Source organism: Schistosoma mansoni (genome assembly GCF_000237925.1).
Source record: "Schistosoma mansoni, WGS project CABG00000000 data, chromosome 3 unplaced supercontig 0083, strain Puerto Rico, whole genome shotgun sequence".
Classification (NCBI taxonomy): Eukaryota; Metazoa; Platyhelminthes; class Trematoda; order Strigeidida; family Schistosomatidae; genus Schistosoma; species Schistosoma mansoni.
In genome coordinates, this window is record NW_017386008.1 from 750,749 (window position 1) to 811,611 (window position 60,863).

Consider the following 60,863-nt stretch of genomic DNA (forward strand, 5'->3'; position numbering starts at 1 on the left):
ACGATGAAGATGTAAAGGTGAGGATTGACAAAGAAAGGACACCATTTCCACAATCGAACAACATATGGAACTCAAAACAAACCTCAATCAACATCAAACTCACAATATTCAATACGAACATCAATTATTATTATTATTATTATTAATTATACTATATGGAGATGAATCTTGGAGAACTAACACAATCATCATCAAAATGGTACAATTATTTATAAACAATTATCTACTCAAGATATCCAATGTTCGTTGACTGAATACCATCAGAATGAGACTATTGTAGAAGAGAAGAGATCAGCTTGCAGTTGAAGAATAAATTAGGAAGAGAAATAGGAAGTGGATAGGACATACTTCGAGGAAATCACAAGAAAATTGCATTACGAAGCAAGCGCTTAACTGGAATCGTGGAAAGAAACGGAAAATCGGAAGACTGAAGAACACACTGAGTGGAGAATTGGAATTAGACATGAAAGTGATGCATAGAAAGTGGAAATAATTGGAAAGGATTTCTTAGGACAAAGTTGGATGGAGAGTGTTGGTGAACTGTGTATGCTCCTTGAGGATGAGTAACAGGTGTTAGTAAGTAAGTACCAGAATTATCATTATGAATATGTAGTCATATAATAATAAAAATTAATTAAGAAAATCCAGTGGATATCTTGTAGTTCAAGGAAGTTTGAATAAAACGCTCTAGTTGAAAGGATTGTCCAGGACAGGGTTGAATAAAGAATACTACTGTGCGGCTCATGCTCCTCCACGAGGGGTAACAGGCCGAAGTAAGTAAGTAAGTAAGTAAGTACGTAAGTAAGTAAGTAAGTAAGTAAGTAAGTAGGTAAGTAAGTAAGTAAGTAAGTAAGGAAGGAAGGAAGGAAGATTACATCATTAATCTTTATTCATTCAAATTATATATTCAATTATGTAATTGTTTATAAAGGAAAAACAAAACATGATTATTCAATCTAATTTAATGTTTACATAAATTGTTTACAATTTTTAGATGAATCAATGTTAACAACTTAATTAGATTAATTATTATTATGATGATGATTGTTACCATGGTGATTAGAGAGTGCGCTTTAATTAGATTTGAATATATTTAAACAAAACATTCATTTTATTCAATTAAAATATACAAAATTTTTTAATAACTTAAAATGTTAATTTCCCGCCCCCTCCCCCCCACCCCCAAAAAAATTTGAATATTGAACAAAAACGAAATAGAATTTTGATTTTTTTTTTAAAAGAAGAAAGTTAATTCATTATGAAAAACTTGTAAGTACTGGATGATTATTTCGTCTTAGTATGGAACTACTGAACAGTGTGCAGACACGATCCCGCTCACGGGATTCGAACCCAAGTACTTTAGTCTGATGTGCGAACTGTTAACCTCTAGACTACTCAGCTGACCGGCATCCAACGGTGTTAATGTCTAACTTCAACCAATCCATGAAATTGAGCAACCATCCATCATTGTCCTCAGTGAGTTACTATCTCACAATAGACCAAATTGAACTCCACTAGTCATGGCTTCTCACTAGAACTTCATGAAATACTTCTTGAAGTCAGTCACTAGTGAGCATAAGACGATTATCATCAGAGAGGGGTTTTGTATATATTGTGGTAACTTAATGGTTGAAGTCATGTGCCAATTAAAGCAAGAACACCATGAAAAACCTGGAAGTACTGGATGATTATTTCATCCTAGAATGGGGCTACTCAGTAGTGCGAATCCATGATCCCGCTCACGGAATTCGAACCCAGGATACTCTTCATCCAACTATGTCCTACGAAATCCTTTCCAATTATTTCCACTTTCTATGCATCACTTTCATGTCTAATTCCAATTCTCCACTCAGTGTGTTCTTCAGTCTTCCGATTTTCCGTTTCTTTCCACGATTCCAGTTAAGCGCTTGCTTCGTAATGCAATTTTCTTGTGATTTCCTCGAAGTATGTCCTATCCACTTCCTATTTCTCTTCCTAATTTATTCTTCAACTGCAAGCTGATCTCTTCTCTTCTACAATAGTCTCATTCTGATGGTATTCAGTCAACGAACATTGGATATCTTGAGTAGATAATTGTTTATAAATAATTGTACCATTTTGATGATGATTGTGTTAGTTCTCCAAGATTCATCTCCATATAGTATAATTAATAATAATAATAATAATTGATGTTCGTATTGAATATTGTGAGTTTGATGTTGATTGAGGTTTGTTTTGAGTTCCATATGTTGTTCGATTGTGGAAATGGTGTCCTTTCTTTGTCAATCCTCACCTTTACATCTTCATCGTATCCTCCTTATTTATTGATGATGCTACTGTTCAGGTGAATGAAAGATTCCACATCCTCTAGAGTTTGTCCATCAAGTGTGATTGGTTTGGTGTTCACTGTGTTGTATTCGAGGATGTTGGTTTTCCCTCTGTGTATGTTGATATTTTCATTGATACATAGACTGTTGCTATACTAGTTATCTTCATTTGAATTTGTTGATGTGTATGATCTGGAGTGTGTTATATCATCTGTTGAATCCAAATCTTCTAATTGATTGCAAGCTGTTCATTGTATCCCATAATTTCCTCTTAAATATCGAGGTATTCATAATCCAGTTGACTATCAAATAATCTTAAGATGACCTTATATAACCATCTTGCTTTTAATGTTACTAAAACGATTAAATAGCTTTCAAACACAGTGATTTATGGATCATACTTGAAATTGTATATTACTGAAATAATGTAAACAAAGATGGATAGTGGCTAGCAGTAGAATTCAGTACGCGTTACGTCCTATTTGGGACTGAAATAATGTTCATCAGTTTTTCTATCAATATTGTTTCAATTAAATAATCTGTCATCTAGAATATTCTCAGTAAATATTATGATCAGAAGGGGAATTGTGGAGATTTCAGTATTTTTCATAGTTGCTCAACTTCATGGATTGGTTGAAGTTAGACATTAATACCGTTGGATGCCGGCAAGTTCAGTGGTCTAGATGTTAAGTGCTCTGACGCGAGACTTGTAGGTCATGGGTTTGAATCTCGTGAGGCGGGATCGTGGATATGCACTACCGAGGAGTCCCACAATAGGACGAAATGGTCGTCCAGTGCTTCCATGGTGATGTAGCTTCAATTGACTCATGATCTCAACTATGAAAAAAACACTATGATTTTAAAGTATGACATGAATATTGACATTAGTCCATTATGATTGCTTTCCATTTTTAAATACAACATGGTAATGATAGAGGTACATTAAGTGTAGAATTAAGGTGTAGTATAATATCTGACAAGTTAATCATCCTCTTTTTTCTGAACTAAAACCCCCTAAGGAATTAACTTTTATTCTATTTGGTTTTGTTTAGTTATTATACAAAGTATAGAAGGAGGAATAAATCAAACTTGATAATTTAGGCATATCAAAGTAATATCAGAAGAGGGGGGGGTTGTAGATATTATAGTAATTTTAATAGTTAAGGTCATGAATCAATTGAAGCTGGATCACCATGGAAAACCTGGAAGCATTGAACGGTCGTTTCGTCTTCTTGTGGTACTCCTCAGCAGTGCTCATCCATGATCCCGCCTCACGAGATTCGAACTCAGGACCTGTCAGTATCACGTGCGAGAGCTCAACCACTAGACCACTGAGGTAACCGGCATCCAACCGTGTAAACACAATAATTCTATGGTCATCTAATAAATAAGTGTATGTATTAACTAATCATGATGATTTCTTTTATTATTTAGTATCCCTCTATTTAGTCATCATCTCATGGATTAATCAACCTTGCCCATAATTCCCATGTGACAAAAATTTATGTTTATCATTGATGCAAATCATTTAGGGAGTGAGCTTCAAACTACTATCATTTCATAATTTGGACAACCGTTTATTTTTTTCTTTTCAGAAACGCCTTATGTAAACAATAATCTTCTTTATAAGCAAAGATGGATAGTGGCTAGCAGTGGAATCCAGTTTGACGCGCATTTCGTCCTATTTGAGACTCGTCAGCTGGATGAACCTGCATCTCACAGTTAATATTCACTCTGGGACTCGGACCCAGTACCTTTCGCTTCAAACGCCATCACGTTATCCACTCAGCTACTGAGTCCTGATAGGCATTTGCTTGTGCAGTGGGATGAAGTTTGAATTCACTTAGTATTATTTGTTTGTATCTTTCCATTGATGTTTAGGACTGCAACTGGTGAACATGATCTCTGAAATGCAGGTACATCCGGGTGACGAGTCCCAAATAGGACGAAATGCGCGTCAAACTGGATTCCACTGCTAGCCACTATCCATCTCTGCTTACTATACAATATTCATTATTCAATAATATGAGGATTAGTATTTTTGTTGTCGTTGTTTCTAGTATTCAGAGCTGAATATAATCGCTAACTGTTGGGAAATAGGTCCACGAACAGATCTCTCGATACGGTCTATATATTTACACTTGACACGGATTTTTCCATAGAGACTACAAATTGAATCTATGATACAAATTTCATCTAATTATAAACTCATTCTTAAGATCTAAATTTCAGTACTAAGCTGATGAGATGAAAGTATTTAAATCATTTTCAGTTGAGATCATGAATTGATTGATGTTAGACCACCATTGAAAACCTGGAAGCACTGAATAGCCGTTTCATCATAGTATGAGACTCCTCAACAGTGAGCATCCATGTTTCTTCTCTTGGGATTCGGACCCAGAACCTTTTGTTTTGCATACGAATGCTTAACCTCTAGATCACTAAGTTGGCTGGAATCTAACGATGTTAATGTTTAGTCAGTCATTCAGTCAGTCAATCAGTTACAACGTAGGACCAGGCACACATATACATCTATCCTAATTGCCATACAAATGATCTCCGTCAAATCGGTATAGATACATAAATGTATCTATTAGTTAGGCTTTCTACATATTCATTTGTTACCAATTTACCGGTTTTACATATCGTCATCTATAACATACTGAACTGATGAAGTCAAAAGAAACAAACAATTGTTGGTATATATATACACATATGTATAGTGGATATAGTATAAATAGATAGGTAAACATGTACACATACAAACACATACACACATACATACATAATGTAATTTGAAAATCCTTCAGTATTACAATGGTAAATTATAGATTCAATCTACCAGTTTAGTTAAACAAATAATAATGTGATTATATATAGTTGAAATCATGAGTCATTTGAAGCTAGACCATTATGGAAAACCTGGAAGCATTGGACGGCCGTTTCGTCCTATTATGGAACTCCCCAGTGGCAGCGCACATCCACGATCCTGCAGTCGCGAGCGAGATTCGAACCCAGGATTTTCTGATCTATATACTAGAGATATTGAGAATGTTTCAAGATTATTCTCATTGAAAAATGGTTCCAACTCAAGAACCATAGAAAACTTGAAGGTAGACATTAGAAACCTGTTTACCCATAAGTATATATTTGATAGATATAAAGCCGATATCTAACATTGTATATTCCTAACTTCATCGATCAACAGATTGTTCAACTATACTGTTATACAAATCAGCTTATAGTAATTTTCATCAAAATAAGCCTACTTAAAGTTTATCAATTTAATCTGCTAAATGATCAAAGGCATTATGCTTAGAATGAACACTTTAATGTTATTTAGTTCGAACCCAGGGCCTATCGGTCTCGCGCGTCAGCGGGATCGTGGGTGAGCACTGTTGAAGAGTTCAGTACTAGAACGAAACGACCGTTCAGTACTTTCACATTTTCCATAATGGTCTAGCTTCAGTTGAATTAAGGCAATATCGAGGCAATACGCACAGTATATACATATGCCAATAAGAGATTGATCAATTACAGTCCTAAACATCAATGGAAAGATTCAACCAAACAATATCAAGTGAATTCAAAAATACTGAATATTAAATTACGCAAAAGAATAAACCAAAATACATAGCATTCTAAGAAAAGATGGATAGTGGATAGCAGTGGAATCCAGGACACACGTTTCGTCCTATTTGGTAATCATCAGCTCAACTTATCTGCACCTCAGAGTTTGGTATTCACTCTAGGACTCAGACCCAACGCCGTTTGCTCGAAACACCATCGCGTTATCGCCGTAGGTACTGAGTCCTGATAGCCATTTGCTTGTGTTATACTTAGCTATTAAAACGCGAACAAATCTCTCCGAAAAAAAGACTAATGTAGTTGTAACTTGACAACTCATGTTTAAATTAATGAAATACGTTAATCTTTAATGTTTTAATCTATGTCGTAAATCAAGAATACTGTTTTCTTTTCAAGTTATAACAACAATACGACTATCTAATATAAATAAAACTTAGTGACTCTGTGGCAAAGGCCAAAGAACACATTACGCCGGGAGATTGAAGCGGATATGAAAAGGATGAATAACAAGTGGAAAGAACTGGAAAGGAAGGCTAAGGACAGAGTTGGATGAAGAATGTTGGTTAGCGGCCTGTGCTCCTCGACCAGGGGTAACAGGTGTAAGTTAGTGACTCTGTAATATTTACGATATATTTTTTAAACTACTTATAAGTAGGATGATGATATAATCAAATATTACTTGGGCCCAGTCGTGTTTATTAACAGGAGGGAGATCAATAGACAGAATTAATGTAGAAAACAAATTACTTGAATTATTTAACTTTCTGCTGTCTAACATCCCGAAATTCTCTATCAATTAGGTTCTTGCTTACAAAACAATTCAGTCAATTCTAATTTGAAGATAACTATCGTCACAGATTAACAATAATTGATCATATGCTCACTAGTGAATGACTTCATAGGATATTTCCTGGAGTTCTAGTGATAAGCAGTGACCAGTGAGATGGTAACTCACTGAAGATAATTGTTGAACGGTTGCTCAACTTCGTGGATTGATTGAAGTTAGACATTAATCAGAAGGTTTTTTTGGAGATTTCAGTATTTTCATAGTTGAAATCATTAGTCAATTAAATCTGGACCATCAAGGAAAATCTGGAAGCACTGGACGACCGTTTCGCCATATCGTGGGACTCCTCAGCAATGCATATCCACGATCCCTGGGTTCGAATCTCGCGAAGCGAGGTTGTGGATGTGCACTGCTGAGAAATTATTTGTCTAATAGAAAACTGGTGATGATTATTTGATTTCGAGTTCTATTTATGATATATTGAGCAAGAATTAAGCCTATCAACTAAGCTTTAATTGATCGGTGAATGAATGACCTGTAAAACTGACTTCTTTCAATCGTTTGTTAGATCTAAACATGTTTATAATTCTATCAATGATTCTATGTATAAGAATAAAGTTCTATTGAATAAAATATCTATTTTAATATAGTGGAGAAGATTTATAGCTCAGATGGATGATTTTGATTGAGTTTTGTTCCCTGAGCTGGATAGTTTGATTGTGAAGTTTTAATTATCCATCTTAACAACATCATCAGCACAAACTCCACGATCAAACTATCCAGCTCAGAGAGTAAAACTTCATCAAAATATCTATTCTTCTAGTTAATGGTTTTGTTTTTTTTTTTTTTTTGATCATAAATTACTTAAAAGATCCCAGTTATCCAGTTACATAAGTAACCATTACTTAGATACATCGCATTACTTTGTTTATCATTATTCTAGTTATTTGTTTTAGTAAACTTGTAGTATCAGTTTATTTGTTAAGCCCATATACTTTATCCTAGCTACTGTCCAAGCCAATTCACCTATCCATTATGAGTCATATTTTGATCTTGTTCATTATTCGCTTATTAAACTTGGCTATACTTTTATATGAGCATATATGTGTACACTTCGTATCTTATTCATCATATGTCTGTTACTCATTTTTGTCCGACTATAAATGTTGATTAACGCTTGGTTAAATCGAGTTGGTTTCCCAGCCATCTCCACTGCATGTCATTTCCGCCTCGTTCACTTCCTTCGCTTATTCGCCTGTTCACTCGCTCGTTATTATTCGCTCAGGTGTTGTTAACTTTCTGACCTGAGTTATTCAACAATAAACTGTAGTTGCTGATATCCTTTGTCTTTTGATTTTACGCGCCGTTAAGATTAGAATTATATCGGTTATCGAAACGAACGATTAACGAATTGCGGCACTACAAACTAAAAACACGTTAACTACTTATTATTAATCTTAATTTACAACAATGTAAAACATTAAAACCAAACATATAAACACTTTTAACTAATTTTGAAGAACGAAACGGCTGTCGAATACTTCCAGGTTTTCCATGGTTATCTAGCTTCAATTGATTCATGATTTCAACTATGAAAATACTGAAATTTCCACAAAAACCCCTTCTGATCTATAATCATATGCTCACTAGTGACTGACTTCACGATACATGTCCTGGAGTTCTAGTGAGAAGCAGTGACCAGTGGAGTTCAAACCACGTCTGTTGTGAGATATCAACTCACTGAAGACAATTGGTGAATGGTTGCTCAAACTTCGTGATTTGGTTGAAGTTAGACATTAATACCGCTGAATGCTGGTTCAGTGGTCTATCAGTAAAGTGCTCTAGCGCGAGACTGGTAGGCTCTGTGTTCGAATCTCGTGAGGCGGGATCGTGGTTGCGCACTGCTGGGGAGTCCCATAATATGACGAAATGGCCGTCCAGTACTTTCAGGTTTTCCATGGTGATCTAGCTTCAATTGACTCATGATTTCAACTATGAAAAATACTGAAATCTCCACAAAACCCCTTCTGAATTCTGAACTTATTCACTATACCATCCCTTGAAGAGAATCCATAGGTCGACAGACTATATCAAGTAAAAAACGACGTATAAATCCATCATAAATCATAATATAAACAATAATCTATTAAGATAAAGTTTGTTATTGTGTTAACAGAAAGACACCAGTTATTGAATAAATAATGATGAACAATAAGTCGACAAGTAAAACTTGAAAGAAACAAACTGAAATAAAAGCTGGAACTATTACAAATGCTTTTCTTTGTCAAATAGATGAAATATGACTATCACTTATATCTTGAAAATGCGTTTTATCTTATATGGGAGTTGTCAGTTGGATGTACCTGCTTAAATTGATATGTACTATGGGATAGCCATTTGCTTGTGTAATGGGATGAAGTTTGAATTCACTTAGTATTATTTGTTTGAATCTTCCTATTGATGTTTTTAGGACTGCAACTGGTCAGTCTCTTATTGGCATATGTGCATATTGTGCGTATTACCTCGATATAGCCTTAATTCACAAGGATTACAAAACAAAGATTGATTGTCTCAAGAAGTGGAATCCAGGAGGCGTGTTTCGTCCTATTTGGGACACGTCAGCCGGACGTACTTGCATCTCACAGTTGATGTTCACTCTGGGACTAATCAATTACAATCCTAAACATCAATAGGATGATTGTGACAAACAATAATATGTGAATTTAAACTTCACCCCAATGCACAAACAAGTGGTTATCAGGACTCATTAGCTAAAGTGGATAACGCGATGGTATGTTGTAATATTCAACGACTACCTAAATTATATATCACACTAAACTAATGAACAAAATAAATAGGCTATATCATTTGTTATTATAATTTTATGAAGTAATACTAAATCAAATTTATCATTATCAAATAGAAAACTAGATAAAGTTGAACTATACAATCAAGTAAAGAATCTTCTAAAAGATTATAGGGAAGAAAGGGAAAATAGTTCATTGTATTATTCTACTAATTTGGGCGGCCTGCTTAAACATCTGGGCTACCTGTTTCCCGTCATCTATATATATTTCAACAAGTTATCTAATATTGTTTGTTTTAATACATCATTATGGCTATCAAGCACACAACCTATTCCGGTGCGTTTCTGAAAACTGTACAACCTTTCGCTGTAAAAGTTCCAAAAGGTCTAATCAAAGATGTCGTATTTGCTGGGAACATACAGCAAAAAAGAATATACATTATTCATATATCGATTGACTGAACTGCTGACATCCAACTGGCGATCACTGAATGTTTATCATCAGAAGCAACGAAGAAATAAGAAACGTAAACATGTTGAAATACTTTATGCTGAGAATTCGATTTTGTACCAAATAATATAATATTGAATAAAGCTAATAATAATAATAATAATAATAATAGTAATAATAATATAGTTTCATGATAATTAATCCACTATATAACTGATAAGTCGATCCTATTTAAACATCATATAAATGATATTCATTCGAATAATAACGTCAACTGTGTAGAACAATCTATAGAGTTGAAATCATGAGACAATTGAAGCTAGACCACCATCGAAAACCTGGAAGCACTGGACGGCCGTTTCGTCCTATTATGGGACTCCTCAGTAGTGAGAATCCACGAACCCAATCTCGCGGGATTCACACCCAGGACCTATCAGTCTCGAGCCAAAGCCCTTAACCGATAGACCACTGAGCCGGCATCCAACGGTGTTAATGTCTAACTTCAATTGATCCACCAAGAGTGGTGAAAAGAAAATTGAATTGAGAATATGATAAAGAAAAACCATTAAATATCCAAAGGGATACAAAACAAAAAAAGAAAGGAAATAAGAAAAAGAAAAAAATCAAAACAAAAAAGAGAAGAAAAGAAATTCGGCAAAAAAGCTTTAAGAAACGTTAATAAAATAAAATAAATCAAAAAAAATTAAAAGAAAAACGAAAAAGACGAAAGACACCAGACGGAAAAAAACTATAGAAGGTAAATCGAAGAAGAAGTGGACTAGAAATGATGGAATTATTAAAATTATATTAAAAAGAAAATGATGAAAATAAATGAAAAAATTACCAATTAAAAGAGAACAAATATGTCGAATCAAACCAAAAACCAACACCCACAACACAACACACATACTCACAATTATCCCACACATTCAACCATCTCATCCTACATTCAACACTCGTACACACGTAACATGGAATATACATAACACACCAACAACTACATATCACCAACACACCCACATCCAGACAACTAAACACTAACACCACCTATCACATTACCACCGACACACTCATCGTCACATCACATCACAGCACATCACAGAACATTCAAACTGAATCATTCACTCATTCACTAGCAACTCCTCTATCAACACTCACAATCCTCAGCACAACACATATGCACATTGTGCGCAACAGCACCAGTCGCAACCACCTGACCTATCATACACTCTACACTCCTGTTCCCCCACCTCTCCACTCTCTCCAACTCAACCAACCAGATCCTTCGTCACTCCACACTCACCCACACAAACACACGCCTCACGTCAGTCCACCTACGACACAATCAACCTCGTGTGTGTTGCATCACACACAGAAATCTAACACAACACTTCATCATCCTCACCTCCCTAATCACCCAAACATACACATTCACTCAATACATCCACATGTACACCATTCATTCACACCATCTCACAAATCATCATATCGCTATACACATTAGTCAAATTGAACAACCAACACAACTGTGTCCACCATCAACCCAATCGAAATTCAATTCCATCATTTACTAATTCACGAACACACACACTCACAACCATCAGACACAACTATCCCACACACCGAGTCGCATCAACTCCATACAGAAATAACTCCACTGATACTACACAACAACCATCTGTCCCACACCAATCTCTCTTCAACGACTACACTCATGCGAATGATTGTCGTCAGAACATATCCACACTCACCATCAGAGACACACACGCACACGCACACGCACACGCACACACTCACATACAAGCACTCATTGTCAGAATCACTTCACCATCAATTCTGTATACAGTCTCAGTGTTTTACAATGGAACACCGAGTCAATCAGTGATGTGCCGTACTCTTAATCAATCATCCAATCCTTCACGCATGCATGCATGCATGCATGCATTCATTCATTCATTCATTCATTCATTCATGGATTCATTGATTCACCCTCTCACTAACTCATCGAGATATTCAATCGATCAGTTGGTGTGTGTTCGTCTGACCACCTGAAGGATATTGAATGTGACCACCTGAAGGATATTGAATGCATCGGATGAGTAGTTGACGATCGGATGAGTAGTTGACGATCGGTGTGATGCGACATAACGGATGGGCAATAGTGGAGTGTGATGCGATGACTAGACGGGGGACTGTACCGTTACACACCATGAGTGGGTGGTGGGTTGCACGCACAGACACGTTTGCGATGTGCTGGTCGCTGGCGATCCGACTCACTGTGGTGAGGCGACCAACGACACAGTGTAGCTTGTGACTGACTGGTCGGTGTGATGCATCGAGTGATGTCGGATCAAAAGCCCACCAGCTCCGGCGAGGCGGATTCGAACCACCGACCTAAGGATCACTGCACCAATCTACAGTCCTCCGCTCTACCAACTGAACTATCGCCGGACGTCCGCTCGCACACAAACACATCGCTTCACACTACAATCCAACACCCACAACACAACACACATACTCACAATTATCCCACACATTCAACCATCTCATCCTACATTCAACACTCGTACACACGTAACATGGAATATACATAACACACCAACAACTACATATCACCAACACACCCACATCCAGACAACTAAACACTAACACCACCTATCACATTACCACCGACACACTCATCGTCACATCACATCACAGCACATCACAGAACATTCAAACTGAATCATTCACTCATTCACTAGCAACTCCTCTATCAACACTCACAATCCTCAGCACAACACATATGCACATTGTGCGCAACAGCACCAGTCGCAACCACCTGACCTATCATACACTCTACACTCCTGTTCCCCCACCTCTCCACTCTCTCCAACTCAACCAACCAGATCCTTCGTCACTCCACACTCACCCACACAAACACACGCCTCACGTCAGTCCACCTACGACACAATCAACCTCGTGTGTGTTGCATCACACACAGAAATCTAACACAACACTTCATCATCCTCACCTCCCTAATCACCCAAACATACACATTCACTCAATACATCCACATGTACACCATTCATTCACACCATCTCACAAATCATCATATCGCTATACACATTAGTCAAATTGAACAACCAACACAACTGTGTCCACCATCAACCCAATCGAAATTCAATTCCATCATTTACTAATTCACGAACACACACACTCACAACCATCAGACACAACTATCCCACACACCGAGTCGCATCAACTCCATACAGAAATAACTCCACTGATACTACACAACAACCATCTGTCCCACACCAATCTCTCTTCAACGACTACACTCATGCGAATGATTGTCGTCAGAACATATCCACACTCACCATCAGAGACACACACGCACACGCACACGCACACACTCACATACAAGCACTCATTGTCAGAATCACTTCACCATCAATTCTGTATACAGTCTCAGTGTTTTACAATGGAACACCGAGTCAATCAGTGATGTGCCGTACTCTTAATCAATCATCCAATCCTTCACGCATGCATGCATGCATGCATGCATTCATTCATTCATTCATTCATTCATTCATGGATTCATTGATTCACCCTCTCACTAACTCATCGAGATATTCAATCGATCAGTTGGTGTGTGTTCGTCTGACCACCTGAAGGATATTGAATGGGACTGGATTTGGTAAATGAATGCATCGGATGAGTAGTTGACGATCGGTGTGATGCGACATAACGGATGGGCAATAGTGGAGTGTGATGCGATGACTAGACGGGGGACTGTACCGTTACACACCATGAGTGGGTGGTGGGTTGCACGCACAGACACGTTTGCGATGTGCTGGTCGCTGGCGATCCGACTCACTGTGGTGAGGCGACCAACGACACAGTGTAGCTTGTGACTGACTGGTCGGTGTGATGCATCGAGTGATGTCGGATCAAAAGCCCACCAGCTCCGGCGAGGCGGACTCGAACCACCGACCTGAGGATCACTGCACCAATCTACAGTCCTCCGCTCTACCAACTGAGCTATCGCCGGACGTCCGCTCGCACACAAACACATCGCTTCACACTACAATCCAACACCCACAACACAACACACATACTCACAATTATCCCACACATTCAACCATCTCATCCTACATTCAACACTCGTACACACGTAACATGGAATATACATAACACACCAACAACTACATATCACCAACACACCCACATCCAGACAACTAAACACTAACACCACCTATCACATTACCACCGACACACTCATCGTCACATCACATCACAGCACATCACAGAACATTCAAACTGAATCATTCACTCATTCACTAGCAACTCCTCTATCAACACTCACAATCCTCAGCACAACACATATGCACATTGTGCGCAACAGCACCAGTCGCAACCACCTGACCTATCATACACTCTACACTCCTGTTCCCCCACCTCTCCACTCTCTCCAACTCAACCAACCAGATCCTTCGTCACTCCACACTCACCCACACAAACACACGCCTCACGTCAGTCCACCTACGACACAATCAACCTCGTGTGTGTTGCATCACACACAGAAATCTAACACAACACTTCATCATCCTCACCTCCCTAATCACCCAAACATACACATTCACTCAATACATCCACATGTACACCATTCATTCACACCATCTCACAAATCATCATATCGCTATACACATTAGTCAAATTGAACAACCAACACAACTGTGTCCACCATCAACCCAATCGAAATTCAATTCCATCATTTACTAATTCACGAACACACACACTCACAACCATCAGACACAACTATCCCACACACCGAGTCGCATCAACTCCATACAGAAATAACTCCACTGATACTACACAACAACCATCTGTCCCACACCAATCTCTCTTCAACGACTACACTCATGCGAATGATTGTCGTCAGAACATATCCACACTCACCATCAGAGACACACACGCACACGCACACGCACACACTCACATACAAGCACTCATTGTCAGAATCACTTCACCATCAATTCTGTATACAGTCTCAGTGTTTTACAATGGAACACCGAGTCAATCAGTGATGTGCCGTACTCTTAATCAATCATCCAATCCTTCACGCATGCATGCATGCATGCATGCATTCATTCATTCATTCATTCATTCATTCATGGATTGATTCACCCTCTCACTAACTCATCGAGATATTCAATCGATCAGTTGGTGTGTGTTCGTCTGACCACCTGAAGGATATTGAATGGGACTGGATTTGGTAAATGAATGCATCGGATGAGTAGTTGACGATCGGTGTGATGCGACATAACGGATGGGCAATAGTGGAGTGTGATGCGATGACTAGACGGGGGACTGTACCGTTACACACCATGAGTGGGTGGTGGGTTGCACGCACAGACACGTTTGCGATGTGCTGGTCGCTGGCGATCCGACTCACTGTGGTGAGGCGACCAACGACACAGTGTAGCTTGTGACTGACTGGTCGGTGTGATGCATCGAGTGATGTCGGATCAAAAGCCCACCAGCTCCGGCGAGGCGGATTCGAACCACCGACCTAAGGATCACTGCACCAATCTACAGTCCTCCGCTCTACCAACTGAGCTATCGCCGGACGTCCGCTCGCACACAAACACATCGCTTCACACTACAATCCAACACCCACAACACAACACACATACTCACAATTATCCCACACATTCAACCATCTCATCCTACATTCAACACTCGTACACACGTAACATGGAATATACATAACACACCAACAACTACATATCACCAACACACCCACATCCAGACAACTAAACACTAACACCACCTATCACATTACCACCGACACACTCATCGTCACATCACATCACAGCACATCACAGAACATTCAAACTGAATCATTCACTCATTCACTAGCAACTCCTCTATCAACACTCACAATCCTCAGCACAACACATATGCACATTGTGCGCAACAGCACCAGTCGCAACCACCTGACCTATCATACACTCTACACTCCTGTTCCCCCACCTCTCCACTCTCTCCAACTCAACCAACCAGATCCTTCGTCACTCCACACTCACCCACACAAACACACGCCTCACGTCAGTCCACCTACGACACAATCAACCTCGTGTGTGTTGCATCACACACAGAAATCTAACACAACACTTCATCATCCTCACCTCCCTAATCACCCAAACATACACATTCACTCAATACATCCACATGTACACCATTCATTCACACCATCTCACAAATCATCATATCGCTATACACATTAGTCAAATTGAACAACCAACACAACTGTGTCCACCATCAACCCAATCGAAATTCAATTCCATCATTTACTAATTCACGAACACACACACTCACAACCATCAGACACAACTATCCCACACACCGAGTCGCATCAACTCCATACAGAAATAACTCCACTGATACTACACAACAACCATCTGTCCCACACCAATCTCTCTTCAACGACTACACTCATGCGAATGATTGTCGTCAGAACATATCCACACTCACCATCAGAGACACACACGCACACGCACACGCACACACTCACATACAAGCACTCATTGTCAGAATCACTTCACCATCAATTCTGTATACAGTCTCAGTGTTTTACAATGGAACACCGAGTCAATCAGTGATGTGCCGTACTCTTAATCAATCATCCAATCCTTCACGCATGCATGCATGCATGCATGCATTCATTCATTCATTCATTCATTCATTCATGGATTCATTGATTCACCCTCTCACTAACTCATCGAGATATTCAATCGATCAGTTGGTGTGTGTTCGTCTGACCACCTGAAGGATATTGAATGGGACTGGATTTGGTAAATGAATGCATCGGATGAGTAGTTGACGATCGGTGTGATGCGACATAACGGATGGGCAATAGTGGAGTGTGATGCGATGACTAGACGGGGGACTGTACCGTTACACACCATGAGTGGGTGGTGGGTTGCACGCACAGACACGTTTGCGATGTGCTGGTCGCTGGCGATCCGACTCACTGTGGTGAGGCGACCAACGACACAGTGTAGCTTGTGACTGACTGGTCGGTGTGATGCATCGAGTGATGTCGGATCAAAAGCCCACCAGCTCCGGCGAGGCGGATTCGAACCACCGACCTAAGGATCACTGCACCAATCTACAGTCCTCCGCTCTACCAACTGAGCTATCGCCGGACGTCCGCTCGCACACAAACACATCGCTTCACACTACAATCCAACACCCACAACACAACACACATACTCACAATTATCCCACACATTCAACCATCTCATCCTACATTCAACACTCGTACACACGTAACATGGAATATACATAACACACCAACAACTACATATCACCAACACACCCACATCCAGACAACTAAACACTAACACCACCTATCACATTACCACCGACACACTCATCGTCACATCACATCACAGCACATCACAGAACATTCAAACTGAATCATTCACTCATTCACTAGCAACTCCTCTATCAACACTCACAATCCTCAGCACAACACATATGCACATTGTGCGCAACAGCACCAGTCGCAACCACCTGACCTATCATACACTCTACACTCCTGTTCCCCCACCTCTCCACTCTCTCCAACTCAACCAACCAGATCCTTCGTCACTCCACACTCACCCACACAAACACACGCCTCACGTCAGTCCACCTACGACACAATCAACCTCGTGTGTGTTGCATCACACACAGAAATCTAACACAACACTTCATCATCCTCACCTCCCTAATCACCCAAACATACACATTCACTCAATACATCCACATGTACACCATTCATTCACACCATCTCACAAATCATCATATCGCTATACACATTAGTCAAATTGAACAACCAACACAACTGTGTCCACCATCAACCCAATCGAAATTCAATTCCATCATTTACTAATTCACGAACACACACACTCACAACCATCAGACACAACTATCCCACACACCGAGTCGCATCAACTCCATACAGAAATAACTCCACTGATACTACACAACAACCATCTGTCCCACACCAATCTCTCTTCAACGACTACACTCATGCGAATGATTGTCGTCAGAACATATCCACACTCACCATCAGAGACACACACGCACACGCACACGCACACGCACACACTCACATACAAGCACTCATTGTCAGAATCACTTCACCATCAATTCTGTATACAGTCTCAGTGTTTTACAATGGAACACCGAGTCAATCAGTGATGTGCCGTACTCTTAATCAATCATCCAATCCTTCACGCATGCATGCATGCATGCATGCATTCATTCATTCATTCATTCATTCATTCATGGATTCATTGATTCACCCTCTCACTAACTCATCGAGATATTCAATCGATCAGTTGGTGTGTGTTCGTCTGACCACCTGAAGGATATTGAATGGGACTGGATTTGGTAAATGAATGCATCGGATGAGTAGTTGACGATCGGTGTGATGCGACATAACGGATGGGCAATAGTGGGGTGTGATGCGATGACTAGACGGGGGACTGTACCGTTACACACCATGAGTGGGTGGTGGGTTGCACGCACAGACACGTTTGCGATGTGCTGGTCGCTGGCGATCCGACTCACTGTGGTGAGGCGACCAACGACACAGTGTAGCTTGTGACTGACTGGTCGGTGTGATGCATCGAGTGATGTCGGATCAAAAGCCCACCAGCTCCGGCGAGGCGGATTCGAACCACCGACCTAAGGATCACTGCACCAATCTACAGTCCTCCGCTCTACCAACTGAACTATCGCCGGACGTCCGCTCGCACACAAACACATCGCTTCACACTACAATCCAACACCCACAACACAACACACATACTCACAATTATCCCACACATTCAACCATCTCATCCTACATTCAACACTCGTACACACGTAACATGGAATATACATAACACACCAACAACTACATATCACCAACACACCCACATCCAGACAACTAAACACTAACACCACCTATCACATTACCACCGACACACTCATCGTCACATCACATCACAGCACATCACAGAACATTCAAACTGAATCATTCACTCATTCACTAGCAACTCCTCTATCAACACTCACAATCCTCAGCACAACACATATGCACATTGTGCGCAACAGCACCAGTCGCAACCACCTGACCTATCATACACTCTACACTCCTGTTTCCCCACCTCTCCACTCTCTCCAACTCAACCAACCAGATCCTTCGTCACTCCACACTCACCCACACAAACACACGCCTCACGTCAGTCCACCTACGACACAATTAACCCTTTGTCTTTTTTTTATCGTTTTGTTCTCTTTTCATACTTATTGTTGATTTATATTTTTTTATATTTTTTCTTTCCCCTACTTGTGTTTTTCTTTTTTCTTGTTTTCTTTTTTGTGCTTCTTTTACTTTTCTTTCTTTTATTTTTGTTCTTGTTTTATTTTTTTTCATTTTTGGTCAAACTTTTGACTTACTCGCATTTCATTTTCTTATTAATTTCATAATTGAAACCATGAAATTGATTGAATTTTTTCTCATCTATTTTTTGTATTCCATTTAAATCAAGTACAATAATACGACATGGTCTATTGAAAGAATCCTGATTTATTTTCAATGGTAGTTGATTACTTCTCTGTTTATAAGAAGAAAATTGTAAGATGTAAGATGATTTTGTTTGATACTATTAATATAAATATATTTAAGTAATCTTATATAGTTGAGATAATGAGTCAATTGAAGTTAGACCATCATGGAAAACTTCGAAGGATTGAACGTCGTTTCGTCCTATTATGGGACTCCTCAATGGCAGTGCGCATTCACGATCATAACTCGCGAGATTCGAAACCAGGACCTATTTGTCTAGCTAGCGAGCGCTTAACCTCTAGACCACTGAACTTGCCGGCATCCAATGGTGTTAATATGTAACTTCAAGTAATCTACAAAATTGAGCAACCGTTCACCGATTGTCTTCAGTGAGTTCATATCTGACAACAGACCTGGTTGAACTCCACTGGTCACTGCTTCTCACTAGAATTCCAGGAAATATCTTATGAAGCCAATCACTAGTAAGCATATGATATTCAACAGAAAGGTGTTTTTTGTGGAGATTTTTAGTAATTTTATAGTCCCGCACTGGGATGTAAACGGCGATCCAGTACTTCCAGTTTTTTCCATGGTGGTCTAGCTTCAATTGACTCATGATTTCAATTATAAAATTACTGAAAATCTTCCCTCCCCCAAATAAAACTCCCTACTGATAATAATCTAATTAAACAACCAACCAATGATTATCGTTTTCTTGCTGACTTACAAGTTGGCAAATATGATCTGCTTTTTTTCAATCACAATTCAATGAAATATAAATTATAGATTCATTGATATTTTCAGATGTCTAAATGAATATTATCAAAATCTTATTGTTAAAAGATTGTAGATCTTAGTAAGCAAAGATGAATAGTAGCTAGCAGTGGAATCCAGGACGTGCATTTCGTCCAATTAGAAACTGATCAGTTGCAGTCCTAACACATCGATGAGAAGATTCAAACAAACAATACTAAATGAGTTATAGGTCTTAGTTTAGTTACATCCAGTAAGGATCCATTTTTTGTATGAGAAATATCGGTGACATTATAATTTATTGGATGACCTACTTAGTAGAGTTAAATGAGGGTATTATGAGCTTTATTTTGACCCATAGACTACTACTGCACGATTTACCATTCTTGAGTTATACCCAATCTATTAATTACTGTTTTCCCTATGTTTGAGAATAATGATTCATATATTGCAGAGGCTGCTATTGATGTTCTGAACTTAACTGACTGAGCTAGGCAGATAGCAGGACTGATAAGTACTCAAGATTGCTCATACGGCTTTTGTGTGTCATTGCTCTGATCGATAGTTCACTGCTCTCCAATTGGCGGGAATCATCACGTCATATATTATTAAACATGGCACACACATCTAGACATACACTCAAGCTAATCGATATAACATTATCTTTTGCACTTATTTCGATTTCAGTCAATAGTATTAAAATATCCGTAAGGTAAATGGATTGAAGATGACAGACTATTCAATAATCGATATTCTCTGAATCTAGAAATTTGATAACTTCACATCCTTTTAACTTTATTTAAATTCATAAAATGGGGACAAACTATGTGAATGAAATACACGAATAACTTCCTTAATGTTAGAAATATACCATCAGCTCTTCACCAGTATAACTCGGATCGGATCGGAGATGTAAAGGCAAGGATTGGCAAAGCAAGGGCAGCATTTCTACAATTGAAGAACATATGGAACTCAAAACAACTCTCAACTAACTTCAAATTGACAATCTTCAATACGAACGTCAAGACAGTTCTACTGTATGGAGCTGAAACGTGGAGAACTACTACGACCATCATCAGGAAGGTACAAGTATTTATAAACAGTTGTCTACACAAAATACTCAACATACATTGGCCGGATACTATCAGCAACAGCCTTCTGTGGGAGAGGAGGACAAATCAGCTTCCAGCTGACGAGGAAATTAGGAAAAGATGTTGGAAATGGATAGGACATACATTAAGCAAATTACCAAACTGCATTACAAGACAATCCCTAACTTGGAATCCAGAAGGGAAGCGGAAAAGAGGAAAGCCAAAGAACACATTATTTCGGAAAATAGAAGCAGATATGAAAAGGATGAATAACAAATGGAAATAACTGGAAAGGAAGGCTCAGGAGAGAGTTGGGTGGAGAATGATGGTGAGCGGCCTATACTCCTCGACGAGGTGTAACAGGCGTAAGTAAGTAAGTCTTCATCAATATCTTCCAGATATCATCAAACAATATAACTGACACATCATATGACGTGGTATAGGAACTCCATTTAAAGTAACCGTACCACAAATTTTATACCAATCAATATATCAATACTTTGGAAAAAATCCCCTTAAAAATCACAATATTCAATAATACTAAGAATCAACTTACAATTTGAGATGTACTACTCAATAAAGATGGTGAAGATAATGAGGAAGAAGATATTGATGTTAGGGGCATAGTGAATGAACTTGATTGATTTGAATAAAAGTAGATATGTGTCAACTTTTCTAAAATTTTATCTCCATTAAGAGTGTTGTTGTTATTGTTGTTGTTTAAGAATGAGATGTTCCTCATGAGTTGAATTGTACGATCATTACTTGTATTCATTTGAAAACCTCTTGGCCTAAATATTCTTTTGCGGTATTCAATTAAAAATTCCATAGGTATATTTGTTATAGTCTCAATGAATTCTACTAAGCTGAATGAATTATTGATAAAATAAAGTGTCTGAAACTAAAAATTAAAAAAAATTTCAGCAAATTATTTTAGTGGTGTAAGATATACTACTGATTATAAATAAGTAGCTCGATTTTTCTAAAATGTTTCTTATATACTCATAAAAATAACTGTACCAAAAAATTTAAGGAGTTTCTTGATGTGATTAACTAGTTGCTACGTAGAAAAATTATGAATTGGATACTAATGAGTTGTTTAAGAAAACTTTTGAAATTTTTACTGAAAAGAACTGAGTTACTAAACATATTTTGAGTATGCAAAGATGAATAGCGACTAGCAGTGGAATCCAGTTTGAAGAGCGTTTCATCCTATTTGGGACTCGTCAGCTGGATGTACCTGCATCTCAGAGTTGATGTTCACTCTGAAACTCGAACCCAGTAACTTTCGCTTCAAACGCTATCGTGTTATCCACTCGGACATCTTTGCTCACCATGCTTGTAAATTAAGGCTATATCGAGACAATACACACAGTATGCACATATGCCAATTTGAGATTGACCCGTTGCAGTTCTAACACATCGATGGAAAGATTCAAAACAAACAACACTAAGTTCAACTTATATTTTGAGTATATTTCTAATTCTATGGAATTTTCAAAGATAATTACTGACACTTTTTAACAAATATATTTCTATCAGAAGGGGTTGTTGTGGATATTATAGTAATTTCAGTAGGTGAGATCATGAGTCAATTGAAGTTAGAGTTTAAGCGCTAGCGTACGAGACTGATAGGTCCTGGGTTCGAAGCTCGCGAGACGAGATTGTGAATGTGCACTTCTAAGGAGTCCTATAATAGGACGAAACGGCCATCCAGTGCTTCCAGGTTTTCTATGGTGGTCTAGCTTCAATTGACTGATGATCTCAACTACTGAAATATATTTCTTTCAGATATTCATTTTCTTTCAGAGTAGTAGTAGTGGTAATATGCCTTTAATTGTTCTTCAACTACATCTTTGGAGTATATAGTCTTGATTCTAACATGAAGTGTTTTAAACAAGCCCTTTTTTGTGTCGCAGAGATACAAAACTAGGGTGTTTACATATTATCAGGTCCAATTAGTTTTGTAGTTTATGTTTGTTCTTAGTGACCCATAGATTCTCTTTGCAAGTAGAACATCGAGGTGTACAGGACAAGCTGTGAATCACGTGTGGAGAAATTCAAACACTTCAATTTTACCCGAAGTTTGTGCTGATGATGACATTCAGAAGAACGATAAAAACTCCACGATCAAACCATCCAGCTCAGAGAACAAACCCACATAAAAAATAACATTTAGAAAGGCTGTTTTACTTCTATTTTCTTCCTCATTTGTGAATTTAACAGATAGATGAACTTCATTGAACCACTTGAGTGTCTCTAATTGGTCACTGCGGACATTACAAAGGATGAACGTGTCGTCCATATATCAGTAGTAAAATCATAACTTGTTAGTATACTGGGCCAACGGACCTTTTTTAGTTTAGTGAGAAAAATGTCAGCCTATATGAAACCTAGTCTGAACTTATATAAATATATATTTCACCATTTCATTTGTAGTTTACGTTCGTAATGCATTCTAGTAATAATTTCCCAATGGTTTCCACAGAGATTGTAGTCTTTAAGATGGTGGAGAAGATTTGTAGCTTAGGTGGTCTAGTGGTTAAGCGCTCTGGCGCCAGACTGGTAGATCCTGGGATCGAGTCTCGCGAGCCGGGATCTTGGATACGCACTGCTGAGGAGTCCCACTATAGGAAGAAACGGCCGTCCAGTGCTATCACATTGTAGTTTTTACCACCTGTTCTCTAAGTTGTTCATATATATATATTTCACAATCCTCTTGAGTGGAATAATTATAAACAATGATGTTCCGTCTAAGGACATCATTGTCCTTCTTTTAGTGTTTATGTTCATGGTCTTGTCTTAATAATATACTTCACTAGATTTGTGGAGAGTGGTTTGAATATGGTTACCAACCACTTTGCTACAGTATGATAAAGGGAATTGTACATGTCCAAAATTGATCTTAATCGGTTATTCTTTTTGTACACCCTCTGTAGTCCGTATAGCCTTGGTAAATCGATACCTATCGGTTTAATTGTTTCGTATAAACTTGATCGAATTACTTGTTGATTTTTGAGCGTCGTTTTTAGAGATCTGATCAGTCTACTCTCGAGGCGAGGTCGTGGATGCGCACTGCCACTGAGGAGTCCAACAATAGGACGAAACAGCCGTCAAGCAGTGCTTCCAGGTTTTTCATGGTGGTCTAGCTTCGATTGACTCACGATTTCAGCTACGAAAAATACTAAAATCTCCACAAAACCCCTTCTGATTATTCTCTATCTCATTACTGACATCTTTTTGATCACTGAGTTCTTGGACTTTTAAATGATTAATCATGATGTTATTCATCTTGTTATATTTTCCTTGTTCTGGTAGCTCTCCACAACAGTGTGAGGATACGTGATTATGGTTTTGATGAATATCAAATTTATAGGTATTTACTAATGATCTCTGAAGTGAAACCCTACTGATTTTCCCTCAGTGTCGGAAAGGGTACTTGACAATTCTCAAGCCTAAAATTACAGTACAGTAAACATTCTTCATACCAAAAAAATAAACTTACCTGTCCCATTAAAATTAAACTTAATGCATGAATAATAGTAGTTTGAAATGTTTTCAATGAATTCCCCTGTTCATACTTCTTCTTAGAATCTTTGATATTTTTAACCATTTGACCTTTTAAATTGATTGCAAAACTTGGACAATTACATTTGGTTTGTTGATGTTGAATGAACCATTCATATCCAATTGAAGGTGAAATCATTCTTGGTGTAAAACATAATTGATCAATTGGGTCGATGTTATGTGTGGTTGTTTCCTAGGGAAGAAAAATGAAATTAATTATGACGGTGATGATGATGATGATGATAATGATGATGATGATGATGATGATAACCAGTTCAACTACTGAGCTCCAGCTAGATGGTTCATGTTTTCAGTTTTAATCAATGCCTGATATGATACAATGATACTTATTATTATCAGAAGGAGTTTTGTGGAGACTGGTAGGTCCTGAGTTCGAATCTCGTAAGGCGAGATCGTGGATGCGCAGTGCTGAGGAGTCCCACAATAGGACGAAACAGCCGTCCAATGCTTCCAGGTTTTCCATGGTGGTCAAGCTTTAATTGACTCATACTTTGAACTATGAAAATCATACTTATAACAGCAAAATATATACATAAAAGGTATATAACTATTGGAATATTCACTTACTGAACTGGATTGATTATAGAAATGTATATGAAATTGATCATTTAGTTTAGGTATTAAACTAAAACAAATGGATAGAGAGGGTAGTGGATTATACAAGATAATAGATATTTGAAGTTAAGATATCCAATTACATTAAGTTTGATGATTAGGTTGTTTGTTACTTACTTACTTACTTACTTGCTTGCTTGCTTACTTACTTACTTACTTACTTACTTACTTACTTACTTACTTACGTCTGTTACTCTCGATGGAGAATAGGCCGCCGACCAGCTTTCTCCAACCTACTCTGTCCTGGACCTTCCTTTCTAGTTCTATCCACTTTTTGTTCATTCTTCTCATGTCTGTCTCTAATTCTCGGAGTAATGTGTTCTTTGGTCTTCCTCTTCTCCTTCGGCCTTCAGGATTCCATGTGAGGGATTGTCTTGTGATGCAATTGAGTGATTTCCTCTATGTGTGTCCAATCCACTTCCAGCGCTTCTTCCTGATTTCTTCCTCCACTGGGTGGAATCTGGTTTGTTGTCTCCCACAGTAACTTGTTGCTGATAGTGTCTGGCCATCGGATCCGAAGTATTTTGCATAGACAACTGTTAATAAACACTTGTATCTTCTGGATGATGGCTTTCGTAGTTCTCCACGTCTCCGCTTCATACAGTAGAACTGTCTTGACATTTGTATTGAAAATTCTGATCTTGGTGTTGGTTGACAATTGTTTTGAGTTCCAGATGTTCTTCAATTGTAAATATGCTGCTCTTGCTTTTCCGATCCTCGCCCTCACATCTGCATCTGTTCATCAATGATGAACACAGTGAACTATTTATGAGATTAACATTATCTATATAAAATCTTATATCTTGTCTAGATACCTAACTTTAGATAGTTATCTTCCTCAGGAGACATTCTTTCCCCACCACCACCACCACCCATCAGACTTTGAAATCATGATCTAATCTATAAGATAATGAAGCAATGTTAGATAGAAACCTGAGATAATTGATGACCATAGTACATTATCAGTTTCGCTGGTATGTTGGAGCTCATTTGCACTATTCGTTTCAAATCACAATTTTTCGAATCCTTCATGTAGGTTGTATATGTCTATCAGCCCGATTTAAGTCATGGAGGTCTCCTTTTCCTTTTCATATTTGTAAAATCACATCTATCACATAAAGTTAGTGAGTGAGATCTCTTTAAGAGAAACCGTAAACTCCCTGCAGTATATGAACATTTTGAGGTATAAATTAGACTAACTTCTTCTTTGATTGTACCAAGGATTCTAGGAGCTAGTTATGTCTCTTATTTCAAACACACACTAGTGAATATCATTCAATTTCTTGTGGAAAATTAGCTTTATTGATGGGATGAAATACGTTTCAGTAAGAACAGAGAAGACATCAGACAGTTCCACAGCTATACTCATGATTGAACTTAAAAAATTTAGATTGATCAGAATACATTAGATTATTGAGTCAAAATCCGATTTTTCGGTGGATTTAATATATTGTAGTTTCTTATGATAGACTATTCATAGCCTTTAATAATAAAATTCCATGATATTACCCATAGTATCATACATTATCTGCCTCACTCTACAGATTACTAATGACTGTCAAGAATTGACTTACTTTTCTGAAATTAATGTACTTTCTGTGAAGCCTAATGATCTAAAATTCAGTGCTGAGTGTGATACACAACATTTTTGAACTACTTAAACTGGAGATGACATTATAGCTCTATGGAAAGCAATCAGTAGGGATTAAGAACAGAGTCTTGTGGTGATTATCCAATTTATGCTTTAAATCACAGACTGGCTTTGGTCAAACAATCATTGAAGGTTAGAAAGCACTAGAGAGATGTTTCGTCTGATTATGGGATTTCTTATCAGCTCATATAAATGACCGAGCTATAGATCGAAAGCAGGACATTCAAGTCATGTGACGAGCACATATCATCTGGACAACTGAGTTGTCATACAACAGTTTGGATTTTCAATCCAAACTAATTCCTAATATTGCGCTACCACAAAATGTTGCATCCCGATAATATTAATCTTCAGCCCAGCATGATTTTCTGATTTTTGAGGGTAGCTCTTTTAGAGTTACTGCCGGTCCCAAGCCAGGGTAAAGGATGAGGGTTGGGCATGGGGTTAGCAACCCCATCCCGTAGAAAAACTAACTCGCTAAAAAAACGCTAACCAGAAAAAAATAATTCAAACCATTTAAACTCTGCCCTGAGAGTTGAAGAAATAATTATGACGCCTTAGGATGAAAGCCGAAATTTTTCGGAAGTGACGAGACCGATGCACCTTCTAACAACCAGAGCAACATTCTTTATAGGTACATGAAACGTTCGGACAATGTGGGAGACAGGGAAGACTAGTCAACTGGAAATTAAAAGATAACTAAGAACAGAAATACAGTACAGTACTTTTTGATACAAACTAACCTTTCTGGTGAAAATTTCTGTTGCTTTCTTTTTCTTCTTCCATTAACATTAGTCGACCCATATTGTAAATCAAATAGCTTTGATAACTGTGATGTTGACATTAAAATCAAAGTCATCGGTTGAATAAGTTCATTCGATCTTGATAATGGTGCTGGAAAGTGATTATTTAATAAGTATTGAATATAATTTGTTAGTATTCTAGGTAATTGAGGATTAGTTTCAGGCCATGTTATCACCTTAACTAGTGGCCTATATTTTCAAGAAAGAAAGGAAAGTGCATTGAAACAAAATAGTTTATTGATGAAATATAAATATCTAGTTGAAAGTTATCATATATGAAGGGAAGTTAGGGAAAAGAACTTAAGTATGAAAACAATTAATGTTGGTTTTGTGATGAATGGAGATTACTTACTTACGTCCATCACCCCTCGTGGAGGAGCATAGGCCGCTCATCAGCATTCTCCATCCAATTCTGTCCTGGGAAATCCCTTCCAGTTCCTTCCAGTTAACATTCATCCTTTTCATATCTGCTTCTATTTCCTGACGTAATATGTTCTTTGGCCTTTCTCTTTTCCTCTTCCCTTCAGGATTCCAAGTTAGGACTTACCTTGTAATACAAATTGGTGATTTCTTTAATGTCCGATCCACTTCCAACATCTTTTCCTAATTTTCTCTTCAGCTGGAAGCTGGTTTGTCCTCTCTCACAGAAGGCTATTTCTTATGATTAAATTATAGATAGATTTATCATAGCATTATATCAACAGCGGAACCGAGGGAGTATCAGTCCCATCATAAAATTGTGATATATCTTTCTTGGAAGCTATCAACAAACATATCTTGCTTCAGAGAAGTAAGTTTACTACTTCCAACCAATAAACATACTTGAATTGAATCGTGGGTCCGAACTGCTGAGGAGTCCCATAATAGGACGAAACGGCCGTCCAGTGCTTCCAGGTTTTCCATGGTGGTCTAGCTTCAATTGACACATGATTTCAATTATGAAAATACTAAAATTCTTCACAAAACCCCTTCTGATCTAAGGAATATTTGACAGATCGGCAGATTGTTTTGAAGGAATAGTATAATCAAAACACTTTAATCTTAGCAAACAATCATAGAAGACTCTTCCTTTAAATCTGTTTATTCACTTTCTAATCTCACCTGTTTCTTAATTGTTCATTTTCATATAACACTACTTATAAATAATCAGTAGTTTGAGTTATATGCAATCATTTAAATGATGGTTCTTTATAACAGACAATTATCCTACTCATATTTGATTTCATCCTATTGTCTCTCTTCAATTCTTGATTATTAAGTAACTTTCTTTGATACATGATATGATGTAATTGTCCTCATATAAATACAACTGTACACCTTGAGTAAATGATGACATCGTTGAAAAGAAAATTTCCTTCATTGAATGGTCTCAATTCTTCTTTTTCTTCTTCTTCGATAACGAATATTGAAGTGTTTCAATTACAAGATTATTTTTTGAAGATGTTATCTTCTCTGAGCTGGACAGTTTGTAGTTTTAGTTAATATGTTAAGCCGATATACCCTTATTCTAGCTTCTGGACAAGCCAATTCACCTATCCATCATGAGTCATGTTCTGACCCTGTCAATTATTCACTTATAAACCCTGACTATGTTTTATATGATCGTATATGTATGTACACTTATTATCCTATTCATCACATGTCTGTCATTTATTCTTATTTGAATATAAATATTGATTAATGCTCGGTAAAAGTGAGTTGGCTTACCCACCATCTCCAATGCGTGTCGTTTGTTAATAAACTGTAGCTGCCGTTTCTCTTTGCTTTCAGATTTTATGCACCGTTAAGATTTGTATTATAACGGTTAATCAAGTTGAACGATTAACGAATCACGACACTACGAGTTGTAGAGATTTTATTGTTTGTCTAGGCAATATCAGTTAAGTAAGTACAAGTATTTATAAACAGTTGTCTACGCAAAATACTCAACATTCACTGGTCGGATACTATCACCAACAGCGTTTTATGGGAGAGGACAAACCAGCTTCCAGCTGACGAGGAAATTAGGAAAAGATGTTGGAAATGGATCGGACATACATTAAGGAAATCACCAAACTGCATTATGAGGCAAGCCCTAACTTGGAATCCTGAAGGAAAGCGGAAAAGAGAAAGGCCAAAGAACACATTACGTCGGAAGATAGAAGCTGATATGAAACGAATAAATAAAACTGGAAGGAACTGGAAACGATTTCCCAGGACAGAATTGGATGGAGAATGCTGATGAGCGGCCTATGCTCCTCCACGAGGGGTAACAGGCGTAAGTAAGTAAGTAAGTAAGTAGGCTAGGCAATATCAATAGTATAAACTTTAGATAGATTTCTATCCTTTTAAATCATATGCTGATGATTATGTTCAGAATGGAAGTGAAATCTTCACAATCAAATGAAAAGACATAACATTTTTAAAATCCTCACCCTAAGCAACAAATACATTCTATAGTCTGTGAAATCGAAATGAATATCAGTTAAATTTCACGGTACTATGAATAATTTCACATGTTTTCTGATTCTTGTTTCATCCACTTCTTACAGGGAAGAAAATCTACTTCAATGATATATCTGATTCATTTTAATGTATCCATCGACTACAGATGGATCTATATATCAAGTTTATATTCCACAGCATTATTGAAGTTTCCTTATCAAATCATTAACAGAATCACCAACGAAAACTAAGGTATGAAATATTTCATTGACACTATAAAATGACTTCTTGTGTTTGAAATAGTCACTGAGAATGTTTTCTAAAAAGGTAATGAAAACTCCGCAATATTACCACACCGTTTAGAAAACGCGTTTTTTTTAGCGAGTTGGTTTTCTACTGGGAAACTACGAAAGCCATCATCCAGAAGATACAAATGTTTATTAACAGTTGTCTATGCAAGATACTTCGGATCCGTTGGCCAGATATTATCAGTAACTAACTACTGTAGGAAACAACAAACCAGATTCTAGTGGAGGAAGAAATCAGGAAAAGCGCTAGAAGTGGATAGGAAACACATTGCGGAAAGCACCGAACTGCTTTACAAGACAAGTCCGCACATGGAATCCTGAAGTTCAAAATGAAAGTAAAAATGTCGAAGAACACAGTACGCCGAGAAATGGAGACAGATATGAGAAGAATGAACAAAAACTGGATAGAACTAGAAAGGAAGGCCCAGGACAGAGTGGGTTGGAGAATGCTGGTCGGTGGCCTATTCTCCATTGGGAGTAACAGGCGTAAGTAAGTAAGTAGGTTCAGAAAACGCAATGCTTAATCCATCAGCGAGACTATAACATATGGACGAGCCAATCAAATTTAAGATAGCAGGTCTTAGATTTTGGCGCAAGATTAATCTGCTCATTTGGCTAAATACTAATTCGGCATTATAGCTGATGTCAGTTTTTGATGAAAGCCCATAAATCTAGTTTCAAACTCTAACCATCAACTGTTAATCAAAATTCTAATTCCTTTCACAGGTTCCTAATTGCAATTTAGCTCTAATAAGAAGATGGACACTCTGAATATCATTTTAGTTTCGCTCAAAGGTTGTTCATAAATTATAGTCTCACCTATCCAACTACATTAGATACAAATGCAAAATTACTTATTTCAGAGTTACTACTGATTTTAAAATAGTAGTATAATACTTTGAATGAAAAATGACATTCTAAAATTCATACTTACCAGGTTATTGTTGGTAAATGTTCCAAACTCTCAGTTGAAATAGGTTGAGAACTATTTAAAAGACTTTTCCAATACGGAGACAGTACAGTTATACATGATTCAATAGTATCTTTAACACTAAATAGAAAAAAATAAGAGAGATAAATAAACGAATCACATTATATAACACTATTGATAGTTGATGGTTCTGTAGTGACCTGCATTTCTCGACGAGAATACGATTGGAATAATGGAAACAGTTATTATTATAACCAATTGTACCAGTGATTGTTTTATCGTACTCGTGATTGTTTAACTGTATCAAAGTCAATTTTCGTTCGGTTGTCCGCCCTGTTTGGTTCGAATTTTTTTACGCTCTATCCTTATTGCCTGTACTCGTTGACACGTCTCGGTAATCTTTCGATACCACGATATTGTCAATAAATATACTCTATCTGAACTAGTTACAGTCTTCTGGTTTGCAAGTTATCAAAGGAACCAAGTCGTTTTTGGGCGCGTAAGGTTATTGTAGTGGTGATCATAGTCAAACGAGACTCGACGCCATCTACAGTTCTAAAGACTACATTTAGCCTTAAGTTAAATTACTCTTACTAACATGAGGTAATTTAAGATTATCTCTTGTTTCAGAAGCATAAGATAGGCTTTCAAGTCTCATAGATTGAGTATTAAATATTGTCGTATTTGATCTTGACCGTAGTCATAGCCAAACTGTATCGATCAATTTATAACTCGGTAAATGGTTTACATGATTTGATGTATGTAACACAATGTAAGAAGAGGTTTTTAATAAGCGCCAAATGCAGATTTTATTTAGCCTGACATCTATCGACAACCAAATCTACAATCTTCAGACAAGCGATGATCTAAGAGGCCTGCGGTCCGTAGTATTGATTGTTACTGTGAAAGAAGTGTTTACCATGCTTCACGTGACCCGACTGACCATTTATGAGATTAAACGAATGGAAATTACTAAGGATCCTGAAATTCAGTAGCGTATATATATTATAGGTAACTTATAATTCCAACGCCTCCAAATGCCCTGGTACAGCCAAGAATGGGGAGAGTCCGCTCTCCCTCTCCAAATACTCTCACATGGCCACGCGTTTATAGCCTCTGACAGAGATGTCCTACTCACTGCCTTCTCGCAACACGGGTGTTGTTTACGGAATTGAGAGGACGAAAAGCGAATATCCGGCGCTTTAACCACACCGGTGAGCACGGAAAGTCCATCTAGGGGAGTTGAAAAACCCTGATTCCAAACCAATGGTTCACATGGGCTCCAGTATCCTGAAGGAACAATTGGCATAAGAATCAATCGTTGGTCACTGGCTACCATGGGATCGCATCTCTTCACGATGCTTCACTGCCTTGTGGATCAGACCTTTAGGTCAAAGGCTTCGAGTGTGCCCCCCCCTAATAAAACCATCTGCTTCGTTTTGGGCACCCAGGCAGTATCATAGACCTCACACATTTAAATGGAATAACACTTTTTTGTGTGGCGCATATATATCTGGTGCTTCCTTGTACCAATATTTATGTGTTTAAATAAATAAAATGTAATCCCAACAGACAAAAAAATGCATGAAATGATAGAAACACTGTTTTCTACAGTGGAACACATTTAAAGAGTTCCGACCATAATGGATATTGAAGTAGAATTAATAATTCATATGAAATATAATCAAAATGTCTAGACATTCCTAGATATAATCAGAAATTGATTTTGTGGATATCATAGTAATTTAATAGTTGGGTTCACGAATCAATTAAAGCTAAACCATCATGAAAAACTTGGAAGCACTAGACGGCCGTTTCGTCCAAGCATAGGACTCCTCCGTAGTGAGCATCCACGATCCCGCTTGTGGGCTTTCCAATCCAGAACCTATCAGTCTCGCGCGTGAACTCTTAATCTCCAAAACGCAGAGCCGACCGTAATCCATCTAACTTCAACCAATTCACGAAATTGCGTCATCGTCCACCATTGTCATCAGTGAGTTACTATTTCACAACAGACCCAGTTGAACTCCACTGGTCACTATTTCTTAGGTATTTCATGGTGGTCTAACTTCAATTGACCCACAAGTTCAACTATTAAATTTCTAGGCATACTTCTAAAGATTTTAATTCAGGATAATGAATTTGATGCATTTGAGATAAAATTATTTAAATCAAGTGAAAATATTCCGATTTTGATGTAGATTTGTTCTCTGAGCTGGATAGTTTGGTCGTGGAGCTTTCATCTTCCTTTTGAACGACATCATCAGCACAAACTTCTATCCGAAGCTCAGAGAACAAACCTACATCAAAATTACTCACCTGAACTATAAATCTTCTCCACCATCTGAAAGTATCCTGATCAAAGTCAATTTCCAGATGGTGGAGAAGATTTGTAGCTCAGGTGGGTGGGTCGTGGAGCTCCACGACCAAACCACCAAGCTCAGAGAACAAACCAACATCAAAGTCAATTTCCAGAATCAAAAATCTCTATCAACTTTCATACATACGAAAGTAATAGTCTTCTGGTTGTTTGAAAATGAATGGATTTCACTAAGATACAATGTTTTACGAATGTTATAGTTACCGTATTCTTTCAAGATAACAAAAAAATTGAATTGTTCCATGTTCAAATGTACATGATTGTCATTTAAGTTCTAAATAATTTACATAAGATTAGAAAATACTACTAATATTTTGTGAGTAGTAACTTGAAATCATTTTAGAATTTCACAGATGAATCTTTCTCATTCCAAATATTAGATCTTTAAAATTATTAATCAGTGAATTAAGAAAATAAAAGAGAAAACATTTGAAATCTAAATTGTTTAGTAAAATCTTAATAAGTAATGAAATATCAGAGAATATTAAAAGTTTCTTTTACATTATTCCACTTGGTATTGTTCACTTGAATCTTCCCATTGATGTTTTGTACTACAATTGATCAGTCTCTAATGAGCATATGTGTATCCTGGACGGATTGCCTGAATATTACCTTAACTCACAAGTATTATAAGCAAAGATGGATAATGGCTAGCAGTGAAATCCAGAAAGCGCGTTTCCTGCATCTGAGTTAATGTTCACTTTGGGACTCGAACCCAGTTTCTTTCGCTTCAAACGCCATTACGTTATCCACCTAGCTGCTGAATCCTGATATCCACTTGCTTGTGGCACTATCCATCTTTGCTTATAATGCTTGTGACTTCAGACAATATCGAGGCAGTCCGCATAGGATGCATATATGCCAACAAGAGATTGATCGATTGCAGTCCTAAATACCAGTGAGAAGATACAATTAAACAACACTATGTAAATCAATCGAATTGTTATAATTAACAATATTGAAAAGAAATAATCGTAACTATATAAATTAACCTTGAACATGGTGGTTGAATTAATCGAATAGGTGATAATGGATCATCAAGTAATGCTTTTAAAACATGAACAATCCCTTCAGCTAAACTGTCAACAAAATATCCACCCTACAAATAAAGAAAAAAAGAATGGTGAAGATATTATTGTTATCAGTTAATAACATTATCAATGTAATCATTAATGAACAAGTATGTTTGATAATGATGTATCGAAAGTGATCATTTTGTAACGTTGTAGTTTTAGTGAACCCCTTCCTTTTATTGTCAATTAGATTGGACGACTCGACGTCACCCCTCCGCACTAGACTGCCCCAAACTAGCACCTCAACTCCAAACCCACAACGGCGTCTGTAGAACAGCACCCTTCCTTCTCCTGGTTGGCAACGACACCAAATGTAGTGAACAAAACACTAGTTGGGGGCAATCGAATGTATTTAAACACAACATTACAGACTATCTCACTAAATTCTGATAACCCTACAGTAAACAGTTAGTTTGCCAAATAACAATCATTTGTCTCAATCTTCACTGTTCCTTCTGTAAATATCAGTCCATCTTCTCTGATTTCATTATTCATGCATTTTCGTACCAATTGTGATTCATTTCAGTTCTTTCCTTCTCGGTCTTCTGCCAAAATACATTCTGTGTCTAACCATCACTATATACTACTTATATGGATATAAGTAGACCACATCACAGCACGAGGGAATATAGTCAAGTATTGCATGAAAATTTATCAAAAAATCATGAGGCGCTCATTTTTTTAAATGAAAAAAATATTCACAACGTACTTCAAGTATGACAACAACTTTGCCTCCAGCTAAAGATTTTAATTTGTGTACAAAATGACCAAATACCATTGGAGTTAACCACATTCTACCCTATAAAAACAGAAATGGTTTATAAAAATGATGGTTGTTTAATTCATTTCATACGCACAATATGCACATATGCCAATAAGAGACTGACCAGTTGAAGTCTTAAACATCAATGGGAAGATTCAAACAAATAATACTAAGTGAATTCAAACTTTACCCCATTGCACAAGCAAGTGGTTATCAAGACTCAGTAGCTTAGTGGATAACCAGATGGCGTTTGAAGTGAACAGTACCGGGTTGGAATCCTGGATTAAGCATCAACTATGATATGCAGGTACATCCAGCTGACGAGCCTCAAATAGGACGAGAGATGAGTCCTGGATTCCACTTCTAGACACTATCCATCAAGACAAAGGAGTTTTTAAATCTTTCAAATAAGGATTAGATAGCTTATTGAAACGATAACATCGTCTATTCAAACATTTTGGTTCACCTATTTTTGAACTGTACAAATATTTCGATGAACTTCTCCGTCACAGATTTACTCGAAAAGAATGAGAACACAAGTGGGGATAATCGAATGTCAATATATTGTCTCAAACTTTATTGTTCGTTCATTTCCACAGCAATCATTCTCTGTTCTCATTCTCTTTCCTTCAATCATCTTAACTTTCTGCTTCCAGTTATTTCACTTTCGATTGGTGATACATACTACTTATATTTGTCGACATCACTAGTATATACCACAGTAACATTATAAAAGTTTAGCAAATTATTGTGATGCTAAATATTAGAAGACTCGAACAAAAACATCATACTTCTTACTTTTGATTGTCTTATTTTTTTATTCTTTGAATAAACCAGGGAATGAGGCATGCACTACTGAATAAGGTAAAAATCGGAAACCTTCGGCGAAAGTAGTCATGAAGTATAAGTGTATAAGGTGGTTTAATGTTACTGATGAGTATTTTTCCTCTTAAAAAAGGCTGCCATTACATTCTAAAGCATTCTATCCTTCATAAAAATATTCATTTAATAGACTGCATATCCTGACGTTTCTCCACTGCATTTTAGATGAGACGTTTCGATCAAAAAAATGCGGAGTAGTTCACTGAGAAAAATAAATGGTTCAGTTTGAGCAGACGAGCAGCAACAAAAACCTCACACAATTCAATGATAACACTACCGATAAAGGAAGGTAGTTATGCGGGAAACTGAGTTCACGAAATTCGTTGACTTCGCATTTTCTATAGAATTTTGTCTTACGAAAGTGATAAAAATGAGCTGGGTAAGTGATTTCACTATTTACACCTGCTCTTACTCGCCATGTTATATAGGGAAAATTTCACAAATGCGATAAAAATGATCTTGGTGGTCTTGTATTACTATTCCGACACCACACTCTTGTGTCGGCGACGGATCTTCAAATGTCTGCCCTATCAATTTGTTGGGAAGTGATTTCACTATTTACACCTGCTCTTACTCGCCATGTTATATAGGGATACTACCACTATTTACACCTGCTCTTACTCGCCATGTTATATAGGGATACTTTCACAAATGCGATAAAAATGATCTTGGTGGTCTTGTATTACTATTCCGACACCACACTCTTGTGTCGGTGACGGATCTTCAAATGTCTGCCCTATCAATTTGTTGGGAAGTGATTTCACTATTTACACCTGCTCTTACTCGCCATGTTATATAGGGATACTACCCCTAACTCAGTCAGTCAGTGTCTGCAAAGTCGGAAAAATGAAAATTTCACAAATGCGATAAAAATGATCTTGGTGGTCTTGTATTACTATTCCGACACCACACTCTTGTGTCGGCGACGGATCTTCAAATGTCTGCCCTATCAATTTGTTGGGAAGTGATTTCACTATTTACACCTGCTCTTACTCGCCATGTTATATAGGGATACTACCCCTAACTCAGTCAGTCAGTGTCTGCAAAGTCGGAAAAATGAAAAATTTCACAAATGCGATAAAAATGATCTTGGTGGTCTTGTATTACTATTCCGACACCACACTCTTGTGTCGGCGACGGATCTTCAAATGTCTGCCCTATCAATTTGTTGGGAAGTGATTTCACTATTTACACCTGCTCTTACTCGCCATGTTATATAGGGATACTACCCCTAACTCAGTCAGTCAGTGTCTGCAAAGTCGGAAAAATGAAAATTTCACAAATGCGATAAAAATGATCTTGGTGGTCTTGTATTACTATTCCGACACCACACTCTTGTGTCGGCGACGGATCTTCAAATGTCTGCCCTATCAATTTGTTGGGAAGTGATTTCACTATTTACACCTGCTCTTACTCGCCATGTTATATAGGGATACTACCCCTAACTCAGTCAGTCAGTGTCTGCAAAGTCGGAAAAATGAAAATTTCACAAATGCGATAAAAATGATCTTGGTGGTCTTGTATTACTATTCCGACACCACACTCTTGTGTCGGCGACGGATCTTCAAATGTCTGCCCTATCAATTTGTTGGGAAGTGATTTCACTATTTACACCTGCTCTTACTCGCCATGTTATATAGGGATACTACCCCTAACTCAGTCAGTCAGTGTCTGCAAAGTCGGAAAAATGAAAATTTCACAAATGTGATAAAAATGATCTTGGTGGTCTTGTATTACTATTCCGACACCACACTCTTGTGTCGGCGACGGATCTTCAAATGTCTGCCCTATCAATTTGTTGGGAAGTGATTTCACTATTTACACCTGCTCTTACTCGCCATGTTATATAGGGATACTACCCCTAACTCAGTCAGTCAGTGTCTGCAAAGTCGGAAAAATGAAAATTTCACTAATGCGATAAAAATGATCTTGGTCCGATAAATGAAAATTTCACAAATGCGATAAAATGTTCTTGGTCTGGGTTGCGTTAGAATAGCTCGCTTTCGGTCTCTGGTGACATGTATTTTTTCTTTCGCTGTGTAGTGAATTCGTAACGCTTCAGATACCACAGGTTCCATAGTTCTTGAACGTTATTTTGATAACTGTAGTAATTCTAGAGCTAATGCATGCCTTGAATCCCTTATCGGCAAGGCGACGGGTGCATTAGAACAGAATCAAGCAGGTGGGGCTTTGGCTGTGCCTTTTATATTCTGTGATGACTCTGGATAACTTTCGATTCCGGAGAGGGAGCCTGAGAAATGGCTACCCCATCCAAGGATGCGGTGAAAATGAATTACTCAGTTAGAAAGTAAAGTCTTTCGTATACGGTCATAAGTGGTGATTATAGATCATTTAGATTGATCGCGATGGAAATGGTTTGACTTTGGAATTCAGCAATTATACACTAATGTTATTTTCATGCTATGATTAATATCGACTGAAGTTAGAAATAAGAATCATAGGATTTTAACCGTAAGATCTGGAAATCTTATTTTGGAGTCTGATGAACTTTATTTTGATTTAAACATATAGTTAGTCAATAACTAAGAGAAAACTAGAAAGAAATATATTTTGATCGTAACCATATATGTTATTCATTAATTTAGCACTTACCTCTGGACAACCAATGGCTGCGTCGAACCCACAAGAAATAAGTATCAGCTGAGGATTAAACTGTAATTTTTGAAATTAGAAAAAAAGGAAATTACTCTACTCTCGATTAGATTAACAAGGATATAATCATCTGTAAGGAAATATTGACTGTCATTTATTTACAATTGATTGATCACTGGATGGTGATCAATGTCATGTGTATGTCAGGTCATTCTTAGTTCAGATTGAATCCTATCGACCAAGTTGCAATGTGGCCACTAGACTAAGTGACTCGACATTCCGCACACACACTGTGAAGTTGGGTGACACAGGACCATATCCGTCAGGGAACATCAGTTCCCTCAAGATTACAGGTACACCTTGCTGACGAGTGCCAAGTAGCAGGAAACCTGAGCCTAAGGTTTCTTGTTGACTACCTCCAACCACCATCTCAACCTTCATTTATTTTTTCATACAACTTGATCTACTTATTATATTTAAAGTAGTATCAATGTTTATGATAAATATTTCAAGGTGATAATGCTGTTAATATAAACGATGCAACTATTTTAAAATCAGACACATAAATTGTCTTTAATTCAGTTCACTTTAAAGAAATCTTTACATTTTAACTATTCACCACCTAAGTGATAGTAAAAGCCTTGCGATTGTTTTGCATATCTTGAAGTTAGTGTCATGAAAAATCAGTCATTTTCAATTGAAAAGAAACTGGAATCTATTTTGATGGGCTTTTGTTCTTTGAGCTGGATGATTTGGTCATGGAGCTTTCATCGTCTTTCTGAACGACATCATCAGCTAAAAATCTTCTCCACCATCTCAAAACTGGAAACTATGTTAGGTAGTTGATGAAAAGGGATAAAAAAAATCTTGACCTAAATTTCATTTCATTTTACAGTTACCAGTAGGAAGTAATTGTAAACTTATCCCCTCAATGGTTTTATTGTCGTATCATACAGTTGTGATGGTAAAACTAAGGTATTTTGGGCCATGACTAACTTTGCATAGATATGAGACATCAATACTGATTATCCATATTTGTTTGGTTTTTAATATTTATTGAATTATCCCTTCAAAATCGAATGTCACCAGTAGTGTGAATGATTTTACATTGCATGAACTATGCTTTCTAATATCTGGTTGGAGGTAGTTTGTTAATGAGGGCCAAACTAGCTCTGTAATCGGTCACATAGGTTCTGTTTTCTTCCAAGGTATCATCTGTCCTCGACAAAAAATTCCAGATATTTCTTTGTAGATGAATGGCATCTAACGAAAATCCGATACCTAAATTATCTGTTTATTTCCGCAAACTACTCAATATCCGAAAATAATGACTTATCCAAACAGAAAAAATGTAACTTAATTGATTAAATCATTTATTTTAGACTAAGTCTCCAATTATGCTTCCAGTTCACCTTGGAGACGACTTAAGTTCGTAATTCTTCCCCAGATATCTTACTGTTTTTAAAATTCGGAACAGGGCTTTTTATCATTTGTAATATTCAAATAGAAGGGGGGGGGGGTTGTTGAGATTTTGATAATTTTACATAGTTGAAATCATGATTCATTTGAAGCTAGACCACCATGGAAAACCTGGAAGCACTGGACGTCCGTTTCATCCTATTGTGGGGCACCTCAGTGGCAGCGCACATCCACGATCCCGCCTCTCGAGATCCGAACCCAGGACCTACCAGTCTCGCGCCAGAGCACATAACTGATAGACCACTGAGCCGCCATCCAACGGTGTTATTGTCTAACTTCAACCAATCCATGAAATTGCTCGACCAATTTACATTGTATTGAGTTAGATGCCTGTCTCTACCTGGACATGGATATCAACTAAGAAGAACTTGACACGCATGACATTGATCATCACCCAGTGATCAATCAATCGTGATTACATCTCAGTCCAACGGGAGGTCGGTCGCGGCCCGAATAGCTCAGTGGTAACGTCTCTGACTGTGAAGCTGAGTGACACGGGATCGAATCCGTCAGAGAGCACCAGTTCCCTCAATGTTACAGGTACACCTTGCTGACGAGTGCCAAGTAGCACGAAACCCGGGTCCACCATATTAGCTTCACTGGTCATGACTTCTCACTAGAACTCCAGGAATTACCTTACGAAGTCAGTCACTAGTGAGTACATAATATTTTATGCTAAAGGTTATCAACTATTTAAAATTTACTTAGTATTGTTTGTTTGGATCTTCCCATCGATGTGTTTAGGACTGCAACTGGTCAGTCTCTAATTGGCATATGTGCATACTGTGCGTATTGCCTCGATATACCTTAATTCACAAGCATGGTAAGCAGAGATGGATAGTGGCTAGCAGTGGAATCCAGGACGCGCGTTTCGTCCTATTTGGGACTCGTCAGCTGGATGTACCTGCATCTCAGAGTTGATGTTCACTCTGGGACTCGAACCCAGTACCCTCGCCTCAAACGCCATCGCGTTATCCACTCGGCCACTGAGTCCTGATAGCCACTTGCTTGTGCGATGGGGTGAAGTTTGAATTCACTTAGTATTGTTTGTTTAAAATTTACTTTTAAGGCTTCAAATACGTTTAATTACCTAAGCTCATACACATATATACACATTTATTCATGTTAAAATTTGTTAAAAATAATATTGCTAATGTTGATAATTTACCTCTGTAGCAATAGGCATAATTAGACGATAAAATATAGCAAGATAGTCGGAATCCGTCATACCTGTCTGTAAATATAACAGTTAAACAAAATACAAGTTAATATACTTATAAGTAGTGAATTATTTATTTATTTGAACACATAAATATTGGTATAAAATGACACCAGATATATATGCGCCACACAAATCTCATTTGATTTGTGTAAAGGCTTGGATACTACCCGAGTGCCCAGACCGAACCAGTTGGTTTACTTAGGGGACCACAACCCGAGCCTTCGACCCTAAAGATCTGATCCACAAGGCAGTGGAGCATCGTCAGGAGATGCAGTCCCATGGTAGCCGGTGACCAACGATTTATTCATACGCCATTTGTTCCTTTAGGATACTGGAGACCATGTTCACTATAGGTTTGGAAACAGGATTTTCCAACTCCTCTAGGTGAACTTTCCATGTCCACCAACCCGGTTAAAGTGTCGGACATTCGCTTTTCTTCCTCTCAATTTCGTAAACAACAGTAGTGCAACGAGAAGGCAGTGAGAGAAGGACTTCCCTTACAGAGGCTTTATACTCGTTGCCATGTGAGAGCATTTCGACAGAGAGGGCGGGTCATCCCCACTCTCGGCGGTACCAGGGCATTTGCGGGTTAATTAGTGAAATAAACAGCTTAAAACATGTAAATAATCCCAAAACTAACTGTATACAATTAAAAATAGAGTTATTGATGAGCATTGATGAATAGTTGAACTATATAATATATGGATTTCTTATATCTTGCAATTCGTAGTATTTCACTGTGGTTAATTGATTTTTATTGGTTGGCACATGTGATTGACCCAAAACTTACTGAATCCATAATTTCTGTTTGCATTTTTATATGTGACACTATACTATCTACTAAATATTCAGTATAAGTAGAGATGTATGATGGTTAGCAATGAAATCCAGGACGTAAGTTTTTGTCCTATGAATGAATTAAAACTTCACTCCATGGCACAAGCTAGTGGTTATCAGGGTTCAGTAGCTAAGTGGGCAACACGTTGGTGTTTAAAGATACCGGTACTGGGTTTGAGTCTTGGAATAAACATCAACTCTGGGATGCAGGTCCCAAATAGGACAAAACGTGCTTCATCGATTCGACCGCTTGCCAGCATTCATTTCTGCTTATAATGCTTGTGACTTAAGGCCATATCGAAATAATCCGTACAGGATGAACATAACCCAATAAAAGACTGATCAATTGCAGTCCTGAACATCAATGGGAAGATTCAAACAACCAGTAAGAAAGATTAAACTTTTAAATGAGAAAAAAATAAAGGATGAAGAACATACTACGTCGGAAAATGAAACCAGATATGAAAAGGATGAATAGCAAATGTAAACAACTGGAAAGGTTGGATGGAGAATGCTGGTAGGTAGCCTATGCTCCTACATAAGGGGTAACAGGCGTAAGTAAGTAATATACTTTGGACCTTGAAATGTTGTTAGTTTTTGAAGAATTTTCTTATTTTCGAGATATTACGAATGATCCATCTTTTTTAATTACCTATATATTTATATATATAGTTGAAATCATGAGTCAATTGAAGCTAGACCACCGTAGAAAACCTGGAAGCACTGGACGGCCGTTTCGTCCTAGTGTGGCACTCCTCAGCAGTGCGAATCCACGATCCCACCTTGGTTGAAGTTAGTCATTAACACCGTTGGATGCCGGCTCAGTGGTCTATCGGTCAAGTGCTCTGGAGCGAGACTGGTAGGTCCTGGGTTCGAATCTCGCGAGGCGGGATCGTGGATGCACACTGTCACTGAGGAGTCCCATAATAGGACGAAACGGCCATCCAGTGTTTCCAGGCTTTCCATGGTGGTCTAGCTTCAATTGACTAATGATCTCAACTCCATACCTATACATTTGTTTAATAAGACTAAATATTGTTCTCTAGTATATAGTACATGCTGTGATTTATCCCGTGTCCACAGATTCGAAAGACAACACTCTGTCTGATTGTATTTTTGACAGTTAAAATTATGCTCTGACACCCCATGAATCCAAATTTGTTACTTCATATAATCAATCAAAAATGGAAAACTTATGCACATCAGAAGCTATAGGTAATCATAAATTCAAACTTAACCTTTGTACATACATTCTGTTCTTAATATCTATCAAATGGACATAAATTCATTTGGTATTGTTTACTTAAATCTTCCCATTGATGTGTAGGACTGTAAGTGATCAATCACTTATTGGTATAAGTGTATACTGAGTGTATTGACTTGATATTGCTTTAATCCACAAGGATTATGAGCATAGATGAACTCAGTTGTTAAGTGAATAACCCAATGGTATTTGAAGTAAACAGCACTGAGTTCAAGTGGCAGAGTGAACATCAACTCTGAGATGTAGGTACATCCAGCTGATGAGTCCCAAATAGGACGAAACGCGCGTCAAACTGGATTCCATTGCTAACCACTATCTATCTTTGCTTAGAATGCTTGTGAATTAAGACTATATCGAGACAATACGCACAATATGCATATATGCCAATAAGAGACTGACCAGTTGTAGTCCTAAACATCAATGGGAAGATTCAAACGAACAATACTAAGTGAATTCAAACTTCACCCCATTGCACAAGCAAGTGGCTATGAAGACTCAGTAGCTGAGTGGATAACCCAATGGTATTTGAGGTGAACGGTATTGGGTTCAAGTCCCAGAGTGAACATCAACTCTGCGATGCAGTACATCCAGCTGATCAATCTCGAATAGGATTAGTATTGTTTGTTTGAATCTTCCCATTGATGTTTAGGACTGCAATTGATCAGTCTCTTATTGGCATATGTACATACTGTGCGTATTGCTTCGATATTACCTTAATTCACAAGCATTCTGAGCCTTCTAACACTTCCAACTATTGCTCGTTTGTTTAGTGTATGAATAAAGTGTGATTTTATCCAAACGTTTTCACTTCAATAGTCTAAAATGATCTGTAGAGGTTTTTGTGGAGATTTCAGTATTTTCATAGTTGAAATCATGAGTCAATTGAAGCTAGACCACCATGAAAAACCTGGAAGCACTGGATGGCCGTTTCGTCCTATTGTGGGACTCCTCAGTGGCAGCGCGCATCCACGATCCCGCCCTGCTGTATTCAAACCTAAGACGTATCAACTAAGTTCTATGAATATATCAGTATAATGTAGTTTGATATCCCTGATGGGAAACATAAATATAACAAAAGTAAGAGTTCAAAACGAAGACTCTAGTGAAAAGAAAATTCTCACATACATCATTGAACTACTGAATGAATCCTGCACTTGAGAGATTCGAACCCAGGACCTACCAGTCTCAAGCCAGAGCCCTTTAACCGATAGATCACTGAGCCTGCCGGCATTCAACGGTGTTAATGTCTAACTTCAACTGATCCACGAAGTGCGGGATCGTGGATGGGCACTGTCGAGGAGTCCCAGAATAGGACGAAACGGTTGTCCAGTGCTTCCAGGTTTTCCATAGTGATCTAGATTCAATTGACTCACGCTTTCAACTATGAAAATACTGAAATCTCCACAAAACCCCTTCTGATAATTATTGAATGAATGGTAAGTGTTAGATATGATATAATTTAGTAAACATTGATAGAATTATGAATAATCTCAGTTCAAAAATCTAAAACACAAAACTTAAAATTACCTCTTCCAATGGTATATTAACATTATAACCTTTGCCTAAATTTTCACCAATAAAATCATAATTTGCTTCACGTAAATTTGGCCAAAATTTTGCTTTCTCATAACGATGAATAGAAATGTAAAGAACACTAAAAAAAAAGAATCAAAATGGATCAATGGGATTTTTTATTGATTATATCAAATATTGATTTTAGTTAAGCAACGACTGGGAACTAGAAAGCACTGGATAGGTGTTTCGTTCCAGTCTAGGAGTTCTCAACAGTGAACATCTACGATCCTACAGGGGATTGAGCTCTGAACCTTCAGTTTTGCGTTTGAGTGCTAAACCTCTGGACCATTGAACAGGCAGAGAGCTCGAGAGTGAGATCGAAGATTTTGGGTTTAATACCTTGTAGGGTCGTCTATGTGCACTGTTGAGAACTTCCATGCTGAGACGAAACGCCTATCAAATACTTCCTAGTTTTCAATAGCTGTTCAACCGAGATCGATATATGGCATAATCCATGAAAATTCAATAGTCCCCAAGAATCTCCTATAGTGATATGTTTTCTTATCAAAATTATGAAATATTATAAAGATTGGTTCAATGATGGTGAAAGTTTTTAAGTCATCAGTCTATGTCAACTAAGTAACATTGAGTAAATATTTCACCTTAATCTTAGCTCTTCACTTACTTACCTACTTACGCCTGTTACTCCCAATGGAGCATAAGCCGCCGACCAGCTTTCTCCAACCCACTCTGTCCTGTGACTTCCTTTCTAGTTCTACCTATATTTTGTTCATTCTTCTCATGTCTCTCTCCATTTCTCGGTGTAATGTGTTCTTTGGTCTTCCTCTTCTCCTTTGGCCTTCAGGATTCCATGTGAGGGATTGTCTTGTGATGCGATTGGATGATTTCCTCAAAGTGTGTCCTATCAACTTCCAGAGCTTCTTCCTGATTTCTTCCTTCACTGGAATCTGGTTTGTTGTCTCTCACAGTAACATGTTGCTGATAGTGTCTGGCCATCAGATCCGAAGTATTTTGAGTAGACAACTGTTAATAAACACCTGTGTCTTCTGGATGATGGCTTTCGTAGTTCTCCACGTCTCCGCCCTTTAGCTCTTCACTAGCACTACATAATCACGCCCCTATGAGGGAAAATCATATTTCTTGTCAAACAGTCTGTATTTGGATTTCTGGGTCAGTATCAAATAATCCATATTTCCAACCCCAGTTCATTTGAAATAGAATGTAACCATCACGGAATGTCATCTCTGAATAAATTTTTCAAAAACACTATTAAGAAGTCCTGGTCTATAGCATAACAGCGATACATAGTTATTGTCGTAAGAAGCGAAAACTGTTTTTCCACTGGTAAGCAAAGATGGATAGTGGCAACTCAGAATTGATGTTCACTCAGGGACTCGAACCCAACACCTTTCGCTTTAAACGCCGTCGCGTTATCCACTCGACCACTGAGTCCTGATAGCCACCTGCTTGTGCGATGGGGTGAGATGCAGGTACATTCAGCTAACGAGTCCCAAATAGGACGAAACGCGCGTCAAACTGGATTCCACTGCTAGCTACTATCCATCTTTGCTTAGAATGCTTGTGAATTAAGGTTATATCGAGGCAATACACACAGTATGCACATATACCAATAAAAGACTGACCAGTTGCAGTCCTAACACATCGATGGGAAGATTCAAACAAACAATACTAGATGTATTTTTCCACTGTCCTTTTTATGATGACTACATAGAATTATACCTAATTTTCCAGCAATCTTACTGATATAACGGATGGTTTAAACCATTTTTCCTTTCTTAGGTATAGTACGATGATATCTTAATACAGTAATGAGACTTGTTGTGTTATGTCAGATCCAAGATTCACTATCCAGAATAGAGAACTAGATTAACACTAGACGATACTTTATTCAACACAGACAAGAGCCGTTATACTCAGTGAGTCCGAAGTAGAAATCAATGAGAGGAAAGGAAATCACATATTTAGTAATCGATAAGTTAAGTGCCTGCTTGTCCAATCCCAGTGATCAATCATATTTTAATTTCACTACCACAAATCATATACGCTATCATTTCTTTCTATAGTGTTAAGCATACACTTCTACTAGATAGATCTATAGGAGAGATGTGTCATTTCAAGTAGAAACCCATTCAAAACGTCATTCAGCGGTGGTTCATCCATCAAATACAACATACCCGTGAGTGAATCCACTATCGTTTCAGATGTCATAAAGCATATTATCAGTGAAATCACAAGAAACATTCAAGGACATCCATAAGCCAATACACCTAACAATTTACAACTCGCACCTCAAATAACCTCCAATAAGACAATGAAATCAATTGAAGTTAGACATTAACACCTCTGAATGCCGGTTCAGTGGTCTATCTGTTAAGGGCTCCGCCGCGAGACTGGTAGAACCTGGGTTCGAATCTCGCGAGTGCGGGATCGTGGGTGCGTACTGCTGAGGAGTCCCATAATAGGACGAAACAGCCATCCAGTGCTTCCAGGTCTTCCATGGTGGTCTAGCTTCAATCGACTCATGATTTCAACTTTGAGAAATCAATTCCCTTTAATACTCCGAATCTGTCAATCTTTCCCACATTGTGAAATAAATTGTCAGTCTTGACAAGTACCGTATTCGTTGAAAACTATCATCATTTAGGATGACCTATCTGTTTCATAAAGCTTAGCACCTAGAAACGGGTTATAATGTTTTCAAATTTCCTACATAAATCAAATATTCCAAATAAGATATATGATGTGTTTTTTTAATTAGATCCTCATAATCACAGTTTTGTTCTAGTCTAAAATGATGAACAATGGTGTTGGTGTTTAAATTAATATCCACTGCAATCTACTTCTCAATGTGGGCATCAACACCGAAATGTAGGTATATATCCATCTAACAACTCTCAAATAAGATCAAAAGCGAATCTTGGATTCAATTGCCAACAATCGTTTAACGCAATTTAATACCCAGGATACACAAATCCTAACGGACTCAGTAGCTAAGTGGATACCGCGATGGCGTTTGAAGCAAACCTCCTGGGTTCGTGTCCCAGAATGAACATCAACTCTATGATGCAGGTACATCCAGCTGACCAGTCCGAAATAAGACGAAACGCTCATCCTGGTTTCCACTGCTAAGCCCTATCCATCTTTGCTCAATAACGGATACTGATCAAATTCCAATCATAAATGCTAACAACGGGATATTACATACAATGACAAATTCATAAACATAATTTGTTAGGTAACTATATGAACAATTTTTGTGACCAGTTAACTGATCAGGTAAAAATATGGGTTCAAATCTCGCGAGGAGAGGTCGTGGATGCGCACTGCCACTGAGGAGTCCCACAATAGGACGAAACGACCGTCCAGTGCTTCCAGGTTTTCCCTGATGGTCTACCTTCAATTGACTCACGCTTTCAACTATGAAAATACTAAATCTTCACCAAATCCCTTTTCATAATGATCATGTGCTCACTAGTGGCTGACTTCGAAAGGTAAATCCAGGAGTTCTAGTGAGAAGTACTGACCAGTGGAATTCAAACCACGTCTGTTGGGAGATAGGAACTCACTGAAGACAATTAGGGAACGGTTACTCAACTTCATGGATTAGTTGGAGTTAGACATAAACACCATCGGATGCCGGTCGGCTTAGTGATCTATCGGTTAAGTGCTCTGGCGCGAGACTGGTAAGTCCTGGGTTCGAATCTCACGAGTCGAGGTCGTGGATGCGCACTTCTGAAGAGACGAAACAGTCTTCCAATACTTCCAGGTTTTTCCCTGGTGGTCTAGCTTCAATTGACTTATGATTTCAACTACGAAAATACTGAAATCTCCACAAAATCCCTTCTAATAAAAATACAAATATAAATATATAGTAATCAATATAATAATTAGTAACCAACCGATTATCATCATAAAAAGCATATTGTGTCCCTTGTCCATGATGTACATCCCAATCAATAATTAATATACGTTGTAAATATGTAAAATTATGTTTGGTTATTGATTTCTTTGATTGAAGTAAACTAGCAGCTGTAATAGCAATATTATTAAATATACAATAACCGCATGCTTCTGAACGCATAGCATGATGACCTGGTGGACGTATTAATGCTAAACCATTCGATAATTGATTGGTGACTACTAATTCAGTTAAATGTTTTACACTTCCAGCTGCTAAAGTTGCACAAAGCCAAGTATACTGTATGGTATAAAATGAAAGAAGATTGAAAGAAAACAGAATGATAAAAATATAATCAACATTAAATCATTTAGTATTGTTTTCTTTGAATCTTCCCATTGATGTGTTTGGACTGCAACTAGTCAGTCTCTAATTGGCATAAGTGAATCCTGTGTGTATTGCCTCGATATAGCTTTAATTCATAAGCATTGTAAGTAAAGATGGTTAGTGGCTAGTAGTGTAATCCAGTTTGTAGCGCGTTTCGTTCTGCTTGACACTGGTCAGCTGGATGTACCTGCATCTCAGAGTTGATGTTCACTCTGGGACTCGAACACAGTAACTTTCGCTTCAAACGCCATCGCATTATCCATAATTAGTAAATGTTTTAGGTATCTCCTTGCTGATATCCCGGAATGAATTTGTGATCAATCCTTTTTTTCATATAGGGAAAATCTTGTACGGATTACTCTGATATACACATCATACCACAGGTTGTTTTTTTTAAAAAAACAAATGATTTGTAGCTAGTAGTGAAATCTAATGCTCTGAATAACTCCTATTTGAAATACGTTAGTTGGATGTACCTATACCCCAGTATTTCAGTCAGTCAGTCAGCTACAACGTAAGACCAGGCACATTTTTGAATCGGTCCAAGTTGTCATACCTCGTTAGCACAACAAGATGAACACCGGATTCATAGAAATAGTTAATTTAGTGGTGGTAATATATAAAAGAAATGTTGTATGTAAGGATATAGTATAGGAAGGAAAACAGTTATGAAACAATTTTAATCTCAAGGTTTAACGGAAGATAAAGAGTGTATACACCTACTCCATTTTGATCGATTCGGAGCCATGTCAACCAGAGTCTCCGACCATTGGTTGCGATAGTCACGTGGACCCCAACCAAGTGGTTTGCATCTGACAACATGGCTCAGACTAGAAGTTAGTGACTTCAAGCACTGATGCCATGTTTTGGTTTGGCCGCCCCTAACTCTCTTCCAACCATCCCCTATACTAGTCAGCATTGCGCGTCGTGGTAATCGGTATTCAGGCATACGTAACACATGGCCCAACCATCTCAGTCGATGAAGATTCATCACCTCATCAACTGATTTACCATCATTCCCTAATACCCTGCGTCTAACTTCACTATTACTTACCCGGTTATCCCAGCAGATGCGAGCAATATTTCTAAGGCATCTGCGGTCAAATACTAGTAATACTAGTAACTTAACCCCAGTATTTACGTTCACCTTACGACTCGAACCCAATATATTTTGCTACACGTGCTAATGTTACCCACTGAGCTATTGAATCCAGATAATTACTGACTTATTCAAAATTTATATTTTCCAGAGTTCAAATATCAACATCAATATTGAAATGCAGGGCACATCCAGCTAACGATTCTTAAATAGGACGAAATGGGTATTCTAGACTCCATTCCTAGACAAAATCTATCCATATTTCATTAGTGAGTACTTGATTTTTTTTTTGTAACTGATCCATAACTTTGTAACTTTTTTAAATGAAAATACTGTAACTTATGGTTCAATTTTCATGAAGGTATTATATCTAAGTACCTGAGACTCTATATAATATGGTACCTCATCTAGAAAAAGATATCAAGATAGTACAGTATAATTTTCTCGATTGTATTTCCGTTTCTGATATTTCAAAATCTTTTAGAATAACAAATAAAACTAAAATAATCTAACTGATGGTGTTTCTGGAAGAGATTAATATTAATTCACTTGTCGAGAACGATTTCATTTAGTTAGCTATAATCTTTACCATTGCCACCAAATCCCCTTCTGATAATGATCGCTAGTTACTGGCTTGAAGAGATATTTCCTGAAGTTCTAGTGAGAAGCAGTGACCAGTGGAGTTCAACCAGGTCTGTTGTGAAATACTAACTCATTGAAGACAATAATGGACGGTTGATCAATTTCGTGGATTGGTCGAAGTTAGACATTAACACTATTAGGTGCCGGCAAGTTCAATGTTTTAGAGGTTATGCGTTCGCGCGCGTGACTGGTAGGTCCTATGTTCGAATCTCGCGAGGCGGGATCGTGAATGCTCATTGCTGAGGAGTCCCACAATAGGACGAAACAGCCGTCCAATGCTTCCAGGTTTTCCATGGTGGTTTAGCTTCAATTGACTAATGATTTCAACTATAAAATTACTATTCTTGGTAGTTGGTTGAATCAAGAATGTACATTAATGATTACTCTAAAATCAAATCAAAACAGATTTTCAGTACATCATGGTTTCTTCAGTGATTTATCAAATGATCGTACGTAGTAAAAACAAACGTTTAGTAGAATAGTCTCGATTAACTCTTAACATTGATAAGTATGAAATAAGATATCATTTAAGCTCTTTACAATCTTATTAACACAACTTTATTCTGGTATATTGATCACGAAGCTATCAATAGCCTTAGTTGATCATTCACACTATGCGAATATGGCTTGTGATTAGTTATATATATATATATTATGGACAGACCAATTCTACCATATTCCATTTGAAAAACTATCAAAAATATTATGTAACCTTAATGTATGTAACCGTTTATTAGTGAGCAATTTTTATTCATCTGTAATTGACGGATTACCATGTTCACTAAATTAAATTCGAGATTTTAAGTAAAAATGGATAGTGGCTAGCAGTGGAATCTAGTTTGACGCGCATTTTGTTCTATTTGGACCTGATCAGCTGGATCTGATTGCATCGCAGAGTTCATATTCACTCTGGGACTCGAACCAAGTGAACATCAACTCTGAGATGAAGGTACATTCAGCGGACCAGGCCCAAATAGGATAAAACACGCGTCAAACTAGATTCCACTGCTAGCCACTATCCATATTTGCTCAGAATGCTTGTGAATTAAAAACGAGAGAATAACTGATATCATCAATTTATAAAGTTACAAGGGATGCAAAGACCATGGTGAAACAAAACAATCAGATATGTTCTTTTTGTACACTAAAACAAAGCTAATATATACGATGAATATACTTGTCTACTCATTGTTAAGTATTGTTTAACATGAATAGGATCAAAACAACTTTGTTTTATTGATTACTTAAGAGGAAAGAATGACAAGTTTTATACATATGAAGTGAAGTATCAGAGCCAAGTAATAAATCTGTATGAATGAAACATTCTATAATAAAGACAAAGATGATTATGTTTACAAGTCTTAAATCCTCAAATCAACCATCGAAACAACAATGAGGTCAGATAATATTGATCATTTTAAAGGTCAGACCTATTTACATTATTAATGTTATTGAATAAGAGGGCAAAAAATAACATCAATCAATAAATCGAAAGTCATCAGTCTGACTACCAGCCCATGTAACCAATCAGTTAGCAGTAATGTTTATAAATAGCAATATACAATATGATGCGTCAGTATGACACCACCCACATTTATAGACAGTGAATTGACCAATCAAATTATAGAAAGAGAGTGAAAAAATAATCTATTTAATTTTATCCAATCATTTTGCTTGTTTATCAGTCCAAAGGAATCGATTATCTAGTTTTATATATATATATTTAAAATCAGGCTTAAGTCTAGTTTAGTATCGTGTTTTCTTTGTTTCAACATGCGTGAGATTGTTCATATACAAGCTGGTCAATGCGGTAACCAAATTGGTGCCAAAGTAAGTGGGATTACAGGTTTTCATTGTTAATTTTGTGATTACTTGTTGGCATTTGCTTACTCGTCATCTTTTATTTTTTTTGCTATAGTTCTGGGAAGTTATTTCTGACGAACATGGCATCGATCCAACTGGAACATACCATGGTGACTCGGATTTACAACTTGAGCGAATCAATGTTTACTACAATGAAGCATCCGGTGGCAAATATGTTCCAAGAGCTATCTTAGTGGACTTAGAACCAGGCACAATGGATAGTGTTCGTGCAGGACCTTTCGGTCAACTTTTCCGTCCTGATAATTTCGTATTCGGACAGAGTGGCGCTGGAAATAATTGGGCTAAAGGTCATTACACTGAAGGAGCAGAACTTGTGGATTCCGTTTTAGACGTGGTCAGAAAAGAAGCGGAATCTTGTGACTGCCTTCAAGGATTCCAACTGACTCATTCGCTCGGTGGTGGTACCGGGTTCAGGTATGGGGACATGTTGATTCTCAAAGATTCGTGAGGAGTATCCTGATCGGATTATGAATACATTCTCGGTCGTCCTTTCACCAAAAGTGAGTGATTATGTGATTTCGAATTAAATTATCCAAACGACTAAGTAAACTAAAATATACCCACAAAACTGAAGTTTTAATTTGTGGATCAAACATTCCCTCTGAGTATTAGGAAGTTCTGTCGCTCATAGAGCGTTAGAGCAACTCTGCTTTTGTCATGCTGTCGTTTTGTGTCTCCATGGGGTCCTAGTTTGGTTCTATCCATATAGTACCAGGACAGCGGCTATAGAAATAGCCTCTGTAATAGGTATTTGTCCGAATTGTCTATGTGTATACATTTGAAATTAAGTCAATTTTTTTGAATTTAACTTTTAGGTGTCTGATACTGTTGTCGAGCCTTACAATGCAACTTTGTCGGTCCACCAACTGGTTGAAAATACTGATGAAACTTATTGCATCGATAATGAAGCGCTTTATGACATCTGCTTCCGAACATTAAAACTTACAACTCCTACATACGGTGACTTGAATCATTTGGTCAGCGCGACAATGTCTGGAGTCACTACTTGCCTCAGGTTTCCCGGACAGTTGAACGCCGATCTTCGGAAGCTAGCCGTAAATATGGTACCATTCCCGCGTCTGCATTTCTTTATGCCTGGCTTTGCACCGCTTACTAGCCGTGGCAGTCAACAATATCGCTCACTCACTGTCCCTGAGTTAACTCAACAAATGTTTGATGCAAAGAACATGATGGCTGCATGTGATCCGCGTCATGGGCGTTATCTGACAGTGGCAGCTATTTTCCGTGGCCGTATGTCCATGAAGGAGGTCGATGAGCAAATGTTGAATGTTCAAAATAAAAATTCCAGTTACTTCGTGGATTGGATTCCGAATAACGTCAAGACTGCCGTCTGCGATATTCCACCCCGTGGACTGAAAATGTCCGTGACATTCATTGGCAACAGTACTGCCATCCAAGAGCTCTTCAAACGTGTTTCTGAACAGTTCACGGCTATGTTCCGCCGAAAGGCTTTCTTGCATTGGTACACTGGCGAAGGTATGGATGAGATGGAGTTTACCGAAGCAGAATCTAATATGAACGATCTAGTGAGCGAGTATCAACAATATCAGGATGCAACCGCCGAGGAAGAAGGTGATTTCGAAGAGGAACTTGAAGATGCATAAAGGAAAATTCAACTAAATGTTCCGCTTATTACTTTCAATAAATCGATTTTTTGCTTAATTTCTTTCTGTCATTGTGCGGTTAAGTAAATACACCATTTAACGCTGGCGACATTTTCGTCTCAAAGTAACTACTTGTGTCGTAGTAGTCTCGTTGAGAGTGCGCCCAGTCCTCGTAAGGTGTTATGAGGTGTTCACATGGTCCCGTAGCACTGTCCTCGCGACCGTCCCATGCTTCGTTAGTTTGTTGTCAGCTATCAACGCTAATTAGTTACTGCTACCTAGTTAGTAGTTGAGTATCCAGTTCGTAGTAAGCGAAGTTGATTACCGTTTCGAATGGACGGAGATTCGAATAGTGTTGCAGCGCTCTCATGGGTATCAATTGAGCACGGGTTATGGGGTGTTCTTGTTAGATTGAAGACCACGCGTGTGGACTTGCATTGGCACTGGTGCGCGTGTATACGACAGTGGGTGGCGTTATTCATAAACTGTGTGGTGCTACGTATCTATCCAATGTGGGGTGGGGGACGGTGTGTCTGACATGACGAAGTCCAACCTGCCTAGTCACTAAGCTTCGTGATGGTGTAGGTTGGTGGTCCTGTCCAGTCATGTTATTCTTGGTAGCTGATTACATCCGCTGGTCATCGTATGCATGAGCTCGTTAGTGAGAGTGTTTGTCAGCATCTTCGTTGGTGTTAGCTTTACTTTATCGAATGGTCTGAACGCAAACGAAGAGTTATCAAACAGTCCACTTATGTTTAATAAGATTTAACTGTCCATTTCCTGATAAAGTGAACATTCCGTCGACTGAATGAAATGAATTAGGTTTGCAAATGTCGTATGTGTGTGAACGACAATCACAATATGAAAGTATAACCTGGTTCATTGCGACTTGACTATAGATGTTGTGGTGAACGAATTTGTCAATCCAGTTGAGCTATATTTCCTGAAGTTGACTGGATAACAATAACAGTAGATCACAGGTCCAAATCCCGATTCGTATTGCCAACTGTACTAAGGTATGACGTCGGCACGGTGTGCCCTACAGATAACTAAGTACTGTGAGGATACTACCTTCCTGTTACAGAAGGGTGTGTTAAAAGCTGTCGATCATAAAGTTACTACACATTTTCATAGTTGAAAGCATTAGTCAATTGAAGCTAGACCACTAAGGAAAACCTGGAAGCACTGGACTACAAATTGTCTGGAAGGTTTATAGTGATGGGAGTAAGTCATTTTTTTAGAACAGCAAAATGTAGACGTTCTGTCAAGTGGGAGCTAAATCAGTTGAAGATAAATGAAAATCAACTTATCAAGCAAGTTGTACAATAAATCGATCCGTTTAGAGAAAATGAAGTACTATCTTCATTGTGCTGGTAACTGGGTTCATAGGAATAATCCATCCAACTCGCAAACAAAACACAAAGATGAATCTAATAAGAAGCTTGTTTGCGGTAGTTCATTATTGAAATCCACAATGCCATAGTAATAGTTATCATGTGCTCACTAGTGACTAACTTCGAGAGCGAATGTCCGGAGTTATAGTGAGAAGCCATGACCAGTGGAGTTCAACCGTATTGAGCTTGAGGCAGTTACCTATCGAAGACAATGGAAGATAGTCGCGCAAATATCGTGGATCGATTAAAGTTAGTCATTAACACCATTGAACCCCGATTCAGTAGTCTTAAGGTTAGGCGTTCGCGTGCGAGATCGAAGGTCTTGTGTTTGGATCCTACGTGCGTGATCGTGGGTATATACTGCTGACGAGTCCCATACTAGTACGAGACGGACATCCGAACATGTAAATTTCAACTATTACTTAATTTGATCAAATCGATATTAAAAGTATATGTATGAAGATATTTTGTTGGTTCCCCTATGCCTTATAAAATAGTTGTAACACATATACACACTATTATTATCTCACTTAACTCTACTATAAATAGATGGTATCACCTTCTAATTATAAACTTTTACTAATTAAAGTATCTCAAAGGATTATACCATTAAACTCTTAGTCAATAAGTGAATTTTGATGTTCTTCACTATAGAATGAATAAACATTTGATGAAACTAGACTGAGGAGTCCCATAAAAGAACGAAACGACTGTCCAGTGCTTCCAGTTCTTCCATTGTAGTCTAGCTTCAATTGACTCATGATTTCAACTATGAAACTATAATTTATAGACGACTATTGAACAACACCAAAGTAACCTTCAGAGTGGTCTCCCTACTTACTAGGGTTAAATAAAGATTATAATGCACAGTGACTAGTTAAGGTTAAGGAATTAGATTGAAAGTATTTCATCACTAATTGACAATGCCAAGATATGTTTCGATCAAATAGATGAATGAATTTCGTGTTTACATTTGATTGGTTCATCTATAAACTAGAGGTCTCACCACATATTTTCTTTTCTAATTTGTCAAATAGTTCTCATGTATTTTTTTTGGCACACAAGTTTAGAACTAACTAAATAATCAATAATTTAGTTCTTTTCATTATTGATCATTGAATAGATCTAAAAATAATGTAATATAAATGAATTACATTCCATGTTAAATATTATGTGGGTATTGTAATGGTTGTGTTTATAGGTGGTTCATTGATTTGAAAACAATTTACATGGCCGTTTCATCCTATTATGGCAGTCCTCAGTAGTGGGCCTCCACGATCCCACCTCTGGAGATTCGAACCTAGGATCTATCAGTCTCGCACGCGGGCGCTTAACCACTAGACCACTGAACTTGACGGCATCCAGCGGTGTTAATGTCTAACTTCAACCAATCCACGAAATCTGAGCAACCATCCACCATTGTCTTCAGTGAGTTGGTATCTTACAACAGACCCGGTTGAACTCCACTGGTTACTGCTTCTCAGTAGAACAGCAAGAAATACCGATTGACGCCAGTCACTAGTAAGCATATAAGGCAGGACCGTGGATGCTCACTGCTGAAGAGTCCCACAATAGAACGAAACGGTTATCCAGTGCTTCCAGGTTTTCCATGTTAGTCTAGCTTGAATTGACTAATGAATTCAACTATACATATGATATAATATGTCATGAATAGATTGTGAATAATGAATAAAATGTAGAAAATAATTGAACTTAAAATATACACTAAAGAATGTATAATATGTAAAAATAAGTTATGCTTAACTGTTAGACAAAAATTTTTCGGAAAGGGGTTTCGTGGACGAAACGGCCGTCCAGTGCTTCCAGGTTCTCCATAGTGAACTGATTTGAAAAATCTAAATTTAATGGTATATGTGATGATGAATTCATGCTTTTGGTAAATATTGATGTAAGGCTAAATAGATATTTAGCCTTATTTAACTTTCAACCATTCTATAGTTTATGTCAGTTCAAAATGAAGGGTATATAAACTAATGACCCTTGAAACTTCCTCATATTGCCTACTTTCAACAGTCTTTTAGAGTAACATACAAAAGAAAGAGTACAATATCAAAGGAAATTTACATTTTAAGTGGACATTCAAAAATACTCCTGTTACATAAATTTTGTGTAAGGTATGTATATGTATTGTTTGTGCGATGTGGTCATCCGAATCGCCTGGACAACCAGTCTCCCGCCTAATCATCGTATCACACTCCACTATTGCCCATCCGTTATGTCGCACCACACCGATTTTCGATTACACATATGATGCATTAATCTACTAGATCGAGTCCCATTCAATATCTTTCAGGTGGTCAGACGAACACACCGAGTTGATGCGACTCGGTGTGTGGGATAGTTGTGTCTGATGGTTGTGAGTGTGTGTGTTCGTGAATTAGTAAATGATGGGATTGAATTTCGATTGGGTTAATGGTGGACACAATTGTGTTGGTTGTTCGTTTTGAGTAATGTGTATAGCGATATGATGATTTGTGAGATGGTGTGAATGAATGGTGGACATGTGGATGTATTGAGTGAATGTGTATGTTTGGGTGATTAGGGAGGTGAGGATGATGAAGTGTTGTGTTTGATTTCTGTGTGTGATGCAACACACACGAGGTTGATTGTGTCGTAGGTGGACTGACGTGAGGCGTGTGTTTGTGTGGGTGAGTGTGGAGTGACGAAGGATCTGGTTGGTTGAGTTGGAGAGAGTGGAGAGGTGGGGGAACAGGAGTGTAGAGTGTATGATAGGTCAGGTGGTTGCGACTGGTGCTGTTGCGCACAATGTGCATATGTGTTGTGCTGAGGATTGTGAGTGTTGATAGAGGAGTTGCTAGTGAATGAGTGAATGATTCAGTTTGAATGTTCTGTGACATGCTGTGATGTGATGTGACGATGAGTGTGTCGGTGGTAATGTGATAGGTGGTGTTAGTGTTTAGTTGTCTGGATGTGGGTGTGTTGGTGATATGTAGTTGTTGGTGTGTTATGTATATTCCATGTTACGTGTGTACGAGTGTTGAATGTAGGATGAGATGGTTGAATGTGTGGGATAATTGTGAGTATGTGTGTTGTGTTGTGGGTGTTGGATTGTAGTGTGAAGCGATGTGTTTGTGTGCGAGCGGACGTCCGGCGATAGCTCAGTTGGTAGAGCGGAGGACTGTAGATTGGTGCAGTGATCCTTAGGTCGGTGGTTCGAATCCGCCTCGCCGGAGCTGGTGGGTTTCTGATCCGACATCACTCGATGCGTCACACCGACCAGTCAGTCACAAGCTACACTGTGTCGTTGGTCGCCTCACCACAGTGAGTCGGATCGCCAGCGACCAGCACATCGCAAACGTATATATACATGAGTGTTTGTGCGTATTATTCGGTCACCTAACATAATTTCCAGTCCACAATTGTGTCCATGCTTAGGTAGACAGTTTGGAGATAGGTGCGTAGAACGTCATGTATCGTCATCAGGTTTCGGACAACCCCCCTCATAACAGGACACAAATCAAAAGTAAAATATAAAACAGTCGAAAGCTTGAACATACCCGATTAAAGAATACTCCATCATATTCTGCGGATAATGAATATAATTCACGATTGGACATATGACACGACTGTTTAATTTTCTCCACATACGATTTATCATGTACAAGAGTTAAATCATCTTCACTGATAGGACAAGCCTGTTAGAAGAAGGATTACAATATCAGAAAACAAAATTAGAAAACTATGGATTAGATACAGATTATGAATAAAAGGTTGAAGAGATAACACGCGGTTTAACTCAACACATTAAAAATCTATTAATAAACTCGAGGTGCAGAGGACAAGCTGTGAATCACATGTGGAGAAATTCAAACATTTCACTTCTACCTGAAGTTTGTGCTGATGATGTCGTTCAGAAGGACGATGAAAGCTCCACGACCAAACCATCCAGCTCAGAGAACAAACCAACATCAAAAACTTGATGAACTGATACAAATAAATCAGAAGGGGTTTTTTGTGGACATTTCAGTATTTTCATAGTTGAAATCATCAGTCAACTGAAGCTAGACTACCATGGAAAACCTGGAAGCACTGGACAGCCGTTTCGTCCTTTTATGGGACTCCTCAGTGGCAGTGTGCATCCACGATCCCGCCTCGCGAGATTCGAACCCAGGACCTATAAGTCTCGAATCT

The 60,863-nt window shown here is 38.0% G+C and overlaps 3 protein-coding genes and 1 non-coding gene across 4 annotated transcripts; 1 reads left to right on the plus strand and 3 right to left on the minus strand.

Annotated features, from left to right (window-relative positions):
* Nucleotides 1-12,304: 12,304 nt before the first annotated feature.
* On the minus strand, nucleotides 12,305-12,389 carry Smp_tRNA_00812_Tyr_GTA.1.1. The gene has a single exon. It is a non-coding gene (tRNA).
* A 12,388-nt stretch (nucleotides 12,390-24,777) lies between these two features.
* Smp_177250 (histone deacetylase, putative) lies at nucleotides 24,778-35,937 on the minus strand (the record flags this gene model as incomplete). The annotated part of the gene is made up of 6 exons (XM_018791340.1): nucleotides 24,778-25,131; nucleotides 25,527-25,584; nucleotides 27,969-28,217; nucleotides 31,695-31,811; nucleotides 35,064-35,170; nucleotides 35,854-35,937. The coding sequence occupies 6 exons, from the start codon at nucleotides 35,935-35,937 to the stop codon at nucleotides 24,778-24,780; spliced, it is 969 nt and encodes a 322-aa protein (XP_018645479.1).
* Nucleotides 35,938-39,321: 3,384 nt separating this feature from the next.
* Nucleotides 39,322-49,842, minus strand: Smp_138780 (histone deacetylase,putative; the record flags this gene model as incomplete). Its single annotated transcript, XM_018791341.1, has 4 exons — nucleotides 39,322-39,462; nucleotides 42,050-42,115; nucleotides 45,732-45,858; nucleotides 49,661-49,842. 4 exons carry the CDS (start codon nucleotides 49,840-49,842, stop codon nucleotides 39,322-39,324), a joined length of 516 nt encoding a protein of 171 aa, XP_018645480.1.
* Nucleotides 49,843-53,528: 3,686 nt separating this feature from the next.
* Smp_030730 (tubulin beta chain,putative) lies at nucleotides 53,529-55,356 on the plus strand. Its single transcript, XM_018791342.1, has 3 exons — nucleotides 53,529-53,617; nucleotides 53,706-54,071; nucleotides 54,487-55,356. The coding sequence occupies exons 1-3, from the start codon at nucleotides 53,561-53,563 to the stop codon at nucleotides 55,294-55,296; spliced, it is 1,233 nt and encodes a 410-aa protein (XP_018645481.1). The 5' UTR covers nucleotides 53,529-53,560; the 3' UTR covers nucleotides 55,297-55,356.
* The last annotated feature ends 5,507 nt before the right edge of the window (nucleotides 55,357-60,863 follow it).

Excerpts from the sequence above, each read along its gene's own strand:
- Smp_030730 (XM_018791342.1), top strand. The coding sequence starts at position 53,561 with ATGCGTGAGATTGTTCATATACAAGCTGGTCAATGCGGTAACCAAATT. Across the intron at positions 53,618-53,705 it reads GTAACCAAATTGGTGCCAAA|TTCTGGGAAGTTATTTCTGA; the intron begins GTAAGTGGGATT and ends TTTTTGCTATAG. Across the intron at positions 54,072-54,486 it reads TGACTCATTCGCTCGGTGGT|GTGTCTGATACTGTTGTCGA; the intron begins GGTACCGGGTTC and ends TTTAACTTTTAG.